General features: G+C 41.5%; 2 protein-coding genes across 14 annotated transcripts; both read left to right on the top strand.

The window, feature by feature from the left end:
- Window positions 1-18,549: 18,549 nt before the first annotated feature.
- On the top strand, window positions 18,550-37,302 carry LOC147608754 (uncharacterized). 10 transcript variants are annotated; one of them, XR_015264298.1, is made up of 19 exons: window positions 18,655-18,701; window positions 18,893-18,954; window positions 19,987-20,127; window positions 20,255-20,372; window positions 21,365-21,466; window positions 21,561-21,682; window positions 21,791-21,877; window positions 22,466-22,666; window positions 22,786-22,855; window positions 22,958-23,121; window positions 33,535-33,699; window positions 33,785-33,856; window positions 33,952-34,702; window positions 34,787-34,872; window positions 34,973-35,248; window positions 35,336-36,208; window positions 36,381-36,482; window positions 36,616-36,854; window positions 36,945-37,302. XR_015264298.1 is itself a non-coding variant. In XM_086788103.1 (19 exons), the coding sequence occupies exons 3-19, from the start codon at window positions 20,005-20,007 to the stop codon at window positions 36,999-37,001; spliced, it is 3,537 nt and encodes a 1,178-aa protein (XP_086644229.1). In that variant the 5' UTR covers window positions 18,655-18,701; window positions 18,893-18,954; window positions 19,987-20,004; the 3' UTR covers window positions 37,002-37,302. The 10 variants fall into 10 exon arrangements, 6 of the variants coding, with proteins under 6 accessions (XP_086644228.1, XP_086644225.1, XP_086644229.1 ...); XM_086788103.1 differs by having other exon boundaries at window positions 36,687-36,854; XM_086788101.1 differs by having other exon boundaries at window positions 21,555-21,682; window positions 36,687-36,854.
- Window positions 37,303-59,141: 21,839 nt separating this feature from the next.
- LOC147608753 (pentatricopeptide repeat-containing protein At2g13600-like) lies at window positions 59,142-64,450 on the top strand. 4 transcript variants are annotated; one of them, XR_015264384.1, is made up of 4 exons: window positions 59,142-59,410; window positions 61,292-61,575; window positions 62,233-62,420; window positions 62,547-63,986. XR_015264384.1 is itself a non-coding variant. In XM_086788623.1 (4 exons), exon 1 carries the CDS (start codon window positions 59,566-59,568, stop codon window positions 61,366-61,368), a length of 1,803 nt encoding a protein of 600 aa, XP_086644749.1. In that variant the 5' UTR covers window positions 59,417-59,565; the 3' UTR covers window positions 61,369-61,575; window positions 62,233-62,343; window positions 62,547-62,586; window positions 63,994-64,450. The 4 variants fall into 4 exon arrangements, 3 of the variants coding, with proteins under 3 accessions (XP_086644749.1, XP_086644748.1, XP_086644750.1); XM_086788623.1 differs by lacking the exon at window positions 59,142-59,410 and adding an exon at window positions 63,994-64,450 and having other exon boundaries at window positions 59,417-61,575; window positions 62,233-62,343; window positions 62,547-62,586; XM_086788622.1 differs by lacking the exon at window positions 59,142-59,410 and adding an exon at window positions 63,994-64,450 and having other exon boundaries at window positions 59,417-61,575; window positions 62,547-62,586.
- The last annotated feature ends 7,639 nt before the right edge of the window (window positions 64,451-72,089 follow it).

Below are 72,089 nucleotides of genomic sequence, written 5' to 3'. Positions count from 1 at the left end.
AGCCATACAAAGTCTTGATCCTCAAAAATGGTTGATGCTGCATAAAAAAAACCCCCAGCCAAGCATGAACTTCCAACTCCAGCCATTGGTGTAGCTGCCACACACCAAAGGACCAAAGGGTGCAGACCAAGGGTCGAAAGCTCCAAGGTGCTTCAACTAGCCAATACAACCAACACTACATGTGTGCTGGCTTAGCCCCTTACCAAGGTTAAAAACCCACGCAGACAAAGGAGATTTGAATCTGCATGGCAAGGGGTGAAAGCTCCAAGGTGCTTCAACTACTAGGTAGCCAATGCAACCAGCGCTACACATGTATTAGCTTAGCCCCTTGCCAAGGTTAAAAACCCATGCGCCTACCTGTTCCAAACCATACGTGTACCCGTGCATTGCTCACTAGATAATGATGTTGTCAACGATGATCTTCATGATCTTGTTAATGTGTATATTGATGCACAACAGAACAAAAAAGATATCTTCCCTTTAAAACACATGGAAGAGATCGATGCATAAGACGAGGAAAACTCTCACCAACTTTTTATAAAAGCTTCCTCCTTTTCTATATTCTCTCCATGCTCCTTTGTCATGCTTTTTGAAAAGAAGCCTTAACATGCTTTTAATAGCCCCATAAGAAAGCTATTGTTAGCTTTATGAAAATCTAAGTAAAAAAACATACATAAAATCCCATAAGCCCTAACCAAAGAGTGGATTGGCTCCTTCTGAAACCTCTAAAGTTTCCAAAAGAAAACTACACTTTTATCGTATATGTACAAGTATTCACAACAAAACCATACTGACAATGTGAAGACCCATGAAAAAAAAATGCTCCATGGAAGCCCATCGAAATCTAAAAAAACTTGCATATCTGCATCAATGTCACCATAGACGACACATATAAATAGATGAAAATCCAACTGATGCAGATACTTCATGGCATGCATATGTGTATTCGGATGAACATGTGTGGAAAATCTGAGAAAAAATTCCTTGTCACATTTAACCCCCCAAATCAAGGTGTGCTTACACACCTCGATTTGCAAGAGTCTACAATGTTGTCATACCACATCCTCTAGGGTCAATAATGAAGTGTCATTTCCCACCAACATAAGCCAAAGAATCATCACAAGCTATGTCTTCATGACCAAACGATGGGAACACTGTGTTGCGGTCAACCAATGGATCATCAAATAACTTGTTTTAATGCACAAGCCACTCAAACAAAGCATCTTGAACCACTTTGTCACCTGAAGCTTCATATGTACATAATGAATACGGGGATAATATATCCTCCCGAATATCCTCATCAAGACACAAGAGCTCTTAGTCTATATTTGTGCTACCAAGAGTGTGCATACCCAGCAAAGTGTCCATAGTAATGTTGTCACAAGTAGATCAAACCAACAATTCAAGAACTCGTGTGTGATCTCATCTGCATCTATTATATGAGAGAAAATCCCGAAAGATTCACTCATCCTCCTCAAGAATGTTAGCCTAAAGAGACTCCATTATATCTCTTTAATGTTGACCAAGAATTCCCAATGAATAGTATCCTCGTCCTTAACAACTGTGACATTGCTAAGAACACCAAAGGCATCCTCATTCATGAACCATGTGAACCACACAAGAGATAAAAGAAGAAGCAATCCCCCATTTACCTGGAGCACAAACACACTTTCTTGAAGCATAAGCCATATAAAGACTTGATTTGTAGCATTATATGGTAGTGATGTGTGTGAACACATCACTACCATATAAAGACTTGATTTGTAGCATTATATGGTAGTGATGTGTGTGAACACACTTAGGACCGCCGGGGCACTTTTTCCCTCACTAGGAGGTTTTTTCCCCCGTGTGTATGTACACCCTCTTATCTACTCATTTTGGGGTGTGTACTTATCTTTTGTATCTAGCACACATTTGTTCATTCTAATCTAGTGAGTTTGTGTGCTCTCAAGCTTCTCTATCTTGTGTGTGTGCATTGTTGCAACCCTAACCCTAATTCCAACAATTGGTATCAAAGCTAGCTTCATGACACTTGATCTAGTAGTCTACCTCCCTCTCACGACCCATTTTTCTGTCTCCGATTGAGATACCCTCTTAGGAGAAGAAGGTATATACTGTAGTGTGATGTATACAAAGTATACAAAATTTTCGGGGTCTGCAACGCGATTCGAGCACGTTTTGGGCACCGGTTTCTTACAGACGTTCTGAAGAGGCGTCATTTTGGATTGGTTCTACTCAATTTTGGGTATTTGGACTGTGTAGTGGCAAAGATTTGGTGTGCAACAGCATCTACAGTGTCTTCAACAACATCGACCATCATACTTTTGCCCAGTAACACTCTATTCTCTACTCTGTTATTTTTCATACACTTTGCAGGTGATTCAATCAGTTGGTAGCCATCAAGGGTTGCAAATCAGTGAATACTGAGTACTTGCAGTGTGTTGAAAGATTTTGAATTTGGTAGAAAGTCATGGCTGGTAGTAGTGATGTATTCAACATGTTGTCTGCTATGAGGACAAACTTGATGGGACTAACTACCCATTGTGGTCCTATATGATGAGGCATGTACTGGTTGCTAAAGGCCTTTGGAATGTAGTCAGTGGTAGTGAAACTCGTCCTGTTTCACAACTACCAATGCAACCACATGTTGTAGGTACATTTGAAGTAGAATCTCATATAGATGTGGCTCCTCCACATGCACCACCAGTACCTCCCACTGCTGCTCAAACGAGATGGGATGGAAGAGATGCACAGGCACATGCATTGCTTGCACTTTCTAAAGCAAAGCATTATTCCTCATATTCGGTCATGTAAGACTTCAAAATGGGCATGGAGGATGCACTTGCTACATTATACCAGGTGCGCAATAAAGCACGTGTTTCATATCTACGCAAACAGTTGGAGTCTGCGCACATGAATGAGGGAGACTCAATGAACTGCTTCTTGACCAAGATCTTAGATTTTGAGGAGTAGCTTGCTAGTATGGATGAGATATATCCTAATAGTACATTGGTGCCTACAGTTCTTACTGCATTGTCGGATTCTTATCAGAGTTTTGCCTCTACCTTAGACTCATGATGAAGGAAAATACAAATGCCCTTACATTTGGTGAGATGGTTTTAGTACTCTTGCAAAAGGGCAGTCTAGGCAAAACATATCTGTTATGCGAGTTGGTGACCAAGCTTTTGTTTCCAATCAGAAAGGCAAAGGTAAAGTTTCTTCACATGGTGACTATAAGCCAAAATCAGAATCCTCAAGTAAGGATGCAGAGAAAGAAGGTGGGAAGCCTAAAAAGATGGGCTATTGCAAGAAACCAGGGTTCTACATAAATGAGTACAAGAAAAGGCTAGAAAAGGAGAAAAAGAAAGAATCGGGCATGGCTGTGGCTAATGCATCTGCACCAAGTGCAGAGAAAAAGAAATCTGCAAGTTTTGCTCAAGATGATTGGGCATGGACAGTACATTGCAGTTATGACCCTTCTGTTCATGATGTATGAATGTCAGTGGGGTAGAATCGGATGCTTGGTACTTTGATAGTGGTGCTAGTAAGCACATTACTTCATAAAAAAATTTGTTCTCATCTCTAGAATCTGTCCCAAGTGCAGGAACTGTCACATGTGCAAATGGTTCCTCATATCCTATCAAAGGAGTTGGTAGAGTTGTGCTCACTACTACAAATGGGGGCGAATTTACTCTTTCTAAAGTTTTATATGTGCCATGCATTAAGAAGAACTTGCTATTAGTTTCAGCCTTAGCCTTGTCAAGCTTTACGGTGAAATTTGTGGATGACATGTGTACAGTTCAGAGGATAGAAATGATGGTTATTCTATCATTGCCTCAAGTACCTTATTTCATGGCCTATACAAGATGAATTTATTTGAGAAGTTGTAGCATGATGCTTGCTCAATCTCTACGACTCGTGCTATGAGTGATGTAGAATTATGGCATGCACGATTTGGCCATCTGAATTATGGCAGTTTGTTACGCCTTAAAAGGCATGATATTGTGTCTTGACTTGCCAAATCTTGAGACCCCTACTAGATAGACATGTATGTGAGGGGTGTATTCTTGGTAAAATGCATCGAAAATCATTTCCAAAGGATGGATCTATGAGAGCTCTTAAGAAATTACAGCTTATACATAGTGATGTATGTGGTCCTATGAGAACACCATCTATTGGGGGATATCTCTACTTCGTCACTTTTATTGATGATTACTCCATATATAGCTAGGTGTATCCATTAAAGTAGAAGTAAGAGGATTTCATGTGCTTTAGGCACTTCGTATCCATGGCTAAAAATACATGTGAATGATGTAAACTTGGTAGCCTTCGTTCAGATCGAGTGGGGGGAGTATATGTCCAAGGAATTTCATGCATATATGGCTAGAAAAGGCATAAGGCTTCAATGTACAGTGTCATACACACCTCAGCAAAATGGTGTGGCTGAGAGGAAGACCATGTCTCTCATGGAGATGGCACGATGTATGGTGAAAGCCCAAGATTTTCCTCATGGTTTTTGGTCAGAGGCAACTATGTGCGCAAACTATGTGTTGAACAAATGCCCTACCAAGGCCTTGTAGTCTAAAACTCCTTATGAAGCTTGGCATGGCAGAAAGCCTTATGTGGCTCATTTGCATGTTTTTGGTTGTCTTGCTTATGCTCTTGTGCTTGAGCAACAATGTAGTAAGCTTGAGATAAGGCAGTTAAATGCATATTTGTGGGATACAGTTCGAAAAGTTCAAAAAGCAAGGGATATAGACTCTACCATCCGGCCTCAAAGAGGATTTTGGTAAGTAGAGATGTTTTTTGTTGAAAACTCAGTTCAGCCCATGCTTTCATGCAAAAAAAAGCAGAATGTATGCGCACAAGACATGTTTGATTCGCTCCTACCTTTGTTTAATGGAGGGCAACCATATGTAGAGCAATTGAATGCTCAACCAAGTGCTGAAATTCAGCCTTTTTGCAGGTGCAAAATCAGCCTTTTGATGAGGCAATTATTAAGGATGTAGTGGATGAGGAGAGGGCAGCCATAGAAGAATCTAGGTGTATACCAAAATGGCTTGTGGAGACATTAAGGGATAGCAAGTTGGAAGCTCCTTTACCTAGCAGAACTCGTGCAGGTTCTCATCATGTAGATTATTCTCATCTGGATCATGTTCTCATTTCTACTTTATGTAATGAGAAGGAACCTATTTCCTTTGAGGAAGCACAGGATGATGATCATTGGATGCATGCTATTCAGGATGAGTATAACTCTATACTTAAGAATGACACCTGATATTTGATAGATCTACCTCATGGCAAGAAGGCCATTGGTACTAAGTGGGTTACAAGTTAAAACGGAAAGAAAATGGTAGCGTTGATCTACAAGGCAAGACTTGTTACAAAGGGGTATGCCCAGCAAAAGGGCATTGATTATGATGAGACCTTTGCACCCACATCTCATATGACTACCATCAGGTGTCTCATTGCTTTGGCTGCACATCATGGGTGAAATGTACATCAGTTGGACATTGAGATTGCATTCTTGAATGGTGATTTACATGAGGAGGTGTATGTTTCGCAGCCTCCTGGTTTTGCTGTGAAAGGAGAAGAGTCTAAAGTATGTAGGTTGAAAAAGGCTCTTTATGGCCTTAAGCAGGCTTCTAGAGCATGGTATGATAAGATTCATGCATACTTGGTTGCAAATGATTTTTGCAACAGTCCAACAGAGAGCACCCTCTATGTGAAGAGGAGTAAGGATACATTTTTGGTCATCGTTCTATACGTTGATGACATGTTGCTCACGGGACCCGATACATATCAGATTTCAGCCTTTAAGGCTTATTTGCAGTCATCATTTGAGATGTTAGATTCGGGGCCATTACATTACTATTTGGGGATTCAATTTATGCAGCGCAATGATCCATTGTTATGCTGCAGTAGTCTAAATATATACAGAAGCTATTGAAGAGGTTTAATCTTGAAGATTATAAACCTGTGGCTACACTTATGGAGACAGGTACTTGACTTAGTCTTCAAGATGTAGGAGACTCTTTTGATGCTAGTTTGTATCAGTAGGCTGTTAGATCCCTTCTTTATGTATGCAACAGGAGGCCATATATACAGTATGTGGTCTCACAACAGTTGAGCAGTTTTATCTATAGCCTAGGTACAAAGCATTGGCAGGCTGTTAAGTGGGTTTTTTGCTATTTACAGGACACTCATTATTTTGGATTGTTTTATCCAAAAGGGAGTGAGTCATACCTGCATGCTTTTAGTGATTCAGATTGGGCTGGATGTTATGACACACATGTCCACTAGTGGGTTTTGCTTTTGCCTTGGCGATTCATGTGTATCATCGCTCATCAAGAAGCAGCCTACGGTGGCCACTTCCAACTGTGAAGCTGAGTACAGAGCAGCTTTTATAGCTATAGTTGAGTGTATGTGGCTCAGACATCTTATGGCTAATTTGGGTGTTGGACAATCGTCTATAGCACTACATTTTCACTGAGAGTCAAAGCGCATTGGTAGTTGCAAGGAACCCAGTGTTTCATGCTCGCACTAAGCACACTGAGATGCATTATGACTATGTCAGGGAAAGACTCTCTGCAGCAGCAGAGATCAGCTTAGTCTATGTGCCTACACATGACAACATGGTAGATTTATTCACAAAAGCTCTTGCTCGTGAAAAGTTTGAAGCTTTTCGTAAAGCTTTGGGCTTACTTCCTTTTCAATCAGGATTGATCGGCCATACCCTGTACATGTTCATATCATCACACGAGGGGGGATTTGTAGCATTATATGGTAGTGATGTGTGTGAACACACTTAGGACCACCGGGGCACTTTTTTCCTCACTAGGAGGTTTTTTCCCCCGTGCATATGTACACCCCCTTATCTACTCATTTTGGGGTGTGTACTTATCTTTTGTATCTGGCACACATTTGTTCATTCTAATCTAGTGAGTTTGTGTGCTCTCAAGCTTCTCTATCTTGTGTGTGTGCATTGTTGCAACCTTAACCCTAATTCCAACATGATCCTTAAAAATGATCAACCTAACCACGAGGAACGCATAAGAATATGCATAATCCCAAATATGAGGCCCAGATCTCATGGGGCAACCAAATCACCGTGTTGTCAAAACCATGTCTGGTCGAAGAAGAAAGAACCATATCATGCATCATCATAAAGTGGTGTAATATCCAAACTATATGCCAACATCACGCCCATCACATCAAGTTCAAGAACTTATCCACATTCAAACATAGAGCATGATGACTTCACAATATCCTCTTTATAGTATACATGCAAATAATCATGTAGAAGCTCATCGCAAGGACATGCATCAAATCACAAGGTGCTTGGTCCTCCAATTCACCATCAACATTGGGCTTCATATGCACACTGTTCTCAAGAACTTTATATATCTCATGCACCCCAAATTCCTCAATGGTAAAGAGAGTGAACAAACCATCATAATTATCATCCTCATCATCAATTGTAGCAAAAAGAAAGAGCAAACCATCATATGCTTCATCTTCAATTGATTTAGTTGAACTCTTTTCTCGATGGATCTTCAAATATATCCACTGCCATGGAGAGAAGATCATCCTCCTTAAGCACATCAACGGAAACTTTGGTAAAAGGAGACTCTTGCTCTTCTTCAATACCATACCCAAGCTCAAAGTCCCCCAATGGAATAGAATCTTCATCTATATTTAAAAGGTTCATACGAGCATCTATAGTCGCATCCATTTGGAAAGAAATGTTTACCTTTAAGAGCATCAAAGAATTTGGTAATCACATTCTCATCCACATTACTTAAGGTATGTCCCACAAAATCATAATCTGTAAGCACCTTATCCACACAATCAACATCTAATGTGGCCTCCAAGGAAGAAGTTTCACATGCCACCAAGCTCTTAAAAGACATCAGAACATACCACTTGGTAAGAAAGCATGATGAAATAGGTTTGCAACCCACCACCATGTGAACAAGTGCTTATAGGAGATATTTCAGCTTCAAAACACTCTTTTCAGCTTGAAAGCATGATGAAATAGGTTTATATCCACACCACCATGTGAAAACTTGCTTATAGGATACATTTCAGCTTCAAAACACTCTTATCTTCTTTCTGCAAATGGGTGGCCATTACAATTTTGCACAGCGTTGCTTTGACCTCCATGAAGATCATCATGAGGAATCTATGTTGCCAATGCCCATCAGCACTTAGACTAGAGATCCAACCTTATTTGGAGTAATCTGCTACTATCATCTCCATTCATAGTGAGCAATAGGTCACCATCATCACATCCGGTCCACCATAGGATTACCAACCCTACCAGTATTAATCAACCATGAACGAATAGACATCTTGGCCATTAATGCGCAGGCAACGTCTCCTTCTTCAGCTCTAAATTCTCTATATAATTATAGCCATTGCCTTAGGTTGACAGCTCGATAGCTCTACTCACTTTTTCTGTGTGGCTTCTGTGCGCTACTTTAAATCCCCTCCATTCTTTTTTTTGTCGTCCGCTGTCTTCTTCACTCTTTGCTCCATGCTCCCCTGCCTTCATCTCCTATAGAAACCTTGAGTTCTTTATCTTCTTCTTCAAAGGTTTAGCCATGCGTCTTTGTCCACAATGATACTAATAAAGAGAGCTTAATCTAATCTATTGCAATACACATGACAATGTGGCAAACCTTTTCACTAAAGCCTTATCACACGTGAAAAGTTTGAGGCCTTTTGTAAAACTTTGGGCCTTTTCCCTTTCAAAGACTGATTTGTAATCTCTGTAAACCTCACATTTGTACTATAGGGGGGTTTGTTAGATATTTGGTAGTACTACACTGTGAGGTCATGTACTTATGCCATGGGAACTTTTGTTAGATATTTGGTAGTACTACACTGTGAGGTCATGTACTTATGCCATGGGAACTTTTGTCCCACTGGGTCTTCCCCATGGCTTTCCACGGATGAACAAGCACCTTAGGGTTAGCTAGTATGCAAGCAATGTCATTTACAGTTTATGGTGGCTTGCTCACTTGTACTCTCTTTGTACTCTATAAAGTAATTCATCTCTGTTACCAGAAACCACAACTGCCACCAGCAGTGGTGAACATGCTGGAAGCTTGTACTACCAAGTGCAAGGTATGCATGCAGTATCATGCTGTTGTTATGCTCATAATATAGCCACCACCTTGTGCTATCATGCATGTAAAATACCTTAGGGTTGAGTTTGTGAGAATATGGTGGTTTTTTGTGCTTTTGCCCCTTCTTTAGGAGGAAATTCTACATGCTTTACATTTTAGTTGACGTTTTTTCTGGACATGCAGATGTGGAGTCAGCACAGCAGCCCAAACCTAAGGCACCATCACCATCTGGATCAGCTTCGCAGAAGAATGGCATCGTAATGTTGTTGCCACTTCCGAATCGGTTGAATGGCAAGGAGTTGGCAATTAGCAAGATGTTACCTTCACAACAAACTTAGCAGTCCCCAAATAGAAACCTTGCCCACAAGAGACTTGAGCCTTTTGAGCACACGGCATAGTCAAATAGTAGGCAAGAACTTGGGTCACAAGGACAGGTTTTGGGTTCTCAAAGCACACTTCAGGTTGTTGAAGAGGAGGTGCAACAAGATACCTTTGCTGATGCTACTAGGTACCATTTCCTTTGAGCTTTCTAATCTCCCTCACACTCTACACCCTTATGTTCTTATCTCTTCGAGCATTGTGTGTGTGTGTGTGTGTGTGTGAGTCCATCTCTCCATTCTACATATGCTAATAATCTTTTTGCTTCCAAATTTGCCAAGGGATGCTCAAGACTATTAATCTGACTTAGCAAAGCCATTTCCCTTCAACCTTGCCCCAAAACTCCTCTTATTCATGGAAGCAGTCCTGAATCCTCAGGTAGTATTGTTTATATACAATGGCATTGTGTGGATTCTTGACTCCACTTTCTTGATCTGAGATTTCTCGATTGAGCTTTCTTGATCTAAGCTTTCATAAACACCATAATAATGAGCTTGATTGTGTGGATTCCTGACTCCACTTTCTTGATTGTTTTGCCTTTAATCTTTTCAAAGGGTTCCTCTTGGTCTACCGCTAGTGTTGTCTTTAACTTTCACATAAATTGAAAGAAAATGGTACTCTAGATTGATCCTCATTAGCCTAAGATTAAGGTAAACATGAGAGATTAACCTAGGATTAGAACATGAAGAGAAAAGAAAAGGCTTGTGTAGCTTGATTATCAAAAAGGTATCAAGATTATGGTGTATGAGACCTATATACATGACCCCCATTTCACACTATCATAAGTGTTGTCCATGGGCATGGTCGATTGGCCTTGGGCCCATTATTCATATGAGACCATTCCACTTTGTTATATAAATTTCTCCACCTCATAGATCTCCCATTGAACTATATACATCCATTCTTTCGTGTGTTCAGCAGCTAAGAGATTCGTACCAAAATCCTTAGAGCTTTCCTGAATCGCTCCTTGAATAGCATATGGTTTATCTTGGAACTTCTGCATCTTGTAGGGATTCTTTTTTATCCTGATTAGGTTTTTTGGAGGTTTGATTGGTTAGTTAGATTAGTAGTGTTCTCCTACCAACCAATCTTGTAGATTGGTTGGTAGGAGATGGACTTATTTGTATGGAAAGGTTAGCCTCTCTATATGTTTCCATTTGTTCTCATCAACATTAAGAACTCATGGTTTATCTTGAAACCTGTTGTTTAACTCTTCTTCTAAGAATTGAAACTCCTCAACATCCATATTGGGGTAATTTATGTAATCTAGGTCAAACCCCCTGTTGGGGAATTAATGTAATCTAGGTCAAATCCATATTAAGGTAATTAATGTGTTCTAGGTCAAATCCATATTAGGGTAATTAAGGTGGATGAGTGGTAGGCATGGTTCCTTATTAAACTCCTCGGTGTTTTCCAAGCATGGCTGCTCAGGTATAGGAGTTCCTCTACCTTGTTTATGGGGCCATCTCCACTCTTTTGTACTTGTGAGAAGTTATGGCTCTTCTTTTTGTTATGCTTTGTGGCATGGGTAGTAGAATGGTCAATTGTTGTTGTGCTTGTTGTTGCACTTCCTCAGCCAAGTGCATTGGCACATTACATGTCACTATTGGCGGTTATATATGCACATCTAGAGTTGTTCTCATTGCCAACAATTTTCTCTGTAGTCTTGTAGGGCTAGGCATTTCCCTTAACACATCAATCTCTTCTAGTTTTCTCTCTAGTCTTGGAGCACTAGGCATCATTCTCTTCCAGTTGCTCATTGGATGCTGGTAGTGAATAAGTTCCTATATCTACATGATGGTAGTGAATAAGTTCCTATATCTGCACTCTCCAATTGTTGTAACTCTACCAAGGATGTCAGAGGAGGTAATGAGGCTTCTTGGACTATGGTAGCATGTGGGGTTTTAGTGATGATTAAAAATTGTGATGTCATTGTGTCTAAGGCTTTGGTGGTCGTGACATGCATGTTCTTCATTCTCTATCTGGCCACTTGCCCCTATTTGTTTCTTTGCTCTTCCTGAAGTTTGTGGTGGAGTTTCTTTCGTCGCTCACCCCACATATTTTATCTCATCAAATCTTTGGTGCCAGCAAGAACTACTACACACATACATTCATCTCTTGACTCAAATTTTAGTATCGGTGCATGAAGATGAAGGGGCCCTAAGTGGTTCATCTAGAAAGGATATGTCTACTATATGGCTCAGGATTCGGGTCATTAAGTAAGGGTTTACCACTTTGCATTTGTGCTTTGTCAGGTATGCATTGAAGTCTCTATGAAGCATCACTGCCCAGTCATCCGTTTCAGCCCTATGCAAAATGCGTAATTTATGCAACTCCATGTGATTATATCTATCAAAGAGTTTTACCTACATGATCATAATTATTAACTAGCATGCTTTTTATAACTTTGGGTCCCCATTGTTGTTAACCTTATTCAGCTAGAAAATGTCCATTCCATGTGCTTTTTGCTGAAATTTGTGGGTCTTCCCTCCTTCGGAAACTGTAAGGCATCATGTATGAGTTTTTATGTGACCAGGACAAGCACCTTGTTGTCATCAGGGTGGGTTACCATAGCTCTCTTCATATCCTAATTATATATTGCCAAATATTATGCATAGAGTTTGGTATTAACATTACAATCAATTGCTTTGGCATAGCATTTTAGCCCCACCTGCTAAAGTATTTCTTGGACATCCTCATCCTTGAGCATCTTCATACATTGTAACATGACTGGGGTGCCGTGATTATGCAGAGTTCTAAGGTGGCAAGATCACCGATATCACGGTGTGATTGGGATATCATGATTATGCATAGTTTTGAGATGGTGTGATCTCACTGATCGTGGTGTTACTGGGGTGCCATGATTATGCAGAGTTTTGAGATGGCATGATTGCTGATCACGCCACAATTGGGCTACCAAGATTATGCAAAGTTTTGAGATGGTATGATCGTCAATCATGATGTGACTGGGGTGTCGTGATTATATAGAGCTTTGAGATGGCATAATTGCCTGATCACGGCATGGCTGGGATGCCATGATTATGAAATTGGTTAATTGAAATGGTCAATTTAGCAACTGAGTGGTGCACATGCCTAGCAGGTAGTTTTCAAGAGGTGTGATTTCATAGGCACAAAGCATGACTGCATGATTCCTTGCACTTGTTTAATCTTTTGTTTCTGTGAGGGAGATCGATATATATTCGAACACACACACACACATACCCACGTCGCCTAGCCCTGATGGCGTCGCGAACCCGGGTTCTCTCACTGGAACCCAACCATTCTACCAACTCAACTACCCACCCGTGGGCTCGTTTGATCTTTTATTTCTATGGTTACTTGTGGTTATTATGTTAGCCCCCCTATATTTCATTGGGAAAGGATGGAACTGGTGTAAACTTACAACATAGACAAGTTTTGTGATGCACACAAAAACGAGGTCTTCTACAAAGGGTTAAGTCATGCATCCTATTAATAGATTACACAAGGAAAAAGAAAGATGAAAGTCCAGGGGAGTTCCTACCTAGTAGGAAAAATAGAGCAGACACAAGACATAGGTCTTAAGGTACTTTGAGCAACAAGTAGGAAGCACATATAGGTGGAGAAGACTTAAAGATGAAAACATGCAACCATCACAAGCAAAAATCATAGACGGGGCTTTTAAAGTCCGGCCATAAATGGAAGGTGAGCACTTGCCACATTACGATAGTTAAGTGGATGTTGGGAGGTGCGTTGTGATCCCGTCAAGCAATCATGCCACATAATCATAGATCATATGATGAAATCACGATCAACAATAATATATAACAGATCATGACAATGTAACCATGGCCAGTGAGAACATCCATTGTCATGATCTGTTATATATTATTGTTGATCGTGATTTCCAGTGAAAACATCCATTGTCATGATCTGTTATATATTATTGTTGATCGTGATTTCATCATATGATCTATGATTATGTGGCATGATTGCTTGACGGGATCACAACGCACCTCCCAACATCCACTTAACTATCGTAATGTGGCAAGTGCTCGCCTTCCATTTATGGCCGGACTTTAAAAGCCCCGTTTTCTTCATTGGCGGGCGTTTCCTTGTCACATTCTTGAGGTGCTGGCAATAAGAGGACATGGCTAACTTGTCGAGTGTTTTGTTGTCACCTTCTTGAGGTGCTAACAAAACAGGAGGACTAGGTTAGCGGCTGTTGTTTGGATTTCTTGGGTTAACTTGTCATTTTTATCTTCCCATAGTGGCATGGTGTAGGACATGCCATCATGTTGGACTTGTGTCGTTCTCTGGGCCCAATCGATGGTCCATCCAGATGCACTAATCCAAGCTCTCCCCAGCAACATCTATTTCATTCATCATATCTACATGCACTACATATACCTTCCCAAGTAAGGGATTACTCTCGGTTTGACACATAAACTTTAAATAATGCCAATGCTTTGATTCTTCAAGAGTGTATGCTCTAGATTCTAACTCTTATGTGCTCCAACTCATGTTATCCCATTTTTGTCCCAATTTTGATATACAAGAGTAGGGTGTGCAAAGTCCTGAAAGTGATACATCTATCTTTATCCTTGTAGCTTCATTCTCTAGGTCCTCTTCCTCAATCAACGCAAGGTTAGCCATGTTTGCAAGACCCGGTGCTTCATTTTTTGTTTGGTTCTAGTCTCTCTTACTAAAAATCAAGGTAAAGTTATAGAAAGATCAATCAGAGCACCATGAACTTACATGTGAAGTTAAAAACTCCAAAAATTTTACCAAACACTTTTTAAAATTGAAAATTGTTATGTGCAAGAAATCGGTGATGTGTTGGAATTAGGGTTAGGGTTGCACCAATGTACACACACAAGATAGAGAAGCTTGAGAGCACACAAACTCACTAGATTAGAATAAACAAATGTCTACCAAATACAAAAGATAAGTACACACCCCAAAATGAGTAGAAAAGAGGGTGTGCATACGCACGGGGGAAAAAACCTCCTAGTGAGGGAAAAAGTGCCCTGGCGGTCCTAGGTGTGTTCACACACATCACTACCATATAATGCTACAAATCCCCCCGTGTATGGCCGATCAATCCTAAAAGGGCAGTAAGCCCCAAGCTTTACCAAAGTGGCCACTGTAGGTTGCTTCTTACTGAGCCATGATATACATGAATCACCAAGGCGAAAACAAAACCACTAGTGGCACTCGTGTGTCATAATATCTAGCCCAATCTGAATCACTGAAAGCATGCAGCCTGTGACTCACCCCCCTTTGGATAAAATAATCCAAAATATTGAGTGCCCTATAAATAGCGAAAAACTCGCTTAACAGCCTGCGAATACTTCGTACCTAGGCTATGCATAAATCTACTCAACTGTGAGACTACATACTGTATATTTGGCCTCGTGTTGAACACATAAAGAAGGGATCCAATAGCCTGCTGATACAAAGTAGCATCAAAAGAGTCTCCTGCATCTTGAAGACTAAGTCGAGTACCTATCTCCATAGGTGTAGCCACAGGTTTACAGTCTTCAAGATTAAACCTCTTCAATAGCTTCTGCATATATATTCAGATAGCAGCATAACAATGCCATCATTGCGCTACATAAACTCAATCCGCAAATAGTAATGCAAGGGTCCCAAATCTGACACCTTAAACAATAACTGCAAATTGGCCGTAAAGGTTGAAATCTGATCTATATCGGGTCCCGTGAGCAGCATGTCATTAATGTAAAGAACGATGACGAAAAATGTGTCCTTACTCCTCTTCACATATAGAAGGTACCCTCTGAGAGCCTTTTTCAACCTACATACTAGACTCTTCTCCTTTCACAACAAAACCAAGAGGCTGCGATAGATACACCTCCTCATGTAAATCACCATTCAAGAATGCAATCTTAATGTCCAACTGATGTACATTCCACCCATGATGTGTTGCCAAAGCAATGAGACACCTGATGGTAGTCATATGAGATGTGGGTGCAAAGAATCAATGCCCTTTTACTGGGCATACCCCTTTGACAACAAGTCTGGCCTTGTAGCGATCAATGCTACCATCTGCTTTGCATTTTAACTTGTAAACCCGCTTAGTACCAATGGTCTTCTTGCCCCATGAGGTAGATCTGTCAAATGTCAGGTGTCAGTCTTGAGTACTCATCCTGCATAGCATGCATCCAATGATCATCATCTTGTCCTTCCTCAAAGAAAATAGGTTCCTCATCATTACATAAAGTAGAAATGAGAACATGATCCACATGAGAATAATCTGCATGATGAGAACCTGCACAAGTTTTGTTAGGTAAAGGAGCTACTAACTTGCTATCCCTCAATGTTTGCACAAGCCATTTTGGCATACGCCTAGATTCTTATATGGCTGCTCTCTCGGTTGAATTTTAGCACTTCGTTGTGCATTCAATTGCTCTACATATGGCTGCCCTCCATTAAACAAAGGTAGGAGAAAATCAAACATGTACTGTGAGCATACATTATGCATGAAAGCATGGGCTGAACTCAATTCTCAACAAAAACAACATCTCTACGTACCAAAATCCGCTTTGAGGCCACATAGTAGAGTTTATATCCCTTGCTTTCTGAACTGTATCCCACAAATATGCCTTATCATCAAGCTTACTACATTGTTGCTCAGGCACAAGAGCATAAGCAAGACAACCAAAAACACGCAAATGAGCCACAAAAGGCTTCCTGACATGCCAAGCTTCATAAGGAGTTTTAGACTGCAAGGCTTTGGTAAGGCATTTGTTCAACACATAGTTTGCGCACATAGTTGCCTCTAATCAAAAACCATGAGGTAAATCTTGGGCTTTCACTATACATCGTGCCATCTCTATGAGAGACCTATTCCTCCTCCCAGGCACACCATTTTACTGAGGTGTGTATGGCACTGTACATTGATGCCTTATGCCTTTTTCAGCCATATATGCATGAAATTCCTTGGACATATACTCCCCCCCTCAATCTGAACGAAGGGTGCCAACTTTACATTCACATGCATTTTCAGCCATGGATACAAAGTGCCTAAAGCACATAAAAACCTCTAACTTCTGCTTTACTAGATACACCCAGCTATATCTGGAGTAATCATCAATAAAAGTGATGAAGTAGAGATATCCCCCAATAGATGGTGTCCTCATAGAACCACATACATCATTATGTATAAGCTGTAATTTCTTAATAGCTCTCACAAATCCATCCTTTGGAAATGATGCCCAATGCATTTTTCCAAGAATAGACCCCTCACATACATGTCTAGCAGGAGTCTCAAGAGTTGGCAACTCTGACACCATATCATGCCTTTGAAGGTGTAATAACAAACTGCCATAATTTAGAAGGCCAAATCGTGCATGCCATAATTTTGCATCACTCATAGCACGAGTTGTAGAGACTGAGCAAGCATCATGCTTCAACTTCTCAAATACATCCATCTTGTATAGGCCATGATGAAACAAGGTACCTGAGAGGTAATGATAGAATAACCATCATTTCTATCCTAAACTGTACATCTATCATCCACAAATTTCACCATCAAGCCTGACAAAGCTAAGGCTGAAACTGACAAGAAGTGCTTCTTAATGCCTGGTACATATAAAACTTTACAAAGAGTAAATGCGTCCCCATTTGCAGTAGTGAGCACAACTGTACCAACTCCTTTGTCAGGATATGAGGAACCATTTACACATTAGAGAAGCTTGAGAGCATACAAACTTACTAGATTAGAATAAACAAATGTGTGCCAAATACAAAAGATAAGTACACACCCCAAAATGAGTAGATAAGAGGGTGTACATACGCACGGGGGAAGAAACCTCCTGGTGAGGGAAAAAGTGCCTCGACGGTCCTAAGTGCGTTCACACACATCACTACCATATAATGCTACAATATGAGATTGCTTAAACATCAAGTCATGGTTGCCTTAACTTATTATGGTGGGGACTTGCCGATCCCCCCAAAGCTTGTAGCTCCGAAGACTCCAAGCTCCACTAGTTGGTGCTAGCTTCTCCTCCTCCTAATCTTACTAACATAAAAGTGACCCATACTCTAACGACCAAAGGCATCAATAAAATAAAAAGAAGATGTGAAATATTAAAACCTTCGTCTATCACAATCCCCTCAACATCTTCCTAGATAGTGAGGTTAATGCATTTCTCAACAAAGGCCAAACAGTTGTTGTGAGGTCGTCCCAGCCAAGATCACCCCTTCATAGACCCCACCCAAGGAGTAGATGACCAAGGAGAATGGATGATGAATTAAACAAGTCTTTGGCCCTCCTTGTTATACAGGTTGTGTTACCAAGCTTTAGGAAAAACTAATGTAGATGGTGCACTGCTCACAATTTTTTTTTTCTTTTCCCATCAAAACATCTCCAAAAGCCTAGACTTCAATCTTTGATGGCTTCTTATGGTGATTCGGGCACGACATCTCTATTTTCACCTTGCTGGTAGAAAAGTTCTCAGCAACCCACCACTTCCAAATGTTTGCCTTCAGCGGTATTGCCGATTCCACATGCAAGCTCTGCTTAGCTTTTAAGACAACCTTCTCACTTGATGATCTGCACACCAAGTGTTTACAGTTATCATCTTGTAGGCAGGTTTCCCACTAGAACCCAGGCTTCCATCAATAGATCGCATGATGACTTGAGCGTGGAGAGCACAAACTCTACGATAAGTCGTATGATTTTCTATTACCATCATCTTTTGCATCTTTTGGGGATATAGCTTTCTCCACCTTCTCATGTTCCTAAGTGTCCAAAAATCTTTACAATGAGTCCTTGGCAACCATTCACGCGATGAATGCAAAACCCTATGTCTTCGCACAATTAAGCCGTGGCAAGGCACAACTATGGCGATCAAGTTCTAAAAAGGGATTGCTCCAGTGCCCTCATGTGCCCCATCAGTTGCAATTACAAATTTAGTTGTGATGTAGCCAATATTTAAATGCTAACACGTGGCAGCATGAGAGCTCTTAAAACGTTGACACGTGGAAGCATCGAGAAAGCGTGCATAAATTGTGGTTTGAATAAACTAATCACGATTATGTAAATTTGTAGCTTCGACGGCGTCCCGTCATCTATGACGGCGCGCTAACGGCGCCTTGTGCTGGTATATTATATTTACTTGTATTGCCCCCTCATCTTTCCCCCGTACGCGATTTTACCGCAGCAGCAAGGATTCTGCGAGACTTGTAAGTATGCAAATCCTTTCCTCTTTGTTTTTTGCTGCTCGTCTTTGCTCTGCATTTCTTCTGCCAAGGCCGATTATTATAGGAGCATATCAATTAGGGTTTCTGGAAGGTAATTAGCTTTAACACAAAGATTCAAAATAGAAATTTTGGAAGGTTATTAGCTTATCCACAGATTAAAAATCATGATTCAGGGGTTTTGGCAGGCTTGGCTTGACGCAGAGAGCCTATCTCAAGGGCTTAATTCACAGATATAGTAGGTTTTTTGAAAGGTTCCGGTTATCCTAGTTTACGAAAGCTTTGCTTAATACACAAATCAATAAGAGTTTTTTGACTGTTGCTATTAAAGGTATATTGATCGATTATACACCATCTTATGAAGGATCTGACATTAGTCTTGTGCTTATGTAAGGGAATGCCATCATTTGGATCAAACCATTTGCTACACACTTTCATGTATGAGCAAGTGATTTAGGAAATTCTAATTTGGCCCCTTTTTCAGACCTTTCTTGACAAGAGAGAGAGAGCCGTTTTATGCATGCGGAATGTATGGGCATCAGTGTGCTTGCCTCTTTTGTGAACAAATATGTGTACATCTTACATATCTCGGACAGAGATCTCTCTCTCCCTTTTTGCATGAGCTTTGGCGCATCTCAATGTGTGCCTACACTCGTGAACACACTTTCATTTGTGTGTGTGTGAGAGAGAGAGAGAGAAAGAAAGAAAGAAAGAAGTATTAACGTCTTCAAAATGCCAAAATGACCTATGAGACCAAAAGGTTACATCATATCCATGAGGTACATAATCTTGGGTACAAAATAGTAATAAAGAAAGATAACAAAAATCTAGAACTTTAAAATCTGATCTAGTTACATGAGCAGAGAGCTCTCATATCACCCTAATACATCCCTCATGGGCTATTGTGACATGGTGCTCAAGGTGGTAAAACTGAGCTGGTGCGAGAAGGTCCTGCGATGATGGGAGATGATGGCCCGGATCTTCCTGTGTGGGCGAGGGCCGTGGGCGAGGGTTGTGGGCAAGGGCCATGGGGTGTGGGGCGTCGAGCTCTGCATAACTCAGTGGCTCTGTCGAGTGTCACACCTCTCAGCCGAGCTCCTACACTAGCATGTGGATAGAGAGAGAGAGAGAGAGAGAGAGAGAGAGAGAGAGAGAGAGAGGGAGGGAGGCAATCTTATTACTTCTTTTTAACAGTAAAGCAAGGCTTGATTCGTCGAGGGAGGGAGGAAGGGGGAGAGAGAGAGGGAATCTTATTACTTCTTTTTAACAGTTAAGCAAGGCTTGATTCATGGAGGGGGCGAGTAGCGAAGAGAATGTTCATGTGGAAACAAATGACAGCTCGGTTAAAATGATGGAGATAAAGATTAAGACTTTGGACTCTCAAGTATACACGTGCAATGTGGATCAAAATGTATGTTTACAGTGTTGGATATGCCGTATGTCAATTGAACTATATGTTGACACCTCAGGACATGTTTATTGTTATTTCTAGCTTAAAGGTTTTCTCTCACTATCAAAATGGCTTGCTTCTTTTGCAGATATCAGTCCCTGCCTTGAAGGAACATATAGCAACATTGACAGGTGTACCTGCTGAAAGCCAGCGCCTGATTTGCAGAGGAAAGGTGTTGAAAGATGATCATAATTTGTCTGCCTACAGTATCCTTGACTCCTTACATAAGCTCTGCAGGAACATAGTGCGTGTTGTCAAGTATATTAGGATATTGGAGGACTTCATTTGTCTCTACTCCCTCTCTCCCCTGCTATCGTATTGGCTATGCTGCCAATAATAGGGTTTCACAAGCATACATAAATCTCAAGGGCCCTGCCATTTAGTTATATGAGCATCTATCAAAAACCCAAGAGCCAGAGGGTTGTTTGTGAGGCTAAAAAAAGGTCAATTTGAGGGCACCTAAGGCTGCTGGATCAAGACTGGAGCTGAGTAAAAGGCTGTCAAACAATGTGGGCTGGATAGTAAAATGCCAAAGATTGCTTTTATAGGGATGGGACTATAAGTGGGAATGATATAGGCTTAGAACTGGGCGTGAAGAAGGCTAAACCACTTGCTTTTGCTGGACTGATATGCATTGGCCCATCTATGGCTCAGAAGTGGCTGGTTGGCTGTTCTAATGTAAAGCAGTTCTTCCCTTGACTTCGGGCACCCTTCTGTCTGGCATCATGATAGAGCACCTATCTTAGATATGGCTGCCTGGGGGGCAGTAGAAGTACAAATTGTAGCTGGTAATCTTGTTGCTTAGCATAGGTTTAAAAGTTTTTTGCTGAACATAAAGAGGATCTCTGAATTTGTTGTGCTCAAGGCTTTTGCAGTCTGGACTGGTGTTGCTCTTGCTGTGTCTGCTTGGCCATACCCGTTATGCATAAGCCTGCTTTTGTGGGTGAGCGCCATGCTTTGCATGTTGGAATTTAGTTCCACACCCGCCATGCCCATCCATGGATTGATTTTTTAAGGGGGTTCCTCAGGCTCAAGTGAAACTTGTGGATCTTGTATGCTGCATCCAGGATGGGAACTGTATGAGTCCTAAAAGTCCTGATTAAGGACAAGTACAATATTCTTTTTCATTAAACATGAGTGCTTGTGGTCCATGGAATGGTATCATTCAGTAACTGGGCCTCTTGACAAAAGAAAACAGATGTCGAAGATGGGCACACACTCCACTTGGTAACTCGGCAGGTCCCTTCGAATGGCGCTCCATCTTCTTCAGGTGGAATAAGTCCAGCTGAAGAAGAACAAGGTTTGTATAAGGACTTTTTGGTGTTATCAATCTCATAGAGATACTGAATTTAGTGTAAGTGATGTTCTTATCTTTTGAATGCTTGAAGCCACAGGAGGAGAAGGTCCATCTCCAGCTGCAGCTCGCAACAGGCCTACACAGATTTCACATAGTGTTGTCATGGGAACTTTCAATGTACCGGATAATGGAGATGGTGGATTACCAGATGTTAACAGGGTGAGTCTGTTGGAAATCCTTGATTAAAATGTTCAGCTTTTACTTTGGTGGCTGCAACAATAGTCTTGTTCATTCTTATGAGTTTCTCTGTGGAATCATGTCTTGCAGATTATCTCTTCAGTGCTTACATCTCTGGGAATTGCAAACCTTGCTCCAACAAATGCTGGTGCAAATGTTGGTGGCCCCATTGGTGCTGTGAGTTTCTTGCTATTGACAAATTGTAAAAGATGAATTGCAGCTTTGGTTCTTGTTTTATACTTATAGGGAAGGGTTTTAGGATTGTTGCAAGCTTCTTTTTCTGGGTTTTCTTTAGATCATCTTATTGGATTTCATCTGCACAAGGGATAACAACGAACCCATAACTTAAGCATACGTTTGATCCCTCCGTGCATTTCTTGCACAAACAAGACAGCACTACTTAAATGCATGTATTGGAACATAAGCTCTCCCACCGTTAGGGTTATGAAGTTTTGGAGCAAACGACGATGGGCTGCATAATTTTTTCTGTCTCTGACAACATTCCTCTTCATCTAAATAATCCAAGGGGGGTGGAGAAACTAAGATTTCCCTCATTGACAAGCATCTCAACAAAGTACATTATCATCTGCATTAACTTGGTTGAGAGTACCATACAGGCCATGGTACACTGCTATGGAGGTTTGGCTGGGTATTCTTTTGTGATGTTTTTTTGTACTTGATTGTTGGATTGGATATGTTATGGACGATTGTATATGGATTTTTTTGCTAATGAGGTCAAGGGTATCTTGAATGTTTTTGGAACAGATGGTGAACCCAGCTGTATCGTCACCTGCTGTGGCTGGACAAGGGGCAGGAGCTGGTGGTGGTAGACCACAGTCAGATACTGATGTTGGACATCAACCACTATTTTCAGAGCGTGGTGGGTCTCAGGTTGCATGGCCTGCTGCTAGTCCTGGTACCTTACCTGCCATGGGGCAACAGTTTCGGATCTTGCAACAGGCCATGGTTGGTCTAATATTCAGATCTTTGAGATCAATTGTAGCATACTTGCAGTGCACTGTTGTAATAATATAGTTTGATTTGAATGATGGAAGTGCAACTAATCAATTACCATGTTCTTTCAGGTGATTCCTGATACTTTGACAACAATTTCTCAGTATCTTGATGGTTTGGAGCAGGTGTTTGCAGCCAATGGTGAGATTGGTTTTAATTGATCTTTGTCTTCACAGATGCATTTACTTATTTTTTAACATCTCAATCTTACAGATTTGCAGCTTAATAAGAATTATTTTGCAGGCCAGCAAGCTTCCATGCCAGTTGCACCCCCTGTAAACACAGCCCCGACCCAACCCGTTGGCTCTCCAGCAGCCGTTAGAGGCCATCCTACACCAGCAAACTTGGGTGCCGTGATTCGACGTACAATGGGACTCATAAATGGTCAGGCTGGAGTGGAACTTGATGTGAGTGGTTTGCTTCATTTGTTATCCACACGACATTCTTTAACTTTGCTTTATTGCACTTGTTAAGGTTGATGCAAATGTATTGTGTGCTTTCTTAGTTGGTTGAAATAGTATGCGCTTTTAAGATTTGTGCACCTTAGCTAAGTTCCGTAGTTTGCAGTTGTATTATCCTGGACCGGTTCACGATCTTTCAAAACTGACTAACTTTGGAGTCTCAACAAAACTAGAGTTTAAGTGATTCTGCCTTGTCTTCATCTGAAGTTTCCCTCCTGGCAGGCTTCTGGGCTCTATCCAGGCTGGAGTCAGTAAAGTGGTGGGGATGGGTGTGAACAACGTCAAGGCATAGTTGAGGGAAATTAAATGGGAAAGGTAATGGCAGTTTTTAGGGAGCGAGAGACAAAGATGGAAATGCCACATCAGAAAGGAGGGTTGAGAGAGGAAGGGGGGCGAGAGTACATGGTTGAATGTACATATGTACATTCACATTATGGGCATGAATTTAAGGTTTATGAGAGAGGAGATGTAATGGGTATTTTCTTACACATGTATGTTGATTTGGGTTGAAAAAGCTCTGAAACGTGATGTGTCAAGGGAAATGGCAGTCTCAAATGTTTTCCCTGGAAGCTTACATGTTTCCTCTGGCAGCTGAAATTTGACCAAAATGCATTTAGACCCCCTTGCCTGTCTTGAAATGCCTTTGACCTGTTGTTTCCCGCAATTATTGGGCAAGTCTTTTTGACTGATGATAAGGAGCCATGTTAGTTCACTCAGTAGTGCCTTGGTCTGAACCTCATGGTTGGTTCTCAATACTCAGAATTCAGCACTCTTTTCGCGAAGGAAATTAATGCACAAACTGAAAGGAGATGCGCAGAAAATAGAGAGAGAGAGGACAGTATTGGGTCCCAATTACCCTCTGTAGGGCCCCCACCACGGATGGTGTATCTGCTTTATTAGAATGATGTGAATCTGAAAAGAAAATACAGAATTCTTGACCTTTCTTGGCTGGAAAATCCCTGCCTGAAATCGGCCTTCAGAAATGACGGGCGGTTTCAATGCCATTGAGGACCTAGAAAAGGAAAACAAACAGGGGGAGCTAGAGTGCTCCTGCAAACAGTACACGGACACCGATTGGCCCCAAAACGCAGTGGCGTCCCTTGCGGTATTTCTTTAATTGATTATAAGAGCTTTGATTACAATAAGGCTGGAAACTCAGCCGTCACAGTAGAACCCCTGAAGCCTGCAAAGAACCTGCATCATGGCTTCTTGTCCACTCGGCATCCACAAATAAGTCCAGCCATTGTTCACATCGAAAGACTCTCTCACATTGAGTTTGCATACAGAAGCTTTCTCCTATGATCAGGGCTGCCACAACCATCCATAGCCTCTCACACTATGAACAGCATCACACCCTGACACATCCAGTGCTACTGCATCACAACACAGACACCCAAACTCTCTCAAGAGAGAACTCGTATCACAGCACAGCATACCATATAGTCGACACACCTGTACCAACCCTCTCTACCTTCCAAGGGTACTATCCATCTCTGTAATGGATTCCCTGTCCCCTGCCCAATCAGTAGCAAGGCTGTACCAAACATGTGTCCATTCCTGTGCCTTCTGCCTGCATGTGACCTATCTCTTGGAGAAACCCAAATACATGTTTCCTCGAGAAACCTACGACCTGTTTCCACATGAAACCCTTAGGCCTGTTTCCTTTTGAAACTTCTGTCCTGTTTCCATATAGAACCATTCATGGCACCATTCAACAACAGCGCCAACAACGGCATACATCTAGTTACCTGTTCCCTCATGAAACATCTGGAAACATAGAGATGCCCATAATTGTAGGTCCCTCTGTTTCTTTCTAGCAAGAAGAGAACAATCTGCTCCATGAGCACGCAGCCATGCGAGCTTGCATCACTCCCATGCCAAGAAACATAACCAAATGACATGTACTTGCAGCCAGAAACCCAAGTACATAGATGAATTTGTAGCCAAACAAAAACACCCATAAACAGTCCCAAAACAGTCCTGTTGCAAGGAGGATCAGCACCTTGTGCACCTCTGTCCCAATAGCCACCTATGGGTGAGAGGAGCTGTACACTACAATCCAAGTTTGCCTTCAAAGAGCTGTGTGTACCTCTGTAGTCCTGGCCACCTGAGAGTCCAGGGAAACCAGCCCCTCCTTTCTGCAAAAACACGCCGTCCTTCAAAAAGCACACGCCTGGCCGCCTGTGAGATGCACTGCCGCCTATACGATGCGCTGCCTGCACAGTACTCAACCTGTAGCCACCTGTACGATGCACTTGCACCATCTATCCGTACAGGTCAACACCTGCAGCCACCCGTACCAAATAGTGTGCAGCTGCCGCCTGTATCAGCTGTCGTACAGCAGCTGTACCAGCTGTACGGGACTGCACCGTACTTGGCTGTACCTGCTGTCCGTACAGGCCTACAGTTACTGCCTATACCAGCTGCCAGCCAACCTGCACATTAGGCGTCTGAACCTGCAGCACCCGTACCTTGGTCGTCAGCTCCGCCTGTACTACCAGCCGCCAGTAAACATGCAGCCGCCTGTTCCATACAGCTTGCAGCTGCCTGTTTTGTATGACCTGCAGTTCTATACAGGTACTCTCCACGTAGATGTGATTTTCTTCTCCTCCACGCAGCCAACATGCACGACTCCTCCCCAAAAAGCAAACGTGAGAAAGAGGCATGCCCCCTCCCAAAAGTAGAGTAGCCTCTATATTTTTACTTAGGGGCCTCCCAAGGTTTTAAAACCTTTATAACATTAATTTTTGACCACCAAAGGTTATAAAACCTTTTTAAATCAAAATCTCTTTGCCCCCTTCACACTTGGGGTTGTCCACACATGGGTTTACTTTTTGACTCCAACCTGATGCCATTCACACTGTCCACCATGTCCCCGTGCACACCTGCATACTGTCCAGAGAAAAACACAGGGTCTCTCCTGAAATTTGCCTTTAGCTTGCTCTAGGGCTGTCCTACAGCCCCTCCATGGCTGGTGGGTTCAGCCCGGGACTTCCTGGCCCTCATGGGGTTGGTTCCACACCATTCCCATGCCCACACTAAGATCCGGGGTAGCCCTGTGGGCTGGCCCCTTGTCCTAACCACTATCTACTCAGTGATCTGGCATCCGGTACCATACCAGATACACAGAACCACTGACATCATTCTAGAGGGAGACTCACAGCGCGGACTGGCACTGTTTCACGTGCAGGACAGTGCACACCTGACCTTAGACTCCTGTGCAGGACAATGCACACCTGACCTCGGACATCTGAGATGGATCCCTGGTTGACTCGTCCTGGACTGGGCTCACATGGGACCAGTTCACCATCCCAGGTCCTGCACCTTCTGTACAGAAATGTCTACGTGGCATCCAAGTGCGGGATGCACGTGACACCCCAACTGGGAAGGGTAATTCGTCTTCTAAAGACACTACGACAAACAATAGTCCTAGCTCTAGTTCAGGGGGTAAGGAATCCAAGCCTAAGAAAACCCTTGAGGAAAAGGCTAAAGCAGGCAGCACTAGAGGCTATCTTCCTCCAGAGGAGCAAAGATAGTATCAATCAGAAAACCGATGTTTTTTCTGTCATACCATTGGGCATGGTAAGAAGGATTGTCCAAAAAGGCAAGCGGAGTAAGCCTCCAAAGAGCCTTCTACCACAGTTGCCACAGTATCCCCCGCTCCTCCAGACCCGCTTGCTACCACAAACGTAGTTCAGATCTCACCTTCTATGCATCCCATGCCATCTGTGGTACATGATGCTAAGCAGGAGAGTGAGGTGGGAGCCACACAGAAAAGCCTGATCCGAGCTTATGGCTCTGCCAAGGGCCGCGAGTTCATAATCCTTTTTGACATGGGCAGTTGTGAGGATGCCATGTCTCCCTAGTTGGCTACCAACATGAGTTGTACCTTAGTGCCCTATCATTTGGAGGTAGATGGATTTACACCTGGTCTCCGCACCCACATATCTCAATGGGCACAGCAGTTTTCTTTTCAGGTTCAAAAGGCCTCATTCCAGCGAGATTTCATTCTCTCTCCTCTTTTGGGATGTGACATGATCTTAGGAATCGAGTGGTTTCATCAGTATGAACCTATTCCCAATTGGGGGTAGGGTACCTTTATTATCTCTAAAGGTTTGCCTGAGCCTGTCATGATTCGGGGGGATAGGAGCATTCTTGGCATTCCTATGATTTCTCATCTCTAGGCCAAACGAGCTATCCGCAAGGGAGCGGAAGGAGCATTGATTTATGCTGAGACAGCTTCTCTCTCATCGATAACCGCTGTCTCATCTTCTTCAGTCTCTCAGTTGGCAGATCTCCTTTCTCATTCAGACATTTTTAATAATCTCCTCCCACCCAGTATCCCACCCTCTCGCCCTGAGGACCATCACATTGATTTGATCCATGGATTGGATCCTCCTAGCAAGTTTCCCTCTTGTCTTTCCAAGACTTTCAAGAGCAAGCTAGAACAGTAGTCAGTTCTCAAACATTTGAAACCTATTCCTTATGGACACATTTTCATAGTCACCACAGACCCCCAAGCACTTAAGTGGCTCCCGAGACGATGCCAAGTGCCCAGTGGAGTGATCAGCACACTAGACAGGGCCAGCTCTTCCACTAGGTTGGAGGAATGATCAAGTACATCCCTGGTCAGCATAACCCAGTAGCAGATGTTCTTCGTAGAAAGACAAGCATCCAGACTATTAAGGAGTCTACCATTCTCAACATCTCTGGAAAAGACTTAGATAGCATAGAAGATCAGTATGTCGATTTCGTAGAGTTTGGTACTCAACCCAGTTTGGCCCTCTATTTTGAGCCTGGCCATTATTCAGTTCACAGACAGGCAAGTAAGTTTAGACGAGATATCCACTTCAAGAAAGGGGATTGGGTCTATATGCGCATCATGAAACAACGATTGAAACAAGTGGACAAACGTTGTCCCAAGCTTTCATTCCGTAGTTTTGGATCTTTCGCAGTAGTTAAAAAGTTAAGGGATGTCTCCATGAAGTTAAAATTACCTAACAGTTGGATGATGCATGATGTTTTCCATGTTTCTTGGCTAAAACCATATGTTGGACCCGAAGTATTTGATGTTTCAGATGAACAACAGCCAGACGTGGTAGACAAAGCCGAAGTTATCGAGCCTAAGCAGATCCTTCTTCGTCTTTGGAAGCATGGTTCCGATCGACGGATACATCAGTTCTATGCGAAGTTCCGAGATCGAGGTACCCACTAAGCCGTTGGCTAGACGAGGAGTTCTTTCACGAGTACATTGTAGTGCATGGTGACAAACTGGCTCATCATCATCAGTGCAACATTGTATCAATATTAGTACCTTTCAGGATGATATTTGTTGTACGCCGTGACCCCATTGTAATCCTCAGTCCAGGAGAAGTGAGGCACGAGCTACGTAGGTTATTCTCGGCCATAGCAAGTCAGTTAGTTAGTCCAAGTCTCTTAACCCACTTGAAGAGATGCATTCATGCATGTAAAGTCAGTAGAAACCTTAGGGTTTGTATTAGAAAGCATTCTGCATATTGCACATCATTCATCCATTGCATCTAGACCATGGCAAACATCCCAGATATCATCTAGTATTTATCAGGATATTTACTAGGAATTTTCTGGTATTTTTTCCATCATTTTAAGCATTTTACACATCATTTATGCATTTATGGTGGACATGAGCAGTCGGCCAGCGACTTAGCCAGCCGACTTAGCCAGCCGACTGGCTCATTGTGCCCATATAAATAGATCCCTAGCATATTCAACCATTCATTCAATCATAAATCAGCATTGAGCATTCAAGCGCTTGACATCTTCAGCACAAGGTGTAACTTGGTTGAACACAATGCTAATCAATACACTTAAATACACTAAGATTTGATGGACACTTGCTCAAATACAAGAAGTAATTTGCTGAATTGACAAGAGACACACAATGAGCCGGAACGGTCGACCCCTCCCTCAAATAAAGTATATTGATCTTGGAAGAATCAAGTACATAGTGTCATGGGCATTTCTGACCAGATCTCCATACCAATGCATATGAATACAGTATTGCAAACAAGTGGTTGTCGATGTAGACTTGCAACCCACACTACCCTCTCAAGTGCCCATGTTCCCTACTATCTGCTCTCTATTGTTCCACCAACACATGGTAGCAACAACTTGCAAGAGAGCACGTAGGACAAGAGAATACTACACAGGGTATGTGATCTTGTAATCTGGTTCCTCCCTCCTGCTACTTGCTTCCATATTTAAGCATTAAAGCTTGCCAATTGCAAGTAGAGTCGATGACAACGGAAGTCTTCGCGATGGAAGATTTGTCGCATTTCTTCGCGACAAAAGTCTTCAAGAGGATAAAGGGAACCTTGGGAAAGCTTCCCCTATGGTTCAACTTGAGAGAGGAGGGCTGAAATTAGGGTTTTCAGCAAAAAGACCAGAAATTACAGCAATAAAGAGAGCTGTTTTGTTGAATTTCAGTCATTGGGAGTGTGTAGGAGAGTGATTAGCATCCAGAAACACTCTTGGAAGCTTGAGAAACACCTTAGCAAGCTTGGAAGTGGAGTTGGGAAGGAGGAAGTGCAGAAAATGCAGCCCAATAGTCCTCATGAAGAAGGCGCCAATCTCTAGAGAGAGGAGTGAGGTGGTGAGTTGTCCAGTGTAGGTGGCAGGCGGTGCTTTGTGGAGCAAGTTAGAGTGGACACATGGCTGGTTACTCCCTTTGTACAAAGGGGATAAGGTCTAGGCGGTGGACATTGCGTTATGTCCGTCTCGGGACATCAGTGTGTGTGAACACCTGGGTGCTCATAATTTATAAGTGAGTTTTGGTTTCCCAAAACTTAATGAAGTGTGTACACACTCATTTATAAATTAATGCCAACTCCTAAGGCTAGGTTTATGACCAATACTTACCACCTGTCACATGCTACATAACCATGTCAGCAGATAGTTTCACACGCACGGTTCGCGGACAGGCGTCCCCTTACGTGGAACTACACATTGGTCAAGCAAGCATGAAAACAACATGCAATTTCAATTGCAAGCAAGCACATAAAAATGCTTTCTACAGCCCTAGGCGCCTCAAACACATGAGCATTCAGCACTCCTATATCAGCAAAACGCATCAGTTCAGCATTCAGCCAATAGTTCACCTTGCGTTTTCTGCATCCATACAGTTTTCAGCATTCATCATCTCATCGTTTTGCTCCAGCGACTTGGTGAAGGTAAAACGCAGCATTCATAATCATTTACAGCATTCATACTCAGTCTAGAACAGTCCCAAACAGCCTCTCCCCCAGCCTCAGCTTTGCATCCTCTTCTCATTCCATTGGGAAGAGTGCATAGGCTCGAGATTGGACATCTTTGGTGCTCCTATAGCAGTGTACAGTTCAGCCCAACATTTGGTCTTTAGAGGTCTTGCGTTTGGCTTATCGTTAGTCACACCGTCAATCTCTTTAAAGATAATAAAGCAAATACTATCTCGGTAACGGGATAGGGGGCCCTTCAGTGGGTAATTCGGGACCCCATACGGTGTACAATTCTCATCTCTGTCTCTACATCTCTTAAAAGTTTGAAGTCTTAAAGTGGATTGCTAAACTTGCGAAACTCAGGATACAGAAGACGGTGTGAGCATTTGTGTGACAGGATCCTCCAATACGAATACTTCCGTTGCATGTTACACTTAGAGAGCGACAGAGATGATAGCGTTCGTTGGAATGTACTCAATTGATAATGAGCGTGTGGAGCATAGTTGCCAGGCGTTTCATGAAACGTGTTTCAAAAACGTTTCTTTCAAATCCCAGGCGTTTCAAAAACGTTTCATACAAAACAGGGGGGTTACAGGCTCCAAAATTTATATATAAGTTAATAATATGTAAAAATATCTTGCCTTCCCTGAAAAACAATATTAAACATGCATCATTTACACATTAAAACATGTTTTCAAGTTAAAACTAAAGAATCCAGGTACAAAACGCTTAAATTGGACAGTTCCCAGGTGGACACGAATAAAATGCGTTTCATTCGTATGAAATGTTTACGAAACGTTTCGTTTCATTCAAACTGAATGAAACATGTTTCATTGCAACTATGGTATTGAGTACAACGTACTAGTAGCCGTTAGAGGGTTTATGTGGTTGACAGCACACTAAGGTTGTGTTCTCATGGAAAAAAAACCCTTGCCAGTGCAGGGTAAAAAGTGTTCGTGATCAGCTTTGTTCACACCTGAACTTCCTAGAGATAGAGGGCTCTTCTTAGAGACAAAAGGCTAACAAACCTCCCTGAAGTGAATGGTGTGAACTGATACAGGGTGTAACAGACTACCTTGGTAGAGGTAATAAGTTTAGAGCTTGTTGGAAAGCTTCAAACTTCTCCCTAGAAAGGGGCTTGGTAAATCCATCTGCCACATTGGCCTGTGTGGGCACATAGGTCAAGGTAGGTCACGGCTACCTCTCCAGCATGGAGCTGTTCCTTGATGTAGTGATAATGCATCTCAATGTGCTTTATCCGTGCATGGAATACTGGATTCCGCGTAACTGCTAATGCACTTTGGCTGTCAGTGTAAAGGGTGGTAGCAAATTGTTGTCCGATACCAAGATCAGCCAAAAGACAGCGGAGCCAGACACACTCCACAGTAGCTGTGAATGTTGTCTTGTAGTCAGCTTCACAGTTCTGTTGGCTCCTTCTTGCTGAGCCATGAGATGCATGAGCTGCCAAGAAGGAAACAATATTGATTGGTTGACATATGCATTGTCCCGGCACTTGGCATTGGCCGGTAGTGAAACATGTCTTTCGCTACCTTCAAGGCACTCAGCGCTACCTTGTAACTGAGCAATGATCCTCTGTCTCATTCAGCAAAGCGGCCACTTCTCTCGGACAAGACAGTATCTATCCATGCCAGTTTTTTTCCGCTGCTTATAACCAGAAATAGTAGCTGAGAGTGCATCAGCAAGCACCATTACGGCATTCTATCTGTCGCAGCATCAGTATCAACCTGTGCAAATCTTCGTGACATGTGAGCTTTGAAGCAGGCGATAGTGGCAGCAACTCCTTGATAAAAACTGTGTAGGGTGCAGCTCCTTCGACACCTGCAGGCTGCTCCGTGAGGAAGACAGATCTGCAGCTGGCAAGGGGCCCCAGTAGGTGCTTGTCTGTGTTGGCTGCATCAGAGAAGTTACCTTCAAGTGGGTATGCAGATTCCTTACAAGTTGCGCATCTCCAGTCGTTTCCTCGCGATGCACTGTGGCACAATGGCGACGGTCATCCTGTGCGGTGCGCTGAGACATCATGACTTATGTTTTCTTTTATTGAGCTTAAAAAGGTTAAAACCCTTGGAAGGTTTAAAACCTTTGCAGTAAAGGTTTTGTAGCAAATCATTAGAAAAAAACCTTTGTGGTAATAAAGAGAAAAGGAAAAAGCTATGCCGATGGTAAAGGCGTTTATAATAACCTTAGTGAACACCTAAGTGCCATGTGGGTCCTGGGAGGAAGAATATGGGCCATTTTCATCTTATCTAATCTATGTGGCGCACTCCATGTGTGAGATGGACATGCATCTTCCATCTTTATAGGCGTCATGTTCGAGTAGCACGTCTACACCGACTTCAATTGAGTGTATCGACTTAACATCTTGGCGGGGCCTCCAGGCACTGACTTGTTTATTTATGCGAGTAGTTTAGGCTCGCAGGCTCCACTTGGAGCATCTTTGGCTACATCAGCATTGGTCATCGATTTTGTGGATCCTTCCTGAACTTAGTGACTCCTAACATTTTATCATCTTTGTGATCATTGTAAACACACTCTTTATAGTCAGTGGACATTGTGCTTGTGTATGTTCTTGGTCTACACACCTTGCCCATGTATGGATGTAGATCAAGAGAGTGTTGAAATATCTAGGTGATCCTATGTCCATGCCTTGTGTGTAATAGTTTGGGTAACATTTGACCTTAGCATTTGATATAGACAGGAAGTCTAAGGTTAGTTCCCTAAAGTAAAAGTGGCCCTTACCAAGGGAATCTCCCCAGGACAGATCTAGGAGGGTTAGGTGGCAATAGCCTTTGACATCATGGCTTAGGTCATGTGAGAGCACTGGTGAGCCTGCACTTTCTACTGTTTTGATAATGAGAGCTTGGTGAATTCTTTTGGAATTCCTTGTGTTAAGCTGTTCATTGTGCGAATCACTATTGTGAAAGTCCATTATTAGAGTGTGATTAGTATGCTTAGTGCTAATCTCATTGTGTTTGATTCATTTTCAGTGTGAGTAGAATGTGTCATTCACTTTGAGTCTGTGAATTTCAAGTGTATTTACTCTCCTGGTCAATTCAGGTCATGCTTAACATGCTAACAATGTTAATGTTCTTCATGTTATGAATAACAGAGGTTATCTTCTCAACTTGAGAATGAACCGAATCTAGCTGATGCTGGTGTGCGAGGGGAGCTTCAGTCATCAGCACTACGGGATGGAGTCCTCTTGCAACAATTGGGCGCTTTGCTTTTAGAGCTTGGTCGAGCAACTTTAACTCTGAGGATGGGAACATCTCCTGTATGTATTCCAAGAGTCAAGCTTATGGGTGGGCATTGCTGTTAGATTTTTTATTGTAAAACAGTGGAAATCTATTGGGCTGCAGATGGAGTCTGCAGTAAATGCTGGCCCTGCCTTGTTCATCTCCCCAGCGGGTCCAAATCCTATGATGGTTCAGGTATGAGAAGAGGTTGTTGATACCCACTGGTGTTTCAAGCTTTCATCTTCGATTTATAAGGAGTGAACCTTTGGCTGGTTGCTCTGCTGGTGCAGCCACTTCCTTTCCAGCCAGGTGCTGGATTTGGTACTATAGGTACTGGGACACACCCAAATGCAGGAGCAATGGGCTCCGGTGAGGTGCCCCGCAACATCAGTATTCACATTCATGCAAATGATACAGGCACAATTTCTGGACCTCCTTTCCAAGTTCCAGTACCAGTTCAAGGTGGTGTACCCAATAACTTACCCTCACAGGTTTCCCCTGCTGTCACTTCAATGGGTTTCGGAAGTGGACTAGCATCCACCTCTATTGCCGGAAGCATTGCTCCCTCAATGCATGCCGTACCAGTGCCAATGCAAGCCAGTGGCCCATCAGCTATGAGCGAGCAGCCTGGAATTAGAGTGGTGCCTATGAGGACTGTAGTTGCAGCAATGCCATCAACTCTACAGGGCAGGCCTCCAGCTGATATCACTGGAGCACCTTCTGGTTTCCTTCATCCACTTTTTGCAAGGTTTCAGCAGTTGAATTCACAGCAGGTAAGTGGATCACCAACTGTTGTGGTACATGGGATTCCACCAGTTCCCCCTGTGGTTCCACCATCTGCCAGTGTGCTGCAGCAGTCATTAAATTCTATTGCACCAACAGTACGAGCACAAGTTCAGGTGCAAGCTTGGGTGCCCGATGGGCAGGGTGGATCTAGACTTGTAAGTAATGAAGAAGCTCTGCGTACTTTATTCACACCGACCACCCAAGAAGCCGCCTCATTGAATCCACAACAGCAGCCATCACTAAATAATAGGGCAGGTAAACTGAAATCTGGTTTTCTTCAAGTATGTCTTTTGCTTTCTGTTTCTTCTTCATTATGAGGAACAAGCAATATGATCACAGATGCAGTGTCTCAGTCAAATACTCTGGGAGGAACAAGCAATATGATCACAGATGCAGGTGCTAATCACCCTGTGGATGGGCAGCAGGTGGGTAGGCTATTTTTGTAGATTGTATGAATTTGATATTTTGGAGAATTCATTGGTAGTCCTTTTCTTTTGGTTGCTTACTGCTTTCTTGACAGTACAGTCTCAGGTGCCAAATGATGTTCGTGAAGCCGAGATAGACTTGAGTCTGGAGCAGGTACACGAGGTTGAAAAGAAGACATGCAATCAAGCAGAGGTGGAAAATGGCAACAGTATTAAAGGCAGAGATCAGATCACAGATTTACGCAATGGAGAAAACAGTGCAAGGGCAGGAACAAGTTCACAAGGCACAGATGATAAAATGCAATCTAAAGACAGGAATATGGCAAACATCCCTGCTGGCCTTGGTCTCAGAGGCTTGCAGCCATTGCCATCACGGGTAAGTGTGGTTTTTTTTAAATTCTATTAGCGTGCTTTTATTTCATCTTACAGGAAGAAGTGATTACAGTTGGTTACCTGTATGCAGACCCCCAAAAGATCGGCTAGGCAACAGCGAAGTCCCCAGGCTGCAAGCACCTCTGGACAGGCTGTACAGGACCAAAGTACCCTTTCAGCTCATGAACGAGAGGGTTTGGTCCCTCCACCAACTGGAGGGCAGAGCTATGCACAAGGAGCTTCATCGATTCCAGATTCCAGTGCAACTGTCCCCAATCAAGTACTTCAGCTACTCAGTCATGCCCCTTTGCCAAGGGGTGGTGGAAGCAATATTGATGTTGGAAATTTGGTTTCTCAGTTCATGGCAAATTCAGGAGAGACCACTCCTTCAGCAAGAGCAAGAGATATTGATCAAGATTTGGGTCTCCCTGCAGGGGCGTTGGGTAGCCTTATGGGTCAAGTCATGCAGAATCCTTTCATGAGGAATGTTGTGCAGCAGGTCGTGGAGCAGGTGGGTGAAGGAACACTTGATCATGAAGATTCAATGGCTCAAGGTGCAAGCTCTCAAGGCGGTCTTGATTTTTCAGGACTTCTGCAGCAGATGATGCCCGTAGTTAGTCAAGCTCTTAGTAGAGTGAGTGCTACTTCTAGCCCAGAGCAAGCTTTGAGCCTATTGCAGGGCATTGGTGCAAGCAGCAGGGAGAATGGTGTAGTAAGGGGTAGCACAGAGAGGGTAAGGGAAGGGATGAATGGGCTCCAAGACCTGCTGTCTCATGGTTTGGATGCCTCAAGTGGCTCAAACCTCTCCACTATATTCCAGCAGATGATGCCTGTTGTTGCTCAAGCCTTTGGTGGAGCCCTTGGTGGTAGACCTGAACAGGCTTCTTCAGGTGTTCCTTTTAACCTACATGCGAGATCTGATGTTGATGATGGAGCTAGGATCGCTGATATGGATGCTCATCAGGTATGTGTCTGGCATTGTCTGATTCTCGTGCTTGCAACTCATTTATTAGATTTTGTGGGCTTTCCTGCTGCATGCCAAATTGAGCTTCCGCATACTTTTTTGGGAACTTGGCACCTCGTGTCATGTGGCTTTGAGGTTAAGAGGAGCTTACAGTTCTGTAAAACGGCTGCAGGAGATACCACAGAGAAGTGAATCAAGTCAACTTAGGGGAGAGCAGCAGGACTTGACCTCTTCCGAGAGGCCAGAAAGTGCACCCGTTGCTAAGCGTCAAAAGGTAGCTACAGTAGAAATGCTACCCTATGATTAAGTTAAACACGCAGGGGAAACAGTTCATTAACACTTGCATGGTACTTTTAGGTTTGATTGGTCCTCTACTTTTTTATGAATGAATTCTTTGGCCTGACCAGAAACAATGATATTGATGGGCATTACAATCAAAGATGCTGGGTGCTGAAATTGTTCTGGTCGTTTGGATCAGATTAATGTGGAGAGGGCTGTTGAGAAGCTTGAACAGGGCAGTTCACCTGATGAGATACTTAGAGTCATAGCGGAAACAGCAAGCATGCTGATGGTACCCAATGACAATCAAGAAGCGAATACATCTTTCTTGGCAGATCATCTGTGCCAAGATGACTGTCTTGTTGATGTAAGCTTGTGAGATGTGTTGGGAACTTGTGTGTATTTCAATTACACATGCATCATCGTTGGGTGTCTGATGGGAATTATGTTGTTGCAGGATTATATGGCTTTGTTATTAAGGGATCTTACAACTCGGAATCAGGCAGATTATTGATTTCTCACTCACTGTCATGGTATCTGATTTGCTTATTGGTAGCTGCAACACACGCCAGAGGCATGTTTATGACCAAATAGAAATATAGGCTTTTTGCCTTTTACATATTTTTTAATTGATAGAGGGGAGTCATTTATTTGTTCAACAGGGTGTCTCAACTTTGAAGAACTGATGAGAAGTGTAATATTAATACCAAAGGAGAATATGTCAACAACTCAGGTTGTACTGCATGTGGAAACTGAAAAGCGTATGAAAGTGTGAAGTTTTGCCTGTTGCAGGGAATATTGTGATTTTGCAGAAAGGAAATAGGTGTGCTATATTTGGCTGGTGCATGTGACTGCTGTAGTGCTGTTTCTAGTGGAAGTTTTTTGCTTGCAGCTGCAGAGCAGTCCAAGAATGTTACAAGACGTGCTTATTGAGACCTTAGCACGTTACAAGGATATGCTAATTGATACCTTTTTTATAGACAATCAACCATTTGACTGAACGCAAAAGCTTCTTTAAAACTGCTGTGATTCTCTGCTCTAATCCTTAGCGAGGAGTTATACTCCAGCAAAGGCTGAGGTTGTAAGGCTAACTGGACCATTGGTGTGCCAACAACAATAAACATGACCCAAAATCGCCTCATCCCGCCTTCATGTGGAAAACAGGTGAGTCTACCAAATGAAGACCAATGAGACACCAATGGGACATCCATTCATATAGGATGAAAGCAAGATTGCCCATCATCCAAATTACTCATCCTGCCTCCATGTGGAAAGCAGGTAACTCTTCCAAAAGAAGACCATCCCCTTACATATCACTAAGGCATGCATATCTCCCGTCCCTTAAAAGAGCTCTACAATAATTGGTAACATGACCAAGGTCATTTGAAGTCCTCTCCAGCTGTGTGAGGGCAGTTGGATATGTATGGAAGTTATTCATATGCATGTCTACTATATAGTCACTCAAAATGATGGTGATTTTGCAAGGTTTCCATAGACCTAACCAAGGATTATGTGGCATAGAACCATAGAGGGCTAGGGTTAGACCCACATACTTGAGAAACCCTAACTAAAGGTTTCGTAGATGTGGCGTTGTTCGCATCACACGAATTCTAGCTAGTGACATACCGTCCACCTGTAGGTTAAGTGTCTCGAACCACCCTCGAGCTTGAGTTCTGACTGTCGAGAGCTTGCCAAGCCCAAATGAACCCAACCTAGCATCTCTTACCATTAGGCGTAGCTACCAGCTGGCAATTCCATGGCCCTATGTTCTTGTACACCCTTGGGTGCTCTCTTTCTATCGTATGGATCTTGCATAACTCATAAGTGCCCCAAGGTCACTTATATAGCAATAATCTTGCTATTATTGGCCCTTTCTTTGTTTATAAGCTTTGTTGCTTTATTTATAAGCTTTTTAGCCATAATTAGTCCTTGGCTATTATGTATAAGCCCACCCCCAATCCAGGCCTAATCTTGGTAGCGTCCTTAAATTGGTTGTGAACCCTCTAGGTCTCCATGCCTTGCTAATCGTTAATCCTAATCCTAGTCTTGGGTTAGCAAACATCCCTAACCTTGGATTATTGTACGCCTAGGTTGGTTGGAACATAACATTCTCTCTCCTATTAGATTCATGTCCTCGTGTGTCCGTAAGAGATGCATCAATGTAAGAGTCTTCGTATCTTGAAAATCACCCATAGCATCTACTCAAGTCTCTTGGCTATTACCTCTTTAAGAGTTGAAAGGCTCATTGTAATCCAACTCCAATTCCAATCCTCATGTAAGATTGAACCCAACAACTGTTGTTGATATTGGCACAGGCGTAACTGTCAACTCTGTCCTCTATCCTAACACCACATGTCTATCATAGTTTGTTTTACTCTCCAAGAACCTTGATTTCTTGAAAGTCTCGTGTGGGTGTTAGTAGAAAGGTTGTTCAAATTGTCCACGTTACACTTAGGAGAGCATGCATGTGACACTTGCTTTGCATGAAGCCTTGCGTGACGTGCTTTGTACCCAACCTTTCTTGTTTCCATACTGAAGCTACCCCAACAAGGCTGCCTCCTCTTGACAATGCCTCTCCTTCATGTCTTCAAGGCCCTCCATGTTGGAAAAGCATTTGCTCAATTCTTCATCCTCGTGTTGTTTTTGCAGGTGGATGTGCTCTATTTTGCAAGGCCCTCTTTATGAGTAGCAGCCATTTGGTGAGCACCTGGGTAGCGTCGACAATTCTCAGTTTAGACACTGGATGGTGGCCAAGTGTGGCTAGATAGTTAGGATACAACTTTTGTGATTAGAAGCAAGAGATCTCCTTTAATCATCAAGCTTCTTTCTCGTAGAAGATTACCACAACTGAAGAAACTTGTTCCTAGACAATCAACTATTCTCCCAAGTCACCTTCAAGCCTTGGCCTAAAAAGGTCAGACTCCTTGAGTTATTATGACTCCTCGAGTCATCTTGTCTACCCTGAGCCATCCATTGGAAAGGCAAGGAGCTCTTTCGGATACTATGTGCTCTCTGAATGCCAATAACCTGTCATCATGAAGCAACAACTTCGATTCAAGCTACTCTTTCACCCCACCAAATTGGGTGAAAACTGAAGCTCAAATTTTTTAAAAAGCTTACCCAATGTTCCAGTAATCTCAACCACCATTTGGAGAGATCCAATAGGACAATTTCATAGTGTCCCAGCTTTTCTAAAAGCTGCACAATGTCCTAGCAATCTCAACCACCATCTAGAGAGATTCTATAGGACAATTTTCAGACTGTCCAAAACAAGAGGGGCTCTATCGACCAATTCCTAGACTAGTCTCTAGGACTCAACTAATTTTGAATCCCAACGTTCATAAGGAGGAAATATTTTGACTAATTAACAAAAACTAATAAAAGTTTGATTGTTAGTCTATCTTTTGGTTAAGTAAAAACTCCCCTTTCGGTGTTCTATATGTCATTTGTTCTCGTAAATATTGAAGACACACAACACAATCGCCTCAAATTAGAGGTTTATAATCCTCACTTCATTTGTCCACTTGGAGTTGTGGGATGGTTTCAGATTCTTAGAATCATCATAATTCCTTATAACTTTGTCCACTTGGAGTTTCACTGAGCTTAGTTAATATCAAGAAATCCTAAACCTTGGAAACGTCAACTGGTGTTAGTAGGCACTCAGTTTGAGACCGAGAAGTTCCAAACTCCTACACCTCTCGTGTCAAAAAACAATAACATCATTTGGCCATCATGAGTGTTTGTATGATGAATCGTAAAGCTTGTCACCCTTCTTGTGATTTGTCCATCCTCAAGACAACCAAGAAGATTCGTTATCTTGTTGTCATCCACAAATACTCCTCACAACTACCGGAGGTTAACTATGTCATAACATGCATCCATAAATTTCAACAGGTCCTATATTGGAATACGTCATGACATCCCATACTACCAGAGCACGCCCCACATGAAACCCCCATTAAGCATATGATTGTGGGTGGAATGACCAACTTTCCTCCCCACAACCTTGCCTTGAAGTAACCAAATTTCCCTCTAAACACCAAGAACTTAGAGGGTTAGCCTAGTCCATGCAAAATAAAGGATGAAAGATATCATCATACTTACGCCTAGTCCATGTTTTGGTCAAAGCTAGTCACGAAACGACTGTTTGGTGTTAGATCCATCTAGAACCATGTCTTCCATGTACTTAGGCTCAACTAGCCATCTACAAGCCATCCGAAAACATTGATATCCTCGGTTATGACTATCCTACACAACATCTTGGGTTACACTTGTATACAAGTCAATTTTTACATTCAACAATACACAAGCATTCCCTTGAAATAGAATACTTGTGAGCTCCTCTTCTCTATTCTCGCTTGCATGTATGCTAGTAGATTCATGCATGTAAATGGTTGCTTGCTTGAATAAGGTTGACTTGTAGGTTGCTCCCTCTCATTAGCATCTTCTTCCCCTATTTTTTTATGAAAGAGAACGACCGCAAAGGACATTATCTTTTTGCCTCTCTCTCTCTCTCTATATACATACATATATACATACATACATACATATATACATATATACATACATATATACATATATATATATGTATGTATGTATGTATGTATGTATGTAGGTATATATAGTTGAAATATGCACCAAAATACTCATGTATTTAGCCTTAGGGGATAAAGGGGCATATGGTGTAGAATGATCAAAGTTATTTGTAATCACCAAAGAGTAAATACTCTGCTCCAATAGATAAGTATTCATTAAGGATACACACACACACACACACACACACACACACACACACACACATACATTTAATATATATAGTTGAATTATGCACCAAAATACTAATGTATTTACCAATAGATAAGTATTCATTGAGGATCTCTACCAATCAACCCATCATGAATCATGAAGCTAGAATCAAGGAGAGAATAGTGGGGCTAGGAGATATTTTGGGAGAAATTAAAGGAGATGCTTTTGGCTCTTTTTGCTTTTTACTCGGTCTATAAAAAGAGGCCATTATGAATAAACTACACTTGATTCTCCTCTAATGCTATTCGCATGTGATTAGCTTTGATTAATCACTTTCTTAATTATGTTATTCAACATTAATCATATCTCTAATTAAGCTCATGTGTTTGCTTGATCCTCCATGATTAATCAAGCTACTTCTCATGCTTTAGCTCTTGAAACCTATCATCATGGTATTAGAGAAGGGTCAATGTGTAGCCCTTCTACCTAGCCTATTAATCATTAGCTCAAATCTGTGCCTAAACCTTTGCCTTCATTGAATTCCTCTTTGGGTTGAATCAGCTCATATGAGCTCTTGTGTTTGATCTTTCTCAAATCCAACTCCTCAAAGGCTCTCTTATCACTCTAAGAAATTAGATCTAGCGCAAATTCATACTCTATGCTTACTGTACTGTGATTCAAATCTTAAGCCATTCCGTTAAAGCATTCAGGCAAATCTGATCAAATTCATGCTCTATGCTTATTGTGATTCAAATATTAAGCCGTTCCATTAAGCATTCAAGTAGATCTGATCAAATAAAAGCTTGACTGTGAACTCCAATCGTTGTGCCTGCGATTTTCCAATCGCCAACTACAGCCACGATCGCCACGCCTGAATCGTCGACTGTATGTACCGATCCAACTTCCGCTTAATCATTGAATATACATGCCGATCTGACTGTCGCTCAATTGTCGACGACTGAACTTGCTATCGATCTCATCTAACTCTTTTTTTTTTTAATAGAAGATATATTACCAAAATTACTTTACAAATGGCCATATGAAGCCATGTGATGATGTACTAGCTTTCCCTCACTAATTACTCGGAACCACATGTGTAGCTCGGAGTACCCTCATCCAATATATAGTCGTGTCATTCTCCACCTAATGAGCTAACCACAAGGAAGAGACTTGCCACAATAGTAGCCCTTTTATACAACCTATGTGAGCTGTAATACCCACTTCTGTATCAAATATGAAGGCATTCTTAATTAACCAGATATGCCACAAACTTGTCCACTTGAAAAAATGAAAGAAAATTGAATGTTTTGGGTTATCCGCCCTATTCAGAATCTTGCCAAAAATCCAATCTTTAACCTTTACAGGCCTATCTGTTGTCAATAGAATCTATATGTGAGAAAGGAAATCTCACGCCTTCTCCAGACATGAAATGAAAAGATGTGGGCATGTTTCCAAGCATGTAGTACAAAATACACAATTACTAGAAGCAATCCGCCGCTTTCACAACTGGTGTCCCAATCCGCCGCTTTCGCAACTGGTGTCCCAATGGTAGGCTTCCAACTAGCATGCACCATAGGAACACCTTCCCTTGATATGGAATCTTAGACCACCAGCCCTATAAGATTACTTCCTTCCACCAGGCCCTACTTTTCTTGATGTTTTATACCCTATTAGCCTTCTCAGTGATCCAATGCTTATCTTCCACCATCATATGGTACACTTGATTTATTATACAACACTGGACAATGTTTTGAGGCTTTCAAAATTCCCAATCTACCCAAGGTTGCTAATCCTCCCACTGAGGAATATCACCAAATGGTGTAAGGCCTGCCCTCACCTTCTCCCTAACTGTACATATCCACGTGGAACCCAAAAATATTGATGGATTTTTTGAAAAGACAATAAGTGGCCTCTATGTGGCAACAAAACATCCATAATTCTCACTAGTCCCAATCGAGCCATTCTATTGAATTTTGGCCGCTCAATAAGTTTGTCATGCCACTCTAGAAGTCGTGAAGTAGCCAACACCTCGCCTGCCATAGAATTCAACTGCAACCGGCTGATCTGAGGCTTCCATTTAGTGTGTGTGCCAACACCTCCTTTTCCACAACATCATCAAATGAGAAAGGAGAGGTGAAGCCACCACTCGAACCTGTTGGGGAACCATTCACTACATCTCACCATGTATCAGCAATCCTGGTATTACCATGCACAAGTGCGACCTCCTCTATGAGGACCTTAGCCATTACCACCCATGGCTCTTGAGATACACACATATCTTGTAATAAAGGCCATCTCATGGCGAGGACCATATGTAATCTGACATCTAATAGGGCTGCCTCTCCACTCCTCTTCTTTGGAGAGTAGTAACATGTTCCCAAGAAATCCACGTTTACCCTGGCTTATTTCCTGCTCTTTTCCATAGCATAAATCTAATTGGTTGTTGTATCTGACGCAAAGCTTTGCCCGTCAATGGCAATAAAGGCAATAAAAAAGATATCATGCTAATCAAACTGAGCCACTTTGAGCCGAACATGCATAGGCCAACCTTAAGATTTCCAATACACAAACTTATCAGTTATCCTTGCAGATAACCATGCCAACAAAGCCTCTGGATCAACATCAACTCCAATCGAATAACCCAAGTGGCGTGTGATGCATCCCCTTTGTATGACCTACCCATTTCATCCCAAACCAAGCAAATCGCTCTAGAGACAACTTATCACAGCAGATTTTTGCATATTAATGTATAACCCTGAAGTAAGACCAAAAGTATTCCAAACAGCCATGGCCTTCTAAACATTATCTCTTTGAGCCTCAAGGAACATGAAATAATCATCTGCCAATGCATATTCAACCATCTGCTCTCCGCTTGGAAGAGTAAGCCCTACAACTTCATCGTCCTCCACTAGCTTATCCAATTGAGATAAGATTGGATGTGTAAAAATTGCAAACAAGAGAGGGCTAAGTGGTCATCCCTGCCCGACCGATCTTGTCAAATGAATGGGCTCAGTCACCCCACCATTAATCATAAGCCTAGCCACCATTGCATGTTGGCTAATAGTATAAATCAAAGAAGACATGCGAGGACCAAATCCCATAGACTGCATAAGTTATGAAAGAAAAGATCACAACTAACGTGATCATAAGCCTTTTCAATATTCATTTGAATCATAACCACCTCTTTCCTCGAAGCCCTTTCATAACCAATTCCAATTTGTACATTCAATATATTATGCAAAATATTCTGACCTTTAATAAATCCATATTGCCTTGGATGAATCAAAGTAGGAAAAAATTGTTAGCAACGTGTTGGCCAAGACCTTTGCAAATATCTTATACATGGCCTCCATTGAGCTAGATTAACTGGGGATGGAACTTTAGGCAATAAATGTACAAGACCAATCTTCCACCAACTCGCAAGCATGATACCTGTATTCCACACCTCTTGAAAAGTATAAGTGAGAGGGACCTTCAACTCATCAACATACTTCATGAAAAGCTCATTGGTGAGCCCATCCCATCCCAGACTTTTCCCTTTAGGTAAATGCTTCAACACATCTTCCACCTAATCCGTAGAAATATCTCTTTCCAATTCATTTGCAGAAACGTCTGATACCTGTTGACAAACCAAGTGAAACAAAGACTGTCTAGCTGCAATGACATCAGGAGATATGACCTCCTGCAGACCTAACAAATGGCGATAAAAGTCCATAAACACATCTAGAACACAAGTAGGATTAGTAATCAATACTCCTTCCCTATCTTGCATCTTGACAATATTCTCACGTGCATGCTTTTGCTGCAAATGAGCCAAGAACATATGTGGATGACAATTAGAATCCATTAGGACATCCATTCAAGCCATAAGCTTATATTTCACATATTGATTCTTGTGCAATGCTACAACCTGATGGGACAACTAATCAATAGCTATCTCAATGTCAGGGCAAGAACCGTCCTCTTGAACCACCTGGTTTAAATGAACCAACAATGATTATAGGTTTTGCAACTTCCCCCTAAAATATGATGCATTATGAATCCCATACTGGTGGTGGCGAACAAGCTTTTGAATATTGAACATACAACACTCCCAAGCTGACACCCCAACAAAGATTACATGGCCTCAAAAGTTTTGTAACACTTGCAACATAAATTGATGGAAAATAGTATGCTCCAAGAAATTCTAGTTAACCTTAAGAGGAGCCTTTCCCAATAAGCATCCACATAATGGCTATGCATCTCCAATACCAAAGGGAAATGATCTGACAAAATATGATTATATTCCACCTGCATGGAAAATATTACTGGTGGAAACAAATCTTGCTAGGAAATATACATTCGGTCCTATGTACCCATGTACTGTTGGGAGGCATATGTAAATCCTCTTTCATGCGGGTGTAGCCATGACTACATATCTTATTTCAAAACTTGATTGGCAAACACATTCCATCTGAGCCTCTCCGGCCCATCCATAATAGAGTGAGGTGTAGAAGCATGCTCCGACAATTCACATACATTAAAATCGCCCAACACAAAGCTAGGCTTGGCGTTGCATAAACACAATAAATCGTCCCATAACTGATGATGCTGTGCAACACCATTAGGCGCATATAGACCCACAAGCCATAATGTTTTATCCATAAACTCCACTTCCACAACAATGGACCGCCCTCGAACATCCCGCATAACCAATGATGACTTAAACTGAGATTTCACTGCAATCATGACCCTTGATTGTGTAGTGGGGTGCCCACCATAAAACACATGAAATTCCTTGTAATCATACACTTGCCCAGCAATGAATGTTGTTTATGCCCCACAGCACAAAACATATCCCATTGACCTTGAAACACAGTATGCCACATGCAATAATTCTTAGACGGTGAACACACACCTTTTACATTCCAAAGAGCAATCTTCATAATCCATCAAAATAGAAATCCAATCAATGAGAGGAGGTACTACCATGAGCCTCTCTTTTCTTAAAATATTGCATAGGATCCTCAATGTCTTCTTTCTCCATCTGTTCCCATACTCTCCGTAGGCAAAACATCCACCCGTTCCTTCTTCTCACCTAAAGTACGGGCATCATTAGGTGATGATCCTGTCTCCCCTTTGACATTCGGATACTTCTTGTCCCAAGCTAAGACCATAGCCCCCTTTTTATCAAATAGAAGAGAAAAATTGACCTAATTTTCTTTCGTAACTCAAGGTCTTAGGCTATACCGAGAGTTTGATACCCAACCTTGGCTATTCTTCTCTCGAGCCCATCTTGTGGCACCAGGACAAAATGATGAAGAGGCACCATGACCAGCACCCACATTTTAATTACCACTAGAAGTAGTTGTCTGGCGAGCGCCTCTCTTTGCCACCACAAGCCAAGGTCTATCTTTTGTATCTGCCAAAACTTATTTACCTTTATCTATCAAAACTTGTTTATCTTTATCTACCACTTGCTCACTTTGTTTTTCTACTTGTTTTCCCTTCTCTATATTCAAACCAGATGGCAAAACAAGAGCTAATGTATCCTTATGAGTCCACGAACCCTAGGCATTCGGTTGTGGCTGCACCTCCTATGGACACTCTAAAATGAAGTGACCCATCTCCCCACAATGGAAGCAATGGCCTGCAAATGATCCCCACTTTAATTCGAAATACCAAAGGTCAAATCCATCCACACATAACCTCATTTGTTGAGGTCGGGACTTTCCAGTATCCCACATCATGCAAACCCTATTTTTATTCTTGGATGACATCTCCACCAACACCTCCCCAAAAGTATGCATGGCCAACGGTAACAATTCCCACCATAGTTGATAGAAAGTCTAAAACCTCAACCCAAATAGGACATGCCTGGCACAACATATCTCTATACACTGCCATAGGGTGCCAGGGTACAACATGTACTAACTATCCATCTAGAAATAATAGGACTTTCTACATAACCAAATCTCAAACTTGTTTGGATGAGAATAGGACCTCATAGAATCCTCTAGGACCGTCAAAGATCTTCTCCACAAATTTAGCATCTAATAAATCATGTAACCAATTTGTAATCCTATTGAAGAATGAAATTCGTCCAATAAAAAAATGAAATTGTAGCCTTGTTATAAAAGGTTTCCACTTGTGCCACAAACTAGCATGTTTCCACTCGGGCAGTTACCACTTCCTCTATTGGAACCTTGGTAACTCTAACACGATTTGCCATCACATATGGCTGCAAAATCTGATTAGCTTGTGTAACTCGAAAGTCAAAATCCACCTCATGGTTCTCTTCTTGAGGTGCATAAAGAAGCAAGGTAGATATCTTGAAGCATCCGACCAACCTCCTTTCCTCCATATTCACCTCCGATCAATCTTTACCTTTTAGCCTAATCTTCAGGCTCTGCTGGCTCTGGCCCTCCACCCTCAAACTTCTCTGCATCTTCTGTTGAGACATGTGCTTTACAAAATCCATATCTACGGTTCCCTGACTCATTTCCACTACTCAACGCCGAAAATTAATGCTTCCACCAGAAGAAGGAGAAGAGTTATATTTTAGCCATGTAAACAAAGAGGAGAAGATCCACTGCGCCCGGATGGAAAATTTATCTACACAAATGGCTTTAAAAGTGGGGTAAAATTTGAGCACATCTGATGGAATCACTTCACGCTCACCCACACAGAAATTAGGGCAAACACAAACACTGTGCAGAGGCTAAAAATCTACGTGTGACTGCGATTGCGAATTTCCACTGCCCGGATGAAAAATCTGTCCGCACGATTTGATCCAAAAGGGGGGTCTAACCTCAACATAGTTAATATAACCACTTTAGGCTCACCCACAAAGAAATTAGGACAAACACAACCACTATGTGCAGGTTGTAAATCTATGCCGCGTGGCCACGATCAACGAATCCTATCTACACCAAATCTCTCTCTCTCTCTCTCTCTCTCTCTCTCTCTCTCTCTCTCTCTCTCTCTCTCTATCTATCTATCTATCTCTCATGTCCACCACAGAGTAGACCTTATCTCCCTCTCGTTTGCCATTGAGAGAACCCTCTCTCGCAAGCAGAGTGCCCCTCTCTTTATGTGATATCAGGGAGCGAGAGGTGGCAAAGGAACAAACTATGGAAGCCTTGAGAAAACACGACACCTTAAGATGAGCAAGGGCATAGGAGACAAGGCAGCAGGGGTGTGTCGATGGGCGTGGAGGTCCTCATTATGAGGGAGAAACAACGACTGGAAATCAAAGGAGAATGTGAAAGAGCACGTTGCGACACATGCACAACCATACTTTTGTTATAGTCTATTTCCTTTAGCTACATCCAATCCATAAGTACTTGTAATCATTCCAAAATTGAATAATTTTGGATGGTCATAGGCAAACCAAAGGTTGGAAAAAGTGGTTGGAGTGGCAACACGGGTGGTTACATTTCCACTTGAGGAAATCGCAAGACTCCTACTATCTCTAGTAGGATTTTTAGATATGATTAAAGTTGACACTGGAGAAAGTGACAGTTTTCATTTTCAATGATATCACATGCACTTGGAGTTTGGTGTCAACAGTAATGATTGAGAAAGCAAACTTTGAGAAGGATGTTAGCATTGACTCCCTCCCAAGCCCATCGCTTGATTGGGTGTGCTAAACATAAATGTTGATGCGATAGAACCGTTACGGGGAAGCGACACAATTTTCATTTTCAATGATATCACATGTGCTTTCAGTTTGGTGTCAACCAGGCTTGAAATTTGCAACCTTGCCCTAGACTTCAAAATTTTCAAAATTGAAGGCCTTCATTTGAAGCCCATTATTATTGAGGAAAATTTGCTTTTATGGCCTTTATTTGCAAGCTTTCTTTTAGTGGTAGCCTTCACCCGAAGACTTTGGGAAGGATGCTAGCACTGGACTTCCTCCTAGGCCCATCGCTTAGACTGGGTGTACTAAACATAAATGTTGATGTGATAGAACTGCTCTAGTGTTGAGGGAAGGATCATGATGCTTAGGCCGACCCTCCACTTTGTGCAATTATTTGTCTTTCTATTTCACTAAGCTCTCTGTCCACCATCATTATATGTACATCACTGGTTAGTCATGATTCAATGAGGCTTGCATGGCTCATGAGGATTCACTAACACTATAATTTGATAAGGCCATCAGACTAGTTAGAATTGTTTTCCTGGCCTCAAATAAATCAATGAGGGCTTTGACTAAGCTTGCTCTTGTTCCTTTAGCCATATCAGTGAAAATTTAAGGTTTTTTTGGGTAAATGCACTTTCACTTATTGATAGGCTTCGTACTTGACCTCACGCTCCATTGAGTTACTTGGCCACTCTTCTATCAGACTAAGCTTAGAGGTTATCGATTGTCAACAATTGCGAAAGGAGGAGGTTTTAAACTTTCCATCTTCTACTTCCTCACTTGGCACAACTAGAGGAAGGAAATCGTCAAGTATCCTTTGTGCATGCCTATCAGTAGGCCCACGCATGGTGGCAAGAAATGCTCTGAGGTGTGAAAGAAAAGGTCGTCGAAAGCGTGCATGAGCACACTTAGCCAAGTTAATTTTTTAAAAATTAATGCCATCAATTGCATGCCTGACATTAATCCACACTTGTCAAATCATGTTTTTAAAAATGTTGGAAACCTAAAGTTCAAAACATTGATCCTTACTCTCTTAGCTAAGGTGGATATGAAAAAATAAAATCCATATGCCTAATTTAAAAAAATGATGGGTGCATGTTCACACTTTTACATTAATTAATTAATACATGCTAGTGCATGCATTAATGCCTGATAACCTTTACCATCCCTCATACATCATTCCCCCCTTGTGCCTCATCGATCTCACAGGAGAGGGCAAAGTGCCTCCTCATAGAGAGAGACAAAGGAAAAACCACATGGTTATCGAGCTCAGAGAGGGAGAGTGCCTGAGAGAGAGGTCAAGCTTGGTGTGGGGAGTAGGCAACATAAAGATAGTGCCATGGCTCACCGATTAGAGAGGAGAGCCTTCCAATAGAGCTAGCCCTGTGTGTGTGTGTGTGTGTGTGTGTGTGTGTGTGTGTGAGAGAGAGAGAGAGAGAGAGAGAGAGAGAGAGAGAGAGAGAGAGAGGAATACACAAAAGAAGAATACGTGAGCCTACAGAGAGAAGCGATAGAGATGGAGCTGTCAAGATGTTTTTTTGAGAGATGATCACCTTAGTAATAAAAAAATTTTAAATCATCCCGTGTTGAAGAGGCATGCTAAATTTCCCATCATAATCATGACCAAATCTCTTGAATATGCACCCAAAACATTTTCATTTTTTATATTTATGAATTAACCAGATTTGCCATGCACGACTCTGCACCTTATTCGATTCATATTTCTAAAGGTGAGAAATATAATCGAATCTTTCTTTTTTGGCAAGTACCACGTGTGGCTATGCATGCTTCTAGAAAACTAAGAGTGTGTTTTGCATTTACATGCTTACACGTTGCTCTTGTAGGTGAGCAGGAGTGGGGAGGGGAGAGGAGCAGGTCCGGGGAGAAGGCGAGGCAAGCATGCGATGGGAGGGGAGGGCAGCAGGGAACTTCGAGCAGGCGAGGTGGAAGGGGGCGAGCAGGCGATGGGAGGGGCGCGCATCAATAAGTTCCAGTGGGCAAGGGGGTGATGAGGATGTGGGTGAGGGAACTGCGGGCGAGGTAGGTAAGTAGCCGAGGTTGGGGAGCGGGGTGGCTGAGGGGAAGACTGTGAGCAGAGCATAGGAAGGCGGTTGCGATGGGAGCACGCGAAAAAGGAGAAGTTGTTTCAAGGCATGGGTGTGTGATAGCTAGTGCAGAACTCCTTACATTCACCTTGAGTTGAATCTTAATCTAAAGGCATATTCCACTACCCTACTCCCCTAACATTACTAAACGTCTTCACATCCTAAGGTCCCACTAATTAATGGTGAAAAATGATGTTGGAGGCCTTTTAGGTGTTATTTTTAACTTCTTTGGCCCATAACCTATAATACAATCGCCGGAAGGTTGCACATTGGCATGGGCGAGCATGCAAATTAGTTTTTGGAAGAGTGTTGGAGTGAGGAGATAGGAGAGGAAGCGTGGAGAGTCAGGGAAGTTGAGGGAGCCACATGCAAAGAAACCCTTGAGGAAAATTACGGTAGCATCAAAGGCCCAGGGGGCCTCCTTAATGGTGGTGGCATAGGAACCCAACCATATACAAAATATGTGGACCATACAAAACACTCAAGAATTTCATTCCTAGCATGCACAATGGCCCGTGTAGCCTATAAAGACATAGAAAATATACCAACCACAAATAGGAAATATACACACTGGCAAGAAACAACGCCCATGTAGCCTATAAACACCACATAGGAATCACATAAATATCACATGCATCTCATTCTAACCATATAGGCCACATTAGATGATAGTAAGCTTGTAAAGATCTCCAATAACCCATTCTGACCTTATGACCATGTATACATGTCATATCGACCATACAAGCCACACTAATGTAACATCGAGCATGCAAAGGTTGTGAGAACCTTGTTCCAAACATATGTAGATCACTTGCATCGTGCAGACCACACGAGATGACATCAAGCTTATACAAATCTTGTGTGGTCTTCTCTAACCATGTAAAGTCCATATGGACCATGAAGAGCTCACTATGAGAAGACCTAGCATGCAAAGATCATATAGAGCCCATTTCAACCATGTATGGGACACATGGACCACGAACACACTAAGACGACATCGAGCATGTAAATATCTCATTTTGACCATGTATAGAGATAAAATGAACCATGAAAAGCACACCATGAGAAGAACAAGCATAGAGAGATCACATAGAGCCCATTCCAACCATATATAGGCCACATAAACCATATAAAGCACACCAACACAACAACAAGCATGTAAAGATCTTATACCAGTCTGTTTAGACCATACAAACCATATGGACCACCATGTAGAGCACATTGTGAGAAGACCAAGCATATAGACAACTTAGAGCCCATTTTGACAACCCATTCCAACCATGCATGGGGCACATAGAATGCATTTCGACCATGGGGGGACACATAGAGTCCATTCATGTACTAGCCACACTGAGACAACAGCAAGCATGTAAAGATATCAAGTAACCCATTTTAATCATGTATAGAACTACATGGACCATGTAGCACGCATGTAAAGAGCTCAAGCAACCTGTTTCAATTATGTATAGAACTACATGGACCATGTAGTGCACACCATGAGAAGAATAAGCATATAGATATAGATCACATAGAGCCCATTCCGACCATATGTGGGACACATAGAAACCATTCCAATTGTACAAACCACATCAAGAAAACAAGAGCATGTAAAGATCTTGGATAGTCCATTTTGACCATGTTCAAAGACCACATAGACCATGTAGAGTCACACCGTGAGAAGACCAAGTATATAAAGATCACATAGAGCCCATTTTAACCATAAGAGGATCACATGGATTGGAGAGAGCCCCGAGATGACAACATGCATGTAAAGATCTTGGGAAGTCCGTTTTGATCATACAAGCCACATGTACCGCCATGCAAAGCACAAAGTGAGAAGACCAAGCATATAGATCACATAGAGCCCATTCCAACCATGTATGGGACACATTTAGCCCATTCTCGTATTGACCACACCAAGTATAAAGATCTCACGTAGCCTATTCTAACCATGTACAAAACCACATGGACCATTCAAGAGCACAAAATGAGAAGAACAAGCATATAGACTGCATAGAGCACATTCTTACCATACAACCCACACCGAGACAAAAATGAGCATGTACAAAACCACAAGGGCCATGTAGAGCACACCTTAAGAAGACCGCTCAATCAACAAATTTCTCTTCTAAATTACTATGTACATGGACCTAGTAGAGATGGCACAAACGTATGAGGCTTGATGCATAAGAAGTGAAAATAACTCTACAACACTTTTATAGTGACCTCTCTGTGCCCATTCTATTATTAAGTGGTTGTCATTTGTTCTTGCCCCTTTTGGTTACCCCCTTTAAAAAAGAATCGATTTTTATCTACCCTTTGTCCACGGCCATGTTGTGGACCTCTTCCATCACCTCTTTGTGTATCAACAATTAGATAAAACCCTTAGAGGAGTCTTGATGAGTACAATTTCTTAGAGCTAGAGAGCTTTGTTGTCTTTTTACATGTCTCAACAATGAAAGAATAGCTGAATTTATAGTTCTTGTGCCCAAAAGCTCTTGAGAAAAGTTCTTTAAAACTCACTTATAGTTTTTAATAATAAAAGCTCTTCTCTTTTTACTATTTAAGAACATTTCAATCTTTTTCTTTCCAAAATCTAGTCACATCATTCCAAGCTTGTAAGATGGCCCTGTACTGTTATCTTGCCACGTCTCATCCTAACACATTTACACATACATTGGGGGCACCAAAATGGGTGTAGTCAACCTGAGCATCGAACACCATGCCTTTGGTTGTCCACATGTAATGCTCAATGTGCTATACATGATCACATTTTTATATGCTCCTTTCATCTTCATTTGCAATGTGCTATCTTTGGAACTTCATGTGCTTACTTTTCTTGTCAACCATTTTGCTGCTTTCTCCATATATATGGTTGTGTTTTTCTATGAAAATTCGAAGCATCTTCCATGCAATATTTCTTCTCTAGGCCCTTTTGTGCACCTATTTCATATGCATCACACTTGATACCCTGCACGACTCTTCGTTGTTTTGGCTTGCCACTCCCCATGGGTAGATTCGTGCATTTCCATGTGTCGATTGAGCTCAACTACATATGTCCTTACCTGCTCTTTAGCCCATGTGAATAATTTCTTTTGCACATGCATTGGTAATTGCATCATCTTGTCCACTTGCTTGTAACATTGGCATGCAAGCATCTAATTTTTACACTATGCTCTTTTGAGGCATATGCATCTTGCTTCATAGCTAATTGCTCTTGTTCCTCATCTATTTTAAATTTCCTCTTCCTTCAAGGGTTTTGAGTCTTCTTCCTCATCATTATTTTTCTTTGGCCATTCTTCCTTGCACTTTCATGTGAACATCCCTTTCTATTTTCTCCTTTGTCACTAGGCTTTTTCCTCTTTGCCCATTCTTCCTTACATTTTCATGTGAACATCCCTTTTTTCTTTCCTCCTTTGTCACTAGGTGTTTGCTCTCCCCACAAGAACATCCCTTTTCCATTTTTCCCTTGAAAGTAATTGTGTGTTTCAAAAACAACCATCAATGATGGGCTTAGAGTATTATATTTTCACAAACAAGTGTTTAAAGCAACATTGATGGTAAGTTGGAATCTTGTGAGGTGGAAAAGAGAGATGTAGCTTTTTCTCAGTTTGTTTTTTCAACTTTAGTTCAAATTTCCAACACCAACCACTTGCAACCAAGGGAACAAGCCCTTAGTGCTCAAGTGAAACCCTTTCACAAGCCTTCCCTTAGGGTTTTCTCATCCTTTGGAAATATTCGTAAACAACACTCTTGTTATTACAAAAAGAGGATTTAGATGTTACCCTTACTTGATCTTCAAAAAAAGATAGAACTTCGCGTAGAACTTGTTCAATCTTCAAAAAAACCTTCTTGAAATGATGAAGGAAAATCCCCTCCATAAAATATTCAAGATTTAGTTATAACTAGTTTTGTGAAGAAAATGCTCATTTAAAATTACAATTTTCTCTTCAATCCTTCCTCTTCAATCCACAATGAAAATGACCTGATGTAATGATCCAAAAAATAATTTCCCAAACACAACCATACTCATCCACAATGTATGTGCCTGTACATGCACACCACTGATGAGCTATGTTCCACTAGTTTGGAAAGTAGATACATACGATTTGGAGTTAGACATTTAATTCTATCATTGGTACACATATATGGGAGCTAGCACTAGAAGCATACCATTATCTAGCACTACATTATTCAAGAAATGTTTTTTAAAATAAATAGGCACTCTGTCTTTAATATTCACTAAGCTAGATATTTAAAGGAAAAAACCATCCTAAAAAATAAAATTACACTATGATTGCATTTTTTTCAAACTGGATTGATTATAGAAGATCTCAACTGGTCATTTTGATTTTTCAATTAGCCAAAGATTAAGGCACACATTTCTTGAACATCATCTAGTTGTATTAGTGGTGATGGCTTCTCCCCACTTAGGTGCTGGTGATGTAGTTATCACCGGCACCTTTAAGTATTTAGTTTGGCACTAGAGTGCTCCATCATCCCTTATCCTTTGCCACCTTTGAGCTCTTCTCCTTTAACTTATAGCTCACTATTTGAATTCCTCGCTACCCCTTCATCCTCTCTTTCTTGCAACACTCACTTGGGCAATTCTAGGCTCCCATTTGACCTAGAATTTGACCTAGAATCTACTTACAAACGATCACCCCTTTATGGCCCTCCTCTTTGAGGCTTTTTTCCCATGGTCTTTCCTAAATCCAAACAAGTGAAAAGGTATCCCAAAACAACTCTTTCAACAAGTGATGTCATTGTAGAGGCTCCTCTTTCCACCCCAACATTGGTGGCTTCTCATTTGCTTCATTTTTAAATGATGATGAACAAGAAATTTCAAGAACAATGCACTAGAACTTGTCAAAGGATTGCCTCTTCATTGCTAATGCTACTACTCAATGCTCTAGAAGAAAGGGCTTTATCTCTTTAAAGAGCTAGGTGCATGTATCCATGGATACCCCAACCCTCCTCCTCCCATCTCATTCAATTCTAGATAGGAGACATATACTCCAATGATATAGAGCTGCACCACCACACAGCAATGGATGTGGAGGCTATGTATTTTCCCTATGAGGTTTTCCCTATGAGGTAGACCATCCCAAATGAAGCCACACATCATTTCAAAGCTCATACAAAAGTTCTCAAGGGATGGGGACCCGATCCACCATCCTGAGTGAGTTTGTAAAACTCGTCCTCAAGATTGGTTATATAGTATGGTGGAAGAAACCGGGCTTTGAGGTCTGCCGCCTCGAAAGTAGCCCAATCAAATTGTAATTGGCATGTGAGAGGGTATGTGTGGAGTTGTGACCAATGCTGCCACATTAGCAAGAAGCTTACCCGCCTTGTCTGATCTGGGAAATCCCATGCAACAAAAATTCCATGGTTAAGATCTCAAGAAAATTGTTGCAGTCTTGGTCGGTCTCCATACATCTGAATATATGATATCTGCACTAACATGCTTTTTATGTGGGAAAGCATGTTTGGCCCTTTTCACATACTTTGTGCATACCATCAACCTTAAACTTTGGCAAACTTGCAACAATATTTTGGGCCTGCATAGACTTCAGTCTTGTACATTCACATAACCAATTTGCTTGTGCCATATGTTAATATCTACAGTGACATATGTTCCATGCGCAAACATGGTTGCCTTTACTTTAGGCAAGTCCACATCAAAAGTAAACATCGTGCGATTTCTATTACCCTTTGCAACTAAGTGACACTGGTTTTTAAAGTCTTCCACAAAACATCCTTGAGGATTAAACCTCACTTGCAGACCCTGCTCAACTATCTGCACTCCAAAATGCACTGCTGCACTGCAATAATTAAATTTCGACCAGAGATAGTTCTCAACCAGAACTTCTCAAAATTGTCAAAAATACCTAGTAGTGATAGAAGGGAGCCCGAGACGGCGGGCCTGAAATACGATTCTAGATGAAAAACTGCAATACAAAGTACTATGTAACACACAAGCACGTCCAAGCCTGTGAAGATAACTCCTTCATTGGAGATGTGTAGCTCTTGGAGCTACCGCGGGGTGTTGTACCTAAACAAAGAAGGAAAAGAGATGATAATGCTCTTACCCGTGTGCCGCTTCCTTGCTTCCTTGTTATTTCCTCTTGCTTACCTCCTTAGCTCTCACACACGAACCGGAGCTCTAATACCAGAAAGAGAATGTGGGGGGGAGAGAGAGCTTGAGTTCCTTGCAAGTAAACACACACACACACACACACACACACACACACACACACACACACACACACAAGAGTGCAAGACACAAGAGAGATGAATGGCTAAATTTTCTTCTATCTTCTTCTCTTCTCTACAACCATATAACTAAAAGATAAGAGTACATACATAAAGGGAAAGTACTCTCCTACAACATACAAAGTGGTCAGTCTATAGTGTGAACCTGATTGTATGAGCTGGCGCTATAACTATGCCATAACTCTGGTACTCCAAATTGGCTGTCACACAACTTGTCATCCACTGGTGGCATATCGACCATAATCTCATCGACCGTGCTAGTGACATCAGTGCGAAAGCTATCACCCAGGCGGGCCATCAATGTCTGCCCTCCTGTAACACTAGTTGAGCTCGATATCTCAACAAGTGTGTTTATGTGCATCATGTGCACATGTGTGGGTGTGTGTGTATGTGGGTGTGTGTGCATGTGGGTGATTGGGTGTGTGTCAATCCTGTGTGCATGCATGTGAGCGTGTGTGATTTTATGTGCATGTGGGTGATTGGGTGTGTGTCAATTTTGTGTGCACGTATGTGAGCGTGTGTGATTTTGTGTGCATGTGGGTGATTGGGTGTGTGTCAATTTTGTATGCATGCATGTGGGTGATTGGGTGTGTGTCAATTTTGTATGCATGCATGTGAGTGTGTGTGATTTTGTCTACATGCATAGTTGTGTGTGTGTGTGTGTGCGCATGTGAGTATGCAAGTGTATGACTATATGCATGTATCTATGCGTGTATGTGCATGAGTGTGTGCAAGTATGAGTATGTGTGTGTGTGTGTGCATGCACGCGAGTGTGTGTGCATCTATGTGTATGTGTTTGTAAGCGTGTGAGTGTGTATATGTGCATCATGTGCATGTGTGTGGGTGTGTGTGCACGCACATGCATGTGGGTGATTGGGTGTGTGTCGATTCTATGTGCACACATGTGAGTGTGAATGTGCAATCGCGTGTGTGCATGTGCGTATGTAAGTGTATGACTATGTGTGTGTATGCTTACATGTGTATATGTGTGTATGTGTACGTTAGTGTACACGAGTGCGAGTGTATGTGTAAGTGCGCACGCAAGTGTGTGTGCATCTGTGTGTCTGTGTGTTTGTGTGTGTGAGTACATGTGTGTATGTGTATGCGTATGTGTGCATGTATGTACACTTTTTGTTAAGAAAAATTATTTTTTAAAAATAGAAACGATTATTGCTTTTACCTTCTTCTTTTTTTTCATTGGTGGAGATGTGTGGTGAGGTGTGCTCATTTATTATATTCTCAAATAGATGCACCTTACATATAATGATGGGATGTTCTTTTTTTAATATAGTAATTCTTATATTACTAGTGGGAAACCTCATTGTTGCGAGGTGAAAACCCACAAACAAACCATCATGATGATACAACTGAGGCCCCTTTGTAGGGGCTAGGGATGTGACTGCCTAGAAGTAGTCAAAGAAGGCCATGTATTTCTGGTCGTCAATTTGTTGCAAGTTTCGACAGTCATGTAGGGACTGTCTCAACATGCGTCAGAAGTAGGTGCATTGATCAAGATGAATATGTCCATAATGCATCTGATTTCTATTTTGCCATATTGTCCACAGTGTCCAAAAATTAGTCCATGCTAAGAATACCCCAAAGGTAGTATATCAATGGGGTGTTCTATTTTTAAACAATGAAAGAGAGAGAGAGGTACATTTTTATCATATAAGTGACCTCCCTACAACGCTGACCTCTCTACAACACTGTCCCCTCTTTACTCTAGAATTTAGATTTGAAATGGGAATGAAGCTTGTTCTTCACTCTTTTACCTCTCTCTTCTTGCACATAGTAAAATGAGACAGCTAGAGAGAGCAAGAGCAAGAATAGTGAGAGCAAGTGTAGAGAAGTGTAAAGATGTATTTCAATTATATTAAGGTTTGACAACTGCAATTATCCCTTCAAATTTTGCCCTTTAGCTACAGGAAGCAAATTACCTGCTAGCGCACCATGGTCTGGTACATGCAAGGCGAAAGACATGTTTACTTGAGACAGAGCAAATGGCAATGATCTCAAACACAAGCTCAAAAACCCTAAATTAACAGATGCCAGAAGCTCGAAATAGAAAAGAACGAAACCCATTGCACCGGAAAATGAAAGGGCATGGTGCAAGACTGCAGATGGGACGTGGATAGGAAGCGTCGAAGCCCAGATTCGACCCACAGGCAGACGGTAAATAATTTTCTGCTGTTAGGTTTCGGGCACTTTTACTGTTGGGCGACAGATGTGCGAGCATTGGCATATCAGGTCCGCCCTGCATTTTTACTGTAGGCTTTTGCAGGAATCATGTCAGCATGTTAAGGACCTAGTCCCAGACTGAAAGGAAAATGCATGAAAGCAAAGCATTTAATGGCCATCATCATGCCCTTGCCACCCTTCCTTTGAAGGAGGAACTCACGAAGTACAGCCGCAACTGTGCTCCCTGCCTTCGGGCTCGAGTACATGTGAATGTATCTGAAACTGCTCAACAAGTGCACGACAACAGTTGTTGGGAGGTGATTAGCTTAGAAGAAGCCCTCCCTTGTCTCAAACAGACGGTAGCAGAGCCGCCTTCAGTGGAGAATTTCATCTACCTCTTGCAACAGTGCAGAAAAAGGAAAACCTTGGGATATGCCAGAATTGTGCAAGTGCACATACATGGCAATGGACTGGATGGCCATCAGGTGCTCGGGAACTACCTTGTCCCAATGTTTGTAGACTGCAATAAAGTATCTGATGCTCATCAGGTATTCCAGAGGCTGGCTCATCGGAACGAGTATTCTTGGACTTCTCTCATACAAGGGTATGTGGAGGCTGGGGAAACACAGCATGCTTTCAACCTGTTAAAGAAAATGCAAGAGGATTGCATCTATCCTAGCAGGTTTACACTTCAGGCCCTGCTAAAAGCTTGTGCTAGGTTGAAGTCCATGGGAAGAGGTCAAGCGCTACATGTTGAGATGGCCAAAGAGAGATTTGAAAGAGATCCTTTTGTTGCGAGTACTTTGGTTGACTTCTACGCCAAATGCGGTGCACTTGCAGAAGCATGTGAAGTGTTTGATGAGCTCCCAATCCGGAATATCGTATCATGGAATGCTTTAATTGCGGGGTATGCTGAACATGGATACAGTGAGAAAGTGATGGATTGCCTCAAAGAGATGTGGCTTGAGGGACTGTCTCCAAATGCGGTCACATATGTTTGCAGCTTGAAAGGTTGTGGCATCTTAGGAGCCATAGAGAGGGGTCAAGCAATACATGCCGAGATAATAAAAGAGGAGTATGAAAGAGATCCTTTAATTGGAAGTGCTTTGCTAGATGTCTATGCTAAATGCAACTCACTTGCAGAAGCACAGGAAGTGTTTGATGAGCTGCCAGTTCAGAATGTAGTTTCATGGACTGCTCTGATTTCAGGATATGCTGAACATGGACTTGGTGAGGAAGCACTGAATTGCTTTCAAAAAATGCAACTAGATGGGGTGTCTCCAAGTATCATCACCTTGGTTTGTGGCTTGAAAGCTTGTGGTAGCATTGGTGCCATAGACAAGGGCCGAGAAATGCACATTCATATCATTAGAGAGGGATTTGCAAGGGATATTGTGGTTGGCAGCACTTTGTTGGATATGTATGCCAAGTGTGGCTTAATTGCAGAAGCACAAGAAATCTTTGATGAGCTGCCTGTCCAGGATGTAATTTCATGGAGTGCACTTATTGCAGGATATGCCCGCCTAGGAGTGAGTGAAATGGTTTTTCTTTTGTTTGAAAGGATGAGGGAGGCCTGCATAGCACCGGATGGGGTCACATTTCTTAGCGTTCTGACTGCGTGCGACCATGCAGGCTTTGTAGAAAAGGGCCAATTTTTTTTTGACATTATGAGCACAGAACATGGAATCATACCAACTATTGAGCACCGTACATGCATGGTAGATCTCCTTGGCCGTGCAGGCCAACTTGATGCAGCAGTGACTATGCTGGAGAAAATACCTTCCCAACCTAGTTTTGTGACATGGACTGCTTTGTTGGATGCTTGCCGGAAGTGGGGTAATGTACAGCTTGCTAAACAGGTTTTTGATTGTGCAGTTATGGTGGACGAGAGAGAAGCTGGGGCATTTGTCTTAATGTCCAGCATGTATGCGGAGGGAGGATATGAAGATTGAAGCAATGAAAGTCTGCACGCAAAAATTGAAGCTGGCTGCTGATTTTGTCCACCCCTTATGTTAAGAGCTACTGGTGGGCCTATGTTGCTTGCAGAGGTGTGCTGTGCAAGGCCAAATGCTCGAACCACAAGCTCAACCTGTTGCTGCTGCTGCTGTGGTTTCGAAATGCTGCCCTCTGATGTGCTGTTGCAACTGGTCTTTTGCCAGGTATGCTTTCCTTTCCCCTGTCCTTGATCACAAAGAGGTTTGCCACTGAGTCTATCTGTAAGAATATGAAAGAAAAGGAACTTGAACTGCATCCTTTTTTTGTGTGTGGAGAATCGCCTTCTAAACACTATGGTTTGTCCGTCCATATGCACTTGTTCTTGCATGTGTCAGCCCCGTGGGCCCTCCTCAGTCTATCAAAAAGGAGTGACATGCTATTTTTATGATCTCCATACCCTCCTCCCTTGCCACTTGCCCACCCACTTTCGCTTGCACCTAAGTTGCTATTCTGTATTGCTCCAAATCCTTCATGGGCATGACCCCTATCCCACATCATCGAACAATGAAGATTATCCCCTTCAGGCCCCATTCATTATTCTCTATTGTAGATGGTGTCCCTGGAAAGCTTCATTCCACCACAATTTTCTGATGGTTTGTGGGTTTTGAGCTCGGTTTAGTATCTGCCCATTTTTATATTATAGATCTCATTGAGTTGTATTGCTCACATGTTGGGTAGGGAGACTAATCCTGCCTCTTTGCATTAATTGTGCAGCATTCAAGCATTTTTTGCTCTCAGGCAATGTGGTTAGTGTATCGATACAATTTTCTTTGCTTTGTTATGTTTTGTGACATGTACATATGGGGGTGGAATGACTGCAGGTAGAATTTGGAGGGCACACAATTCACTGTGAGAAAGATGGGTGGTGGACACTGGAGATGCCTTGGGGACATCTTGTGTAAATAAAGAACAGAGGTCTGATGAGTGTACATGTACGTGTGGAGATTGCATAAATGCAGGTCCAGATTATATGCGAGTTTTTCATCCTGATTCAGGACATAACTAACATGTCAGTGTCATCCATGTGGCCCTTATTTATGATGGAGTTGATGTAGTGAAGCTTCTGGGCTAGAGAGACTCACCATTGTTATCCCTTCTGTATGTCATTATCTGAATGGCTTTTTTTGACTTGCAGGTGGCCTTGTGTGGAGGAAAGTAGTGCTTTTGCTGCATCGGTACAGTAAACTTCTCTCTTTTTTTTCTTCACTTTCATCTGCAATTCATTTGCAAGGGCCTATACTCACTGCACATCACAGGTAGAGCAGTCTTCTCAGAAAAGCTGCAGTAGAAGTAGTTCAAGGTTGGGCTTTTTCAACATGTGCTGGAGGGGGCCTAGTGATAGATTTTTTAGGCATCATGGTGGTTTTGAGTAATCCCTAGGGATTCTTTTCTACTGTAAGTCTCTAATAGGCAAAAACAAAACTAAATCGCATTCCTATATATCAAGCTCATGGGTTGTCACGACTAAAGAAAACCAACCTACCCACCAAACATGGAAGTCCCTTCCAAGAAAGACAAGTTTATCTATCTCTTCTTTGTTAAGAAAGTGTGTCAAGGGACCCATCATAACCTTCCAGATGCCATAGTTGGTCTTGTCCAATTGTCGATCCACCAGGAATGTGGGGAGAGTAGGGATCTTCACGTGCTTCTCAAGCATCTAAAGCAAGTTTGCCATCTCAAGAGATCTCCAATCAGCACCAAAAAACTAGTAGTCCTGCAAGCTCTTCAAATCTCTCGCCAGCTCCATGGTCTTCAAGAAACAGTCTCGTAAGCTCTCCAAAGTCTCCAACCTTCAAGCCACCTGGGGCTCTGATACCATGTCGGATTACACAGTGGATATGAGACAAACAACTGAGAGCACAACGTAGCACGACACCACGATGAAGATGAGCAAACACAAGAGAACCATCAGCCTGAAAACGCAAGACCGTGTGAAGAAGAGCAAACGCAGGAGAGAGAGAGAGAGAGAGAGAGAAGCTGTATAAACTCTGTTATATACAATATATCTGGTACATACCCAATGTCACAGTGGAGTGGGGGCAGGGGTGGTTTTATACCATCCCCCTATGCTGGTCGGCCAGCTATAAACCAGTTGACAGCAGCCGGGAGTCCACGACTAGGAAAAGTCCTCGAGTCGGCCAGCATACAGGCGGCCATAATTGACAGCTCCCCCACGACCAGTAAAATAGGGAAAATATGGGGAGATGGGGAAAAATGAGAAAAGGTACAGGGCGGGCACACCCATAACAAAGGCCCTCTGTGAGAACTATGGTACATACAAGAGATGACTGCTAACAAAAAAATGAGCTTGTGCAGTGTTTAGCTTTTGACTTACAACAGTTCTAGGACATTGTTCTAGAAGCAATGTATGACCAATCGCGTAGTTTCTACTATCCACTAAGGGGAACATAAATGCCATGTGTACATCTTGTTTCAATTTTTAAAGCACATGTAACAAGATTGCAGAAGTTACGCTAATCATAGGTTGATTTAGATACGCTAACCACAAGATGTACTGCAATCTATTGTTTATTACCAACACGTGAACATATACAACAAATCCAAATTTCATTGATCTGTAGATGAGCTAAGTGGATGACCCGGCACTGTAAACCTCGATCTCTTCTACTCTGAATGACCCTTGATCTCCTCTTTAGTTGGTCGAACTCCATGACCACTTGAAAAGTGCATACTCATGTTCATGCATGATGGTCCATGGGTGCTCGATCAATACACATCTAGGAGGTCAAAAGGCTGCTCAACTTGGCCAAACTTCTTCATGAACCTTGCAATTGTAGTTGTAGGTTGTGTCCATGTGCATCCTTCTCAAGCTATGCACGTGACAACATAGGATCAAAGATTTCACATTCGTGAATAGATTCAAGAACTGCTAGTACTTCTCAAAATTGTAACCTACCAACAAGTGATATTTTTGTTTTCCTTCTTGGAAGGATAAGGTTTTGGTATTGTGCAATCCTCAAAGCATTAGGTTAATCACCCATGCTTTTTAAACAATGATGAATGAGTACTCTTACACTTATACCTTCAAGGTTTTACCCTTTAAAAGAGATTGCAAAATGTAGTAAACATTGTATTATCATCACAGAAGTTCTCTTGAATCTTCGGTTGACATTAGTATATCTCCACCAAGTTCACATATGGAGCTTGAGAGCAGTGAGCCTTTCACATTTTAATCCAGGCTTACATAAAGTCCAACATCTTCTTTGTCTTCTTCCCAAAAAAAGGTTCATGCTAAAGTTTTTGTTGTTAGGTGTAATTGTTGATATATATTGCTACTTAAAATTGATTAAGCATAATTATTAAGCTAATTAAGAGTTAAAATAAACACAAAATAACAATAGACACTAAGTTTGGGGTACATTTGATTTATAGCTCTATGATAGCATCTCTAGATCCACTTTTATCTGTGATTCACTCCCATCAAATCGTCTCAAATCACTCATGCTATCAAGGATTCTATCAATCACATGATTCTCTCCTAGAATATCTCAATCACTTAAGTTTTCACTATTTTTAAAACCTCTTTTACAATGTAATCAATGAAAAAATCTTTAGGCAATCAATCTATAATTCCCTTACACCTTTAACACCAAGATAGTATCATATCTGTTGGAAAAGCCTTGTTTTGTTCTTGAGTAGCAACCATGGCCTTATTTTTTTGTTGAGTAGCAACCATGGCCTTATTTTTTTGTTGAGTAGCAACCATGGCCATGTTTTTTTTCTTGAGCTGCAACCATGTTATGAAGAAATGTTCCTAATATGAATCCACCACCATTGCGGATGTGCACTTATTACTTGCTTCTCACTGATAAGCACTATTATAATCTCAAAAGCTTACTATGCTAAAGATTTAAATTTTAACACTAAGAAAGCACCAAACACTCAATTGTTATGGTCCAATTCTAGGGACATTGATACTAACTTAAAATTGTAGATATCAGAAAGTTCATAGCAAACAATTAAAAACATACCTAATTAAGCACAATTATTAAGACTAGTGAAGCATTTAAAACAAACAAATAATAAGCATAGATGAAAGCTCTATTTTGTTGTAAATTCCACCCACACAATGAGCTTAAGATTATATCAATTTATAATTCAACTCTTTTAGAGCATCTCTAGATCCATTTTCCATTCCTTGATTCACTCCAACTCTTCACAAATTACTCATGCTATCCTTGATTTTCTCAATTCCAAGATTCCCTTCTAGAATATCTCAATAATTAAAGTCTCCTCTGTGGTTTTCACCTTTTACAATGGCAAAATAACCTTTGGACAATTAGCCTTTAGTTTGTACTTACAATATAATTTGGCATTTGACCTCAATTTCAATAGTGCTTGTGTTTTTAAGGATTTGACAAAAGTTAAGATTTGTTTTAAAAAAGGATGTGTTTTAGCTCTTTCTTAATTAAAGTTAGCAAACTAATAGGATAGCCAATCGACCACCATCCTTACATCAATCAACTAGTCCTTCAAATGCATATCAATAGTTGATTAAGGGGAACATGAAGATATCGTACCAAATCTACATCTGACATTATTTATTGAATGGTATTTCTATAAGAATATTATAAGTTAAATATTCCAATGAATCTACTTGAACCTAGGAGAGTACTACAAGAGTGTGGACCTTTTTCCTCCACCCCTCTTATTAAGTTTTTGATAAAGTAAGCATCTAAACCTCTTAAATTTGGCTCCAATTTGTTAATTCAAGACTTCATTGGAAGATTCACGAGCCTTTTTTTTCAGATAAAGTAAGCATCTAACCCTCTTAAATTTGGCTCTAATTTGTTAATTCAATACTCCATTGCTGGATGATAACAATTGGATGATTGAGGAACTTTTTTTTTTGGATGTGGCCAAATGGGTTTTGGTGAAGTTTCCAAATATGGAAAATGATTATGGAGCTAGGGAAGCAAAGTTGCCCACTTTCATAAGGGGGATACTTTTGCCCTTACAATAGGTATGATTTGGTCAAAAGTCACTTCCTTGCAAGAAGCTTAGGAAAGCATGTGTACCTTTGGAGAGACTTTTCCATCTCATGGGCATGGTGGAACATGTAGGAGAAGTGAGATTTTGGCACTTCAAATTATTGAAGATCTTATAACTTCTAATTAATATATTAAGAAACTATTTTTGGTTGAGGCTAGGGGCTTGGTGAAGAAGCTTGCTACATGATTGTGAGTTGAATAGTAGCTTAAGTTGATTTTGCTAGCTTTTACATTCTCTTGGACAAAGTGATGCTTGAAAAATGAGATTCCTTTGATGGCATTATGTTGGTATGACTGTGTGAAAAATCCTTGCTTGTCTCTTCATTTTGATACCTTTAACTCTTTTAGTAGTCTACTTCACATGTGGCATTTGTTGGTTCTTGGTATTCTCGTTTATTGACGACAATGCTATAATCGATTATCTCTTGACATGAACTTGCCCCTGATCCAAGTTCCATTGGTAGGCCTCCTATTATTAATGTTGCTAGTCTAATATGTGTACCCATATATTGTGTTTATCATATTTCAATCCATGATTCCATGTTCTTGCTAGATATCCGTGTATCCTTTTGGATGATTGTAGATGTGTTTGCTTGGGTTCTTGCATGAATTGTCTTAGCACTCCATTTGCATTAAAAATATATAGCCTTGTGATTATGAGGTAAATTAGTGATCTAATTAGCTATCTATACTATGTGTGGCCTTAGAATTTTCATGTTGCGTTAGCTATTTGATTAAACTTGTGTTTGAATTGACTAGACTTAACTTCATCCAAGTGTTCATTCAAAAAGGAAATTATCACATCCATCTATTATTATTATATACTACTGATCTCATATTTACAACTAGTGCAAATGTATCTTCTTTTTTTGGGGACCAATATATATATATATATATATATATATATATATATATATATATATATATATATATATATATATATAATTCAGAAAGCATTACATCCTTTCAGCCTTACAACAAGCTACCAACAACTAATTTATCCATCACCCTCTATTAAGTAAGTTACAAAATCCCATCTATCATCCTCAAATACAAAAGAGGATTTCTCCCAAGAAATCTGATAACCAAGCACAATGCAGGCTTCCACCATAGCCTCATTGGTACATCCCATAGGAGCATGTTTCTCCAACACATCACCTTTCTTGAACCAGATTTTGACTGTTGGTCTGCTGGTGCTAGCTGGGTTCTCAATTAAGGCAACAAAAGTGTAGTTTGTTTGCTTCACCTTCTTGTACCATCTCTCAGTTTTAGGTCCATACTTGACTGGTTTAGATTCCAACTTCAACTTTGCAAGGCCCTGAAAGCAAATACACCACACAGTTAGGCAAAGCCCAGTATGATTGCAGGTCACAACCAAATGGAAAGGATTAAGTGATGGCTAACTGTAGGGCTTGAATCATTTGAACCAGCTCTACCCCATTCAACTTGTTAATCAAACATATAGACAAGCACATACATATACACTTATGCATCAACCCATTCACACCAATTCCTATGTCACAAGCCTTCTGAAACACAATACAATTCCTGGAATTCCAGATCTCCCACAAACAACAGAATCTGACTATATTAAAAATCAAAATAGCACTTACATTTGGCTCCTACCAAAGAATGCCCCAAGCACTCACCCCACCACATGTCCAACACTGGTTATCTATCTCCTTAGTAACCAATCCCCCCATTGTCCTTGTACACTTAAGTTATTACGGATCCATTTCCCAATCTTGCACTATGCACTCCTAATGGTTGGGCAATCCCAAAATGCATGCTTCCCATCTTCCAATGCAGTCTTACATCTAGGACAACATCCATTGGTAAAATTCCAATGCCGTCTTACATCTTTCAATGCAGTCTTACATCTAGGACAACATCCACTAGTAAAATTCCTCTGTACAAATTTAGATCCAATAGGCAAGGTTTCCATGTACACTCTCCACAGATTTAGTACGCATTTCAATCTCCCATATTGCCTTCCATTTCCTTCTCCAACAGCTAGAACTCCAGCTCACTCTCCAGATTTTATTACAATAGATGACATTATTCTCACTCATTCTCAATGCATTGTACAAGGCCTTGGTTGTACCTCTGTTTAACTTGGATCCATTAAACCAGAGCTAGTCCCTTACCTAGCAAGATTCATCCACTGCTGTGGAGGTCTAACCTTTCTACACCTCATCCAAAACATGTTTAACAAGTTGCCCTTCTCTGTAAGACAAAGCAAGTTCCACTTCCAACTACTCAGGCTCCTTCCACCCAACTGATGCCCCATGCTAGCAATCTGAAAATCTTCTCAATCCTTTGTTGTTCAAGGTTTTGGCTATTCTAGGATCTTGCAAAGCTAAGGGAGGATTAAACTTGTGAGTCCACCAAATCCCTACTACATCCATCCCAAACCATTAAATCTAACACCTCTTTCCATTTGGTGCAAAGCATCCTGCAAAAGTGGGACCTTGTGATCTTCAGAGGAGAATGGGAAAAAAGTTTGTCTTTCCAACTTAGGCCTTGCCAAATACCATCAAAATAGATAGTTAAGGAATCTACTAATTCTTTTAGCATCCTTGTCTAAATTTCCTTCTTCTAAAGACACTTGGGTAGAAGCAAAGCCAACCCCGCAATTGTATGAGAGGGAAGATGAAGAATACCTAAGCCTCCTTCACTTTTAGGCAGGCTAAGTCTATCCCAAGCAAACCAAGCCAGTGTCTTTTTATTGGACCTAGCATTCCTCCATACAAAGTCTCTTACATGCTTAACAATCTTCTGCCAATGTCCTTTTCCAAAGTCCAACACTAGGCATAAGAACATTATATAGGCATTCAAAACAGTGTTGCATATAGCCATCCTATCATGGAAGGGGACTTTGAATGCCTTCCCATTTCTTGAGTTTCAAAAAGAATCTGTCCAATACCCACCAATTTGTTAACTGTTTGTTGGTCACCTCAACCCCAAAAGGAACCCCTAAGTATCTAACAATTTGTCCCCCTTCACAACCTCACTCCCCATCTTTCTAAGTCAAAATCATTGTCCTCAGAAAGGCTTATTAGTTTAGACTTGTGAATATTACATTTGGAGCGAGAGGCATCAACAAACTCCAGTATAATGCTTAAGGCCAATTTGACATTGTCATTATCAACCCCCAGAAACAGTAAAGATTGTTCTTCATTGCTCGGTTTTGGCCCAATTATCCTTCCCTCTTATCCTTCCCTCAGAGGCATGTTCTAAAGCCACAATCAAAGGGTGAGAAGCAATAGAAAATAATAAAGAAGCAAGAGGACAACCCTGTCTAACTAACCTGTTCACCTCAAAACCCCCAACCACCCTCCCTTTCAATAGTAATTTGGAGTTTCCTCCTAAGGTAAGGGTGTATATACAAGAGGCCACTCTGAATCCAAAGCCCATTTTTTCCATTATTCTAGCCATAAATGACCAATGAACCTTGTCATAGGTCTTCTCCAAGTCAAAAAGCTGCAAGAGGATGCATTTCTGCTTAGTCCTCACGGCCACATATCTCCCCACCATAGTAGCATAGATATTGTCATATATAGACCTTCCTTTTATAAAGCCATGTTATTTCTCAGATATTGTCATATATAGACCTTCCTTTTATAAAGCCATGTTATTTCTCAGATATGATCTCTTGAAGAGCAGGGGAAATTCTAATGGCAATAATTTTAGCCAAGATTTTGTATATAACAGTCAGCAATGTAATAGGACTTTAGTGATTAAATTTGTCACATGCATTCTATTTAGGAATAAGTTTCACCAATCCTTCCTTTACATCCTTATCCAAATTACTTGTCTTGAAGGCATCTCTACATATTCTCCATACATAGTCCTTTGATGATGGCCAAAATGCAATGAAGAACTCAACAAATAGTCCATCCCATCCAGGTGATTTCTCTCTCCCCAACTTTAGAAGGGCATCCCAGCATGTCTAGCTCAATCTCTCTCTCCAACCATATGGCCCTATCAGTGTCCAATCTCTTGATGACTTGCTCTAGCAATTTGGTCTCAGCTTGGAACCTTGTAGTTGAATAGTCTTCTTTGAGGCTGAGGGTTGACCCCAGAAACTCCACCCATTTTTTGGCTATTGACCTCATCCCCCCTATCTCTTGACCATTTTCATCCAGGACCCTACCTATCACTTCCTTACCCCTCAACCCCTCAGTTAGCTTGAACAGATACCCATCTGGCTTCCTTTTTTATTGAAAAGTCTTCCGTTTATATCTAATTTCCTCCCTCATGGTGCATTTCTCATCTTCACTCTTGAACCCAGGCTGACACTTGAAGTACCAACTTGTCTCCCCAGTAACATGCCTCTTTTTTTGTAGAGTTTCTAAGAGAACACCCCATCTCTTTCTTTCCTGTTTTTTTTCCTTAGCTCTCAATTTCCCAACTCCCCAGATTATATCTTGCATTTCATTGGCAAAATTCCTCCATGATCCTTGCATATTACCTCTCCTCTTGAGTCTCTCTATTGCCTCTTGAGTCTCTCTATTGCCTCTTCAGTTTGTCTGATAAACGGATCATCCTCCTTCAGTAGCAAGTTGTTTACCCTTAGTGCAAATGTATCTTCATTTGTTCCATATTCTTATACATATCCTTTGGTGTTTGAATTAACTAGGCATCACTTCATCCAAGAAAGGAAATTATCACATCCATTTGTTATTGTTATATATTACCAATCTCATATTTGCAACTACTATAAATGTATATTCATATGTTCCATATTCTTGTACATATCCTTTGGCAACTACTCTTGTTTTGTACTTGTTAATTACGCCATCTATATTTATCTTTACTCTGTAAATTCATTTTTATTAAATTTCTTTCTTAACTTCAAGTCAATCTTTTGGAATTTGTGCTTGATTTTGCATCAAAGCATTATCCTTTTGATCCATTGCATTTCTCTAGTTTTTATCTTGTGAAGCTTCTTTAAAGACTGTAAGCTCATAAATCAATTGAATTATTTTGGCCACTTCTTTCTGCCTTTGCTTAATTGTCTTAATGTTGGTGATGTTTTTTTGCTTGATCACATTTGTCATCTTGAACTTCTGGAATCTTTGCTTTGTCTTTTTCATGCTCTGAATTTGTGCTCACCCTCATGCTTGTTGATTCTTGATTAGTGGCTAGAAATAAAATTATCCGAGGTGATAATTTTATGGTACTTTGTGCATTTGCTGCTAATGAGTCAAATACTCTTACGTGAGTTACCCTTAGTTTAATCCCTACTAAGTGTCACGTTTTGTAGTGTTATAATGGAACTTATATTCTGAGATAAACTCTTATTTTGATATGCTTTAGTCCAACACATGTTTGGTAATTTCCTCTCATCAATCATGCATCTAGTTGCATTAGTGATGACTCTACTCTTCCTTTTGGCTACGACATTGTTTCAGAGTATACACGCAAGTGAGCTATCACGTCATTCCAAATTACTTTTGCAAAAAACCTAAAATACATTTAATTAAATGCCACATCCCCTAAATAGATGTAAAGACATTCCCTATTGTACATGTGGAATTGAAGCTCGTTTCTTCAAAGTATACATGGTTCCTCCTAGACCTTTTTGGCCTCATTTACCTTTCTGCTTGTTCCACTCGCATCCTTGTAACCTTTCAATAGTGAAAGATATCATAAAAATAGCA

The sequence above is a fragment of the Cibotium barometz genome, chromosome 52 (genome assembly GCF_041138505.1).
Source record: "Cibotium barometz isolate CiBa-2024 chromosome 52, ASM4113850v1, whole genome shotgun sequence".
NCBI classification, from domain to species: domain Eukaryota; kingdom Viridiplantae; phylum Streptophyta; class Polypodiopsida; order Cyatheales; family Cibotiaceae; genus Cibotium; species Cibotium barometz.
The sequence above is the reverse complement of the archived record's forward strand: the minus strand, read 5'-3'. Positions and strand labels throughout refer to the sequence as shown.

Coding starts and splice junctions, on each gene's coding strand:
- LOC147608754 (XM_086788099.1), top strand. CDS start 20,005: ATGGAGGGGGCGAGTAGCGAAGAGAATGTTCATGTGGAAACAAATGAC. Junction 20,373..21,364: donor TCATAATTTGTCTGCCTACA/GTATCCTTGACT, acceptor AAAAGAAAACAG/ATGTCGAAGATGGGCACACA. Junction 34,703..34,786: donor ATCACTAAATAATAGGGCAG/GTAAACTGAAAT, acceptor ATATGATCACAG/ATGCAGTGTCTCAGTCAAAT.
- LOC147608753 (XM_086788623.1), top strand. CDS start 59,566: ATGCATGAAAGCAAAGCATTTAATGGCCATCATCATGCCCTTGCCACC.